At 37.7% G+C, this 61,093-nt stretch overlaps 2 protein-coding genes across 3 annotated transcripts; both read left to right on the top strand.

The window, feature by feature from the left end:
- Nucleotides 1-1,903: 1,903 nt before the first annotated feature.
- On the top strand, nt 1,904-27,114 carry gfpt2 (glutamine-fructose-6-phosphate transaminase 2). The gene is made up of 19 exons (XM_056262110.1): nt 1,904-2,047; nt 2,894-3,001; nt 3,360-3,455; nt 3,553-3,678; nt 5,747-5,805; nt 6,815-6,949; nt 9,140-9,201; nt 12,099-12,178; nt 18,528-18,645; nt 18,887-19,050; nt 19,624-19,719; nt 20,805-20,902; nt 22,334-22,454; nt 23,055-23,212; nt 23,824-23,938; nt 24,194-24,321; nt 24,427-24,594; nt 25,228-25,389; nt 26,390-27,114. Exons 1-19 carry the CDS (start codon nt 2,041-2,043, stop codon nt 26,432-26,434), a joined length of 2,046 nt encoding a protein of 681 aa, XP_056118085.1. The 5' UTR covers nt 1,904-2,040; the 3' UTR covers nt 26,435-27,114.
- An 11,489-nt stretch (nt 27,115-38,603) lies between these two features.
- On the top strand, nt 38,604-60,479 carry mapk9 (mitogen-activated protein kinase 9). 2 transcript variants are annotated; one of them, XM_056262109.1, is made up of 12 exons: nt 38,604-38,830; nt 47,015-47,166; nt 48,057-48,186; nt 52,903-52,961; nt 54,194-54,332; nt 55,322-55,487; nt 55,587-55,658; nt 57,511-57,693; nt 57,817-57,941; nt 58,091-58,142; nt 58,398-58,469; nt 60,271-60,479. In XM_056262109.1, exons 2-12 carry the CDS (start codon nt 47,051-47,053, stop codon nt 60,408-60,410), a joined length of 1,254 nt encoding a protein of 417 aa, XP_056118084.1. In that variant the 5' UTR covers nt 38,604-38,830; nt 47,015-47,050; the 3' UTR covers nt 60,411-60,479. The 2 variants fall into 2 exon arrangements, with proteins under 2 accessions (XP_056118084.1, XP_056118083.1); XM_056262108.1 differs by having other exon boundaries at nt 58,079-58,142.
- Nucleotides 60,480-61,093: the final 614 nt, after the last annotated feature.

Genomic DNA, 61,093 nt, shown 5'->3' with positions numbered 1-61,093 from the left:
ATATTTTTCAACATCAGAAGTTTCCTCAAGTATAATGGTGGCGGGGATATTGAAACATATTTTAATAAGTCAAGTCAAGTCATCTTCATTTATATAGCGCTTTTAACAATGGAGATTGTTTCAAAGCAGCTTTACAGAGATAAACATACAATCTACGGTAACAGAGATTGTTTTGGCTTTATAGCGATTTTTGAATAATGTTATTTCCAGCTAAAGTTGGTTTTGATTGATTCACTTCCAGCAAAATTAGCATTTGTTATTACATTAGGGGCCACTAAGACGACGGCGTTCTCTCTAAACAGACTTTAAACGCGAACCTGTGACCGGATGGCGTTCACATGCGCATTAAAAATTGATTCTATAGTTAAATTCGTTTGAATATGTGTGCGCAGGTTTGTAATTTCCCTACCAACCATGCCTAAACAAACTACTTGTCTTGCATACATTAGATAAAGAATTTTGTTTTATTTTATCACTTCGGGGTACGCGAACCGGATTTTCAACAACGCTTTATCTGTAGAGTGGGAAAGGGATCCTCCATAGGGAGAGGATAGTTGACACTTCAGCACTGCGTTGTCATCGGGTCCAGGCGAATCTCCTTCGTCAGATCTGGATAAGGCCTGGATCCGGCAGGCTGCGGGAAAAACCTCGGGATAAACAAAGACACTAAAGTTAGCGTAGATGCCATTCTTCTTATGATGTAACAAGTACATCTGGATTTAAGGGAAGTGTTCCCAGTTCCGGCTGACCTAATCTATGCAGCCTAACATTGAATTGTCGAAGTCTATAATGTAGGTCAAAGAGATGTGTTTTTAGTCTAGCTTTGAACTGACAGAGTGTGTCTGCTTCCAGGACAATGGTAGGAAGACTGTTCCAAAGTTTTGGTGCTAAGTAGGAAAAGGATCTCCCGCCAGCAGTCGATTTTGATATTCTAGGTATTATCAACTGGCCGGAGTTTTGAGATCGCAATAGACGTGAAGGACTATAATGCTTTAAAAGCTCACTCAAGTACTGCGGAGCTAAACCATTTAGTGCTTTGTAAGTAATCAACAATATTTTAAAATTTATACGATGTTTAATAGGCAGCCAATGCAGTGTTGACAGAACCGGGCTATATGGTCATACTTCCTGGTTCTGGTAAGAACTCGAGCTGCTGCGTTTTGAACTAGCTGTAGTCTGTTTATTAAGCGTGCCGGGCAACCACCCAATAGAGCATTACAATAATCTAGTCTTGATGTCATGAATGCCTGAACTAATTGTTTTGCATTTGTTAATGAGAGCATATGGCGTAATTTAGATATGTTTTTAAGATGGAAAAAATGCAGTTTTACAGATACTAGACACGTGACTTTCAAATGAAAGATTGGTATCAAAGAGCACACCCAGGTTCCTAACTGACGACGAAGACTTGACAGAGCAGCCATCAGCCATCAATAAGCAAAACGTTTACCCAATCATAGCAGTTGGCGTTTACGTCCACGTACGTCTTAAATGCGACACGCCCATTAAAACGCAGTGCTCGAAAGAGAGGGTCAAAAACAGTAAAGAAAATAGATTATTTCTTCAAAACTAGGATTTTTTTAATGTAAAAATCTTGATAGCATTATAAGTGGACCTCAGAGAACATTATAAAAAATGCAGTTCATGACCCCTTTAAATCTTTGCTTCGTTCCTCCATTTTAAAGGCATAATTTGGATAAGCAAATTTATACGTGGCGCACAACACATAGCTCACTGTGTTGAGCGTATTCACAGTCAATAGTCTGAAATAAATATTAGGAAAACTAGCGTTACAAACAAAAACATGATCAAAAACAGGAATCCTTAGTATCAAGCACTCAGTCCTTTCAGTCGGCCAGTGGTGGGCGGGGCTGACGTTGCCTTGGGAACCAGAGAGGTGGAGCAGGTTATAAGTTGTAAGTCCAGGCGGCTGTTAGTAATTCCTCCTCGAAGTCTTTGGATCATATTGCGACTTGCTCTGCTTTGCTTCACCACCAGACCCTCCAAACCACCTTCAGCTTCAAAGAATACACTTCAACGATGTGCGGTAAGTTCAGCTTGTTACTGTACAGGAAAAGGAATGATGCGTATGATTCGAATATCGTATCATACTGTTAGTTTTCAGGTTGCTATTGTCTCTATTAAACTATTAGACCCAGTGTGTGAACGTGACGAGTCGAATGCCAGCGTCATCATATAAATGTAAATAGTTGGTTGGTCTGGTGACTCTCTAGTCATCATTCACTGGAGTTGTGACAGTTGAAGTGACAGATCCGGTTTGCAGTGCGACTGCGGTCGTGACTCAATGCTCAAAACCTACTGAACGACCTACCTAGGTAGCATTTCTGGACATCAAACGCACCTACTATAGCCAAATATGTGGTTGCCTGGTATTTCGGTTTGTGAGTGATATAGCAGCTATTCATATGACGCAGAAGAATCCTGTCAACGTCGTAGCAGCTCAAACTGCGTTTTATGACACATAAACTCGACGTGGCTGATCCCAAATGTGTTGAATGAACTTTATCACTTTGTCTACTATTATTAAAAATAACAAGTAAGTTATATGCCTATATAAAAAAAAAAAAAAAAAAAACTACTTGCAGTTAATATAAAATTAATTAAATAAAGGCAAGTTAGGCAATAAAATAGAGTACACTTACCTTTTTTCATGACTGTTTCTTAAAGTAGACTGGTGCACTTTGTAACAATGTAAAATTAAGTTATCTATCTATTTGCCAACAAGCATATTTTAGTAAATTGGTTTCTCTGAATCCTTCACTCTGTTAATGTCATATTTATCATCATCTTAATGTGAATTGATATGAACTTTTTTCATTCGCCACTAGTTTTTTTGCTCCCTCTCTAATCCTTGCTATCTTGTATCTGGCAGGAATTTTCGCCTACCTGAATTACAGAGTGCCACGGACGAGGGGGGATATCATTCAGACCCTCATAAAGGGACTTCTAAGACTGGAGTACAGGGGTTATGACTCTGCAGGTAAGACTGCCACTCCCACCTCTGTGAAGGCAATGTCAGTGTGTGTTACGCAGGTAACAGATATGGCACAAGAACTGAACAGTAGCCTTGTTTCTTGTATATTGGCAGCGCAGAGGGCCTGGAGTGTCAGTTCTTTCAGCTGAAGCAGTCAGTTGATATTTGTGTGAAGGGGATTATTGTGCAGTTAATTTTTTTTTTTTTTTTTTTTTTTTGCATTCTCAGGCCCTTCTTTCTCATCTTATGCGCTCATTTTGTTTTTATCAAGACTTTAAAATAGAGACAAAGAGAGATTGTGACCATAAATGATGTTGTGTAGCCTATCATTTATCTGGTTTCTTGTATATATTTGTCTGGTCAGGTGTTGCAGTAGATGGCCCAGGAAAAGATCACACCGCTAATATCAGCCTCTATAAGAAGACAGGGAAAGTGAAAGCTCTTGATGAAGAAATCTACAGTATGTTGAACCACTTTATTGTCAACCTTATCTTTTATCTTTAAAGTGCTTCTATAATGATTCATTTTCAATATAAAATTATCTTTTGTATCATCAGAGAACAACTCCATCGATCTTGAGGCAGAACTGGACACACACTTTGGCATTGCACACACTCGCTGGGCCACGCATGGGGAGCCCAGTGCGCTCAACAGCCACCCTCATCGATCCGACAAAAACAATGGTAAGACGTCGAGCGAGATGAGAGACAACGCAAATTAACTGACCTCGTGATGGTCATCTGGTTTATATCTGGTCATTAGTAAATCAGCTGTGGTTGCCGTCAGTTTATGTGCTCTTTATCCAGGAAAGACAGGACTTGGCAGCCGAAACAGGCTTTAAAGCCATTAGGTTTTGTTTGTTAATGAAAGGCTAGTGAAAGCTGTAATACTGTCAATAATGCTTCAGATGTGAAAGTTCACCTCAGAAAATAAACGCCTAATAAGGGGGTAGAAACAGACAGCAGGAGGGTCCTCTCGCCACACAGTTTGCTTTGCTACTGATTCTGGATCTGCTTTCTCCTGTAATTCATACAGGTATGTTTAGTGAGGTTCAAAAGTTTTATATATTTTTTTCTTTTATATTTTACCTGATGAGCATATTATTCAATTTGATTTGAGAATGATCCAATGGGCATCTTAGGTTCGATAGGCACAAGAGCATCTGTACAAAGCAGTGCAGATGATCATTGTCAGAAAGTTACTTACATTCAATTTGTGACATAGAAGTAGTGTATTCCAAAATATTTTTATGTTATATTATTAATATGTCAAGTCATATACACATAGGATGGCTTGAGGGTGAGTAAATAATGGGATAATTTAATAATAACTTCTAAAAGTTAAGATAACCGTCAAGTTCAACCTGTCTTAAATCCCCAAAGGTAAGATGTTCAATTAATTTATTGAATTTCAATACTAAGCACTACTATATAACACTAGTTACATATAATACAAATTACTACCAGGAATGTGGAAAGGTACTCTGAAGTGACACAGATCGAGGCAGCACGCACAGATTAAGGAAGCATTCACTCTAGAGAGCGCAAGTAATCTTTAAAAAAAGCTTTTTTATCTTGACATGGCGCATTAAAAACACAATTCTGAGTGATTAACTCCCGGCATGCCGGTCGCGACGAAAATAGTCTGCACGCTTATTGTGATAACTACGGTAATCTACAGGCAGTGGAAAAAGATTGGCTTTGTTTGAGGTGTTTTCCATTCAATGAGTTAACAGAAATATCTGCCTTTCAATCAAGTAACAAGGAAGCCTTGCATTTTCTTCTTAAGAAAAACATTCTTAGTCTTAATAACATTCTTAGAATAATTGATCTTTTTCTTAATTTTCTTAACTACTTCCTTAAGAATATTTTCATGAATCCGGCACCTGTACATATTTATTAATATTTGTCAAAGTCGTCAAATCTATCTCTCTCTCAGATCAAAACTATTTTATTTTATACCTTTTACACGCTGGCCATTTTCTCAACCAACTTCATTAGGTGCATCATGGGATGCTTTTCCAATATTATTGAATGAGTTCACATGTACGCTAAACACGTTGGATGCCTTTTCTTTACTCTTTGGTCCAATTCATCAATTTAAATAAACTATAAACTGGTAAACGATTACACTGTTGTGTAGCATTAAAGTAGAAAAATTAGGGTGTATCTGAACTTTTGACTAGTATTGTGCCTTCAATGAGGACAAATTGTAATGAACAATAGTACCTACCTACTACAGTATATAAAATTACTACACCACACGTAGATCATCAACAGTTTGTCAAACAGCCATTCTTCAAGTATATTTCACATTGAAATAGAAGGCATGTACGCTTACATTCATGAATGACTTGACTTGATAAATGACTGCCATTGTTGTGTATCAGCTATTGTATGTTGGATCTGACAGAAGGCATGTTTTGTAGGTGAGGATGTCATTAAGCGAAACGTGGCCCTACATTAGTACGTTTACAAAAATACATAACATGCTTTATCTCAGATGCCTTTCTAATTTGGCCATTTATGTTGATTTAAGTGGAGGGCCTTCCAGCAAGAGTTTTGCTCAAATGACACTATTTTACAATTAAACACACATGAACCAGCTAATCAAGGTTTTCATGTTGGAAGGTTGCACTCTAGGAACAGGATTGGACACCTGTATAATTAGTTTCTTCATGGATTTTAACAAAAGTAATTAAAATAATTGTGCAGTGTATTTATTCATCCTTCTCTTTACGTTTCTCTCCAGAGTTTGTTGTCATCCACAACGGCATCATCACAAATTACAAGGAGCTGAAAAAGTACCTGGTGAGCAGTATTTTTAAATACCTCTTTAGTCTTTACTGGCCATCCATTCAGAAAAAAAAAAATGCAGGGCGGGGATCATTTTGAATGTAAAAAGGAGGCTCTACATACCAGACAAGATCCAGAATAGAACCAGTTTGCTGAAGCAATGCCAAAAGATAGTAACCCACACAGCCTATTGACATCAAAGGAAAGTCGTTTCAGAGAAAAAGGAAGCAAATACATTTTAATGAATAATTCTGAACAATTCTTTTTCCTGTTGAAATAACATGCATAGAAGAAACGTTTTAAATTAAGACCAGGAAAATGTTTTGATTTCATAAAGATTTTGATTGTCAATAGTGTTCCGCTCACACAGAAGTCACTCTCAAACCAAGCAGATTTCCTTTGGTCAACGCAGTGAATCCGTGTGACCAACTTGAACCTGTTGCAAAATCTGTGTGGGAAAATTGTTCGACCTCAAGCGAAATTCCCCCCAATCGCGCAGCTTCCTATCGGAGTGACTGGATTTCGCAAATGAAAATTTGCATAACTGCGATAAATGTGACTGCACCTGAAGTGCGATTGATTGGTCGAGATATAAAGAGAAAATGTCGCAAGCCTGGACTTCTTATCATAACTTAATAATCATTTTTAGGCGTGTACCTTAAGTCAAGATACTTATTAGGACATAGTGTAGAAAATATGTAATTGCTCATGACATATTACAAATGGTGTCTTTATCATTTTAGTGGTACACATCACATCACGTCATTTATTGTCTAGTAGTTAGTTGCACGGCATACCACAAAACAACATTCAAAAGCAATGAGGAAGCGTTCAAAAGCAACGAGGAAGCGTTCAAAACCAATATAAGTTTAGTATTTCTTTCTCTCTCTCTCTCTCTCTGTCTTTCACTTTCGTTTATCTTTGATTCCTTCTTTCTGCCCCTATTCCACAAAAGAAAAACATGTTTTGTTTTGCCGCTGCTTGTGTCTGTAACCATGGCTTTTCCATCCCAACCCATTGATAGGTTTCCAAAGGCTATGAGTTTGAGTCGGACACAGACACAGAGGTCATCCCTAAGTTGATCAAGTATCTCTATGACAACCGCGAGAATGATTATGTGTCCTTCTCCACCCTAGTGGAGCGCGTCATCCAGCAGCTGGTAAGCATCATGAGTGTGTACGTGTTTGTGTGTGTTAGGGGTGAGGGGGTGGTCTAACTCATGCCTCTGGGAACCCCTTGCTCGGATTGTGAAAGTGAAAAGCCAGTTCTTGCTCATTTTCAGCCCTCTTAAAAACAAGGAAAAGAAGTTCAGAAGTTCTGCTCTGTTTGAGTGGTAGTTACATGATTTTTAACCACCATAATATGTGTAGTCAAATTCGCACTGATAAATCAAGTAAGGCATGAATAAGAACTGGCTAACTGTTTTTTTTTATTTGTGTGGGTTTTTTTTGTAAGCATCTTCATCTTCAACAAATTGATCACTCAGTCAAAGTTTGGTCTTCTTCACTGTCAGTTATATAACCAATGGTAACATTTATCAGCACATAATCGAACAACTCTTCCTCGTCTCTAGGTGACTGATATTACCTAGATTTTCAAATGTGGACACCTGGACCTTGTTTTATGAGTCATTGTCAGTACCTTTGGACGACTTTCATAACCATAATTTCTCTGCTGGGAAGTTCAGCTCTATCCAAACATTGTTCCGTGACGTTGTATGATATTTTTGACAGGAATCTAGTCTTTATCATTGGTTTATAAAACAACCCACTTTTCCTATCAGCATGACATTCCCCGTTTATACCATCTCTATAGTACCCTGCCTGTTTTATGGCATCTTCTGTAAATTGCTTACACTAAATTTTGATTGCTCTCTATCTAAACAGCTTTGGCAGCCATCTTAGCGATGGAAGGCTGAGAGATAAAATAATGCTAACATTGAGGTGTTGTTTAAATAAGGAATAATTGAGGACAGGCTGTTGAATTATTAGAAAATGTATGCACACCCGAGGTGGTAATGCCTTGGGTGTGCATTATTTTTCAATAATTCAACAGGCCAGGGTCAATTATTCAGCTTATACTACGGTTACCACACCTCAAAACATTGTTCAGATTTGTCAGGTTTTTGTCATTAAAACGCTCTTGTGTGTAGGACTAATTTCTAATCCCAATCCTCTGTTGCTAATTCCAAAACGTCATTTGAGAACTAGTAACCGAGGCTTTTGAGCCATTTATGGCAGACTAGTGCAGTTATTAGAGAGAGCAAGAGAGATTTAGCGTATGTGAATTACCTGAGTCTGGTGCGAAAAATATTACTGAAATAATTTGGCGAGTTGATATGGAACTGTAATGCGGTTAAGACCTGCCTGTAACTACTTTAGCAGTGTGTTTCCCTGAAAAAAAATGCCCACCTTAAAACGTTCATCAACCAATCAGATTCAAGCATTAAACTGCCACGTAGTATAAATATAATTATCATTATTGTAATTAAAAAATTATGAGATTTAAATTATTGTTTAATATATATACACTGCCTATATTTTTACTGCCTTTATTCTGATTTTAATTTTAAAAATATATTTTATATATATTATAAAATATATATTACGGATGTCAGGAAAAATGTCACAATGTAAAAAGTAAAAAATCCTATGGTATGAAAAAGTATTTTGTAAAATATTTCACAATATTACTATTTTTACTTTATTTTTGATGAAATAAATGTAGTGAGAATTTTTGTTTTTGAAAGAAGTTGAGAGACTCCTTTCAAAAACATAAAAAAAACTGACTTCAAACTGTTGAATGGTTGAGTAGATATTCTGTGTGTGTAGAGGATGGATGGATGGATGGATGGATGGATGGATGGATGGATGGATGGATGGATGTGTCTTGTGGGAACAAACTGTATAGAGCAATTTAGTAAAGGCTGTATGTGTTGAAGCACATAGTTGTAAAATGTCTACAAAGTGAGTTGTGTATCTGTGTTATATATGTGTGTACTGGAGTGTGTGTGCTTTCCCTTGAGTCAGAAGGGGCTCATTGAGGAAGTAGGGGCAAAAATAAGCTCCCTCGGCACACAGAGAGGGCCCCTATTCCCCTTAGTTCAACCCTCACTGAGGGGCTCTGTTCCTCCCAGCTCCCCGATGCCCCTCCACCTCACCGGGCCTCCGCTTCAGGCCTGATCCTCAGCTGGGCTACAGAGGTGGGCTGGCGAAGAAACGCGAGACCCTACATTTGCCTGTTCAACAGAATGACGATGTTTCCATTTAGATCTGTATCATAGCTATTCCTCTGCCTCGCCAATGAACATTTGTCTCATTCACTGTTTTTTTTCTCTATCTTCCCTCAGGAAGGGGCATTTGCTCTGGTTTTCAAAAGCATTCATTTCCCAGGAGAGGCTGTTGCCACCAGGTCAGCAAAAGCTATGGTTTCTCTGAACTGTAACACACTCAGGTTTCCTCATTCCTTTCTTGCTCTTTCCATCATCTGAGATGAACTCCTTCCCATTATTTTCCTTCGTGCCAGTGAACAGGAGCCAGAAGGTTACAATTCGCTGTCGCCAGAAAAGATTTACGATGTTCACTTGCGCATTTAAAGACAAGGAACTAGGGTCCTTACAAAGCTGTGCCTGTCCAGGAATCAGGGATATAACAAAGGTGTTTATTAAGGGTTATTTCACCATGCTTGGTTGGTACTCTGACCCTGTATATATAATTGGGAGTCGACTAAGGCCAAGACCAAAGTTAATTATTCCCATCTGGCCATCACTGATTGTGACGAATGTGTTGTTGGTTTTGGTCAATTCTGTCCTGCTGTGAAGGGAACATTTTAAGACAGGCCATGTTGCAAGACCCATCAGTGTGGGTTTCTGCATAGACACTAAAATTATGTTGTTGGTTTTGCACCATCTACAAGTAAGAGACTTTTTGGAAAGGTTATTCAAGGAACCTTTTAGGGGGATGTTGCTTGGAATATTTGTGAGTGGTGTTTCTTCAAACTCTTTGATGCCAAGGACCCCATTGACTTTTATTGTGTGAACTAAAAAACAACAACACATTTTTAACTTTGATAGCCCTAAAAAAGCATTTGTAAAGTTCTGGAAGTTTTTTTTTTTTTTTCATTAGTTTTTCCCATAGGTATTTTAAATAGACTTTGTTAAAGTTTTTTAACCCATCCAACAAGTTAAGCAGCTAAAGGGTGAATCAAAACACTACAAACTTTGATTTGAACGTCTATATCTATATAGATTTTATACGTCTTTAAACGTCTATATTGAGGGAAAGAACTACAATCCCATGAAGCAAATGTGAACCGCATAATCGAATTAAAAACGATGGCGAAATATAAAGCTATTCATTTACAAATGTTGAAATGTATAAAACCAATATATTTTAAGTTTATTGCAAATATGCATATGCATACAAACATTTCAGTATTTTTAGAGCGTAGAGAGACCTACTCGATAATGTCATTGGCAGTGTTTCATGGGAGTGGGCGGAGCTAAAGAGCAAATTTTGAGTGTGTTCCTTTTTTACTCTGATTAGTGTAATTTTCTGTACAGCATCATGGGTAATGTAGTTTTTCACAAGGAATTCTACTGTTAAACAAGCAAGTTACAAAAAATAAGATGAAATAATGCAGGCTGACAGCAAATTTTAATTTGTAGTGGTAACTTTCGCAAACACCACTCACATTCAGTGTATTATTATTATTGGTAACAAAAAAAAATAATTTTCATTCATTTAAATAAAGCTGAAATAAAATGAAATATAAATATTAGATGAAACCTAAATGAAAATGATAGAAATGTTACTTTGGTAACTAACTGAAGTAAAATAATCGTAAGTACTAAAATTACTAAAACTGAAATGAAAATTCAATTAAAGCTAAATGGAAATATTAACTCTTTCCCCACCATTGATGGAATTTTCCAGCTTTTTGTGTTTTCATCGTTATATGGTAGGGTGCGCTTTTGATGTGTGATCAAAACACATGCAAAGATGAAGCAGAAACAAACGATGTAAGCAGAAGCATATGTAAAATAATGCGATCATCAAAATTAAACAGCATAAAAATCAAAACTACCTAATGTTACTGAATGAAATGTCGACCCAGAGCGAGCTATAGGACTGTGAAGCTTTGGGGATGTTGATGGACGTGATCTACTCCATCTATGTTTTGATCATCGTTCTGAATCCGATCTGGATGTAGTCTTTGGAAAAAAAACCCGTGATTTTTCTCAACTTTTTGCTCAAAATATCTTGCTTTTTTATGAAACTTACCGACATTCAAGTGTTGATAAAATAGAACGCATTAAGCTGGAATAAAACTTTTTTGTTTGTTTAAATCAGAGGCTCTGTTCTTTCTTTTGATATATTGCATGTTCAGATATTCATACTACAAAATATTCTGGGGGTCATGACATTTTTGTGAAAATGATCAAAAACGCTGGCAGGGAAAGAGTAAAAAAAAACTGACAAAATGATTTTTTAACTCAAATTAAATTGAATACTGAAAATAATAGCTAATTTTAATAAATACTTTACAGTGTATAAATAATAAAACTACAAATATGTAATTAGTCTTAAATTCTAAATGCCAAGTTTATTGCTCTGTCCATCCCAAAGAATCCATTCCAACGGATTAACATTAGCACATCACTTCCAAATTCTCATACTTCCTGTCTCACCTTCATTTGATTATCATTTGATTACACGTGTCACCAAAGCTAAGTAATCTCAAAAGTGCGCTGCTGAGTTTCAGCATTTTGTTGTTCATGGTTCATTCCGGAAACTTCCATCCGGTGTGAAGTTAGAATCCAAAATAAACTTCATGGGATAGTGAACATTTGGCTTGCTATACACACTGAAATGCATCTGCCCAACCAGTTCAAACAAAGCAAGCACTGAGAAACTGCTCCAGCGTGGACCCTTTTGGCACGTCAGCATAAGAGACTGTGGGCTGCGCCAAGCAAGATAGGTGGTGCATGTAAAGGACAGGTCTGAAATATTTCCTCAAACAGTGGTGAGGGAGGTGGACCTAAACAAGGATATGATGAAATAGGGAGAGAGTGAACACAAGGATCTTGTTTACAGCAGGGCTACGCTAACACCGTCCATTGACTGTACATTGAAACTAGGGCAAAGTCCTGCAGGTGTGCTGTTGTGCCATAGAAACGAAAGAATCTTTTTTTAATGTGAGGGGAAAAGGAGATTAAATGTCTTTGCCCTTTCTTACACACACAAAGTATGCTTTCCATAAGCAGTCGATAGCAAATTTATCCCTCTGTCTCATCTTATTTCAAACAGGAGGGGCAGCCCGCTGCTTATTGGCGTGCGCAGTCAGTATGAGCTTTCTACCAAGGAGATCCCCGTCCAGTACAACTGTGGTAAGTCCAGCCCACATAATCCTTTGTTCTCGTCTGCTCAAACCAGTTCTATTCATTAAAATACATTTGTGAACACCAAGACACCACACCCATACTTCTTTTATGTGCTTGTTTAACGTTTCATTCCAAAATGATTTGCATCAATAGTGAGTTGGTCCTCCCTAATATATTCGCACTCTTCTAAGACGGTTTTGTACTGTATGTTGGAACATGCACTACTATTCAAATGTTTGGGGACTGTAAGTTGTTTTTGTTTTTTTAAAGGAAGTAATACTTACATTCAGCTAAAGTGGATAAAATCGATTTAAAATTGACAGTAAAAACATTCATACTGTTACAAAATATTTCTATATCAAATAAATGCTGTTTGTTTCAACTTTTTATTCATCAAATACTGTAGGTTTCCACAAAAACATTTGGCAGCACAACAGTTTTCAACATTGATAATAATAACAATAATAAGAAGAAATGTTTCTTGAGCGACAAATCAGCGTATTAGAATGATTTCTGAGGGATCGTGTGACTGTAGATTTGAAAATCCTGCTTCCCCCTATTATTGTTGAATCACGGAAGCTACACCAGTTACTTTTGGCAAAAGATTTCTATTTATTATGTATCATGTGTCAGACAGAGAGAAACACAGGCATATAAGAATAAGGCTACATGAGAGGAGGTCTTCATTCCAGAATTCTCTGTTCCCCATTTCTCTATCTTCTCATCCCATCATCTCTATGTTTCTCCTTCCTCTCACCCGATCATGCCTTTATGTTTCTCTGAGGTGGTACAGTAAGATTGAGCTTATACATCACAGAGAGACTTACAACTTCCTTGTAAGGTAGAAAAACATATCGCTTATGTTTAAAGATGAAATGTATACCTAATGCACATGGTCCAATCCGCTATCCACATTAAGAAACTATTTCTTCAGTGTATACATTAGTGGTATACAAATGGTACATTTGCATCAGTTGAAACATTCCTTTAACATGCAAAGAGCAAACCAACTTACACATTTGAAGTATAATCATCATTGGAACATCTTTGCTAAGTGTACATAAGCAAAATATAACTCTACCAACTCTCTGCTCAGCACACATGTACAAACATAGTCTGACTTCACAAAATGCATTATGAAATTATTATGAAAATGAATAAAGAAAAATAAAACTAAAAAATAACATTTACCAGTAAAGTTTTAAGTCTTCAGTGGCAATGAGTAATGATGCTGAAAATTCAGCTTTGACATCACAGGAATAAATAACATTTTAAATACTATAAAATAGAAAACAGATATTTTAAATTGCAATGATATTTCTGTAATGTGTGTAGTTCTATGCATAGACAGTAAAAGAAATGGACACAGCGACCCCATAGATTTCAACGGAGAAAGTTGAAGCCCATAAAAGCACTCACTTCCTGATAGCCAAGCGCACTGCGCAGGCTCAAACTGAGCTTGACGACGTAGAGGTCACGTGAGCGACCGTTCTGACCTTCTAGTAGCTGTACCGAGACAAATCTGAATTGAAATCTGAAACAAATCTGTTGTTGAAATATTTTGTCCCGTTGCTTTTATGAACTCTCTATCTATGGGCTTCTTCCTTGACTTTATGCCTCCATGTCCACCCGATTGCCTCATAAACAGTAAATGATTGCCTACGAGCTTCTACTTCTGTCTATACGGTAATTTCTCCACTGTGCGACAGAGCGTCCCGTGTTTATGACGCAATCGTTAGCCTATTTTTACAAAAACGGCTTATACGGGACCATAACGTAAGATACAAAGTAACGGAGCCTTTTATCCATTGTCCCGTTTCTTAAGAAATAAATAATGGACAAATTGAGTCTTTGGACGCCTCAGATGTAAAGTTATTCGCTGTCAAAGTGACGCCAAAATGAATGGGAGTCAATGGGATGCTAACAGCAGGTGATAGCCAGCTACAATGGCGGCCCCCGGAGGCAGCTTCAACTTCCGGCTGATGGATTACCCCCTTGGTTCTATGTCTGTTTTGTTTAAATTTTCTCTGTTCTGGTTTCCTGTGCTTATTAGTTTCCGTAGTTACTAATTTACACACCTGTTCTGTTTTCCGTCTGTATATTTAAGCGGGCGTAGGTTTGGTTTTGATATTGGTGGGGACATTCCCAAAGGTTGAGGAATCAGGAAATGAATAGGATTAATAGGATAATATTAAGGTTTTTAGTCTATATTGACCTTAACAATACGTTAATGAATTCTGTAATGTTATGGTAACTATTAAAGACAAGAAGGGAGTTTAACAGAGACTTAGTGCAATACGGTCTTGTTCCTTGCTTTTTGAAGACGCCAAACACATGTATGCATCTGTCATTAAAGGAATAGTTAAGGGATAGTTCACCCAAAAATGAAAATTCTGTCATTTACTCTCCCACAAGTTGTTTCAAACCCTTGTGAATTTCCTTCTACTGAACACAAAGGAAGTTATTTTGAAGAATGTTGGTAACCAGACAGTTGACGGACCCCATTTACTTCCATAGTAAGAAAACAAATACTATGGAAGTCAATGGGGCCTGTCTGGTTACCAACATTCTTCAAAATAACTTCCTTTGTGTTCAGTAGAAGAAAGAAACTGGTTTGAAACAACTTAATGATGACAGAATTTTCATTTTTTTAAGGAAACTATCCCGTTAACAGAAATTAAAGCTGCAGTCGGCAAGTCTGGCAGATTGAGTGGATTTAGGAAAATTTTGAATGTTTACAACTCTCATGCCCCTCCCCTACTATCAACGAATGTACCCTCCCACAGTCCCACCGAGTTCATGCTCGTCAGTGCGTGTGCACCAGATTTTCAGTGAACGCGCCCGTCTCATCAGCATCAATCAACACCATGGATTATTTGGAGGTATGCTGTCCTGGCTAATCTACCGATAGATTGCAATTGCTAACGTCATTTATACTCTAAATGAGCTTACTTGATTTTCCGCCATCACTCTTCGTTACTGCGCGAACTTCCGCAAACTTCAGGCGTGTGCATGTGATTGTAACGTGCGCGAGGGGTGGCGTGTGCCCGATCTGTGATTGACAGTCAGATCTCACTGCGCTGATTGGACATGATGAACCGGGAGCTGTGGATTTTTGCAAAACAAATAACACGCTCTAGGTGGAGTTAGAAGCTCTGGTTTTTTTCTAAAACCACTTTATTTATGTTGTTCTGTCAGATTATAGTGTCGATTTCACTGAATATGATAAAAAAAATGTTGGACATGACACACAGCAACTTGTGCCATTGTTCTGAGCCATGTTTTCAGTGTCCTAAGAGCAATGAAACTTATTTCAGCCTCAGCTGATTAGACTGGGATGACAAGGGTTTCAACTTGATCAAACAGACCTCTCATTTCAACAAGACCAAGCCTTCTACAGACTAAGCAATTTTGGGTTTTCATGTTTAATGTGGACTTTCCATAGTCATAATGATTTTTTTATAACTGTGTATTCTATCCCCCTACACTAACCATATCACAGATAACTTTCTGCATTTTCAGAAAACCTCACTTAGTATGATTTATAAGCTGTTTCCCAAGGAAAAGGATTTCGGAAATTGCCATCTTTGTGGGGACATTTTGTCTTTGTCCCTACAAAAAATGGCAATATACAAAAATCTTGTCCTTGTGGGGATTTTCCTTATAAATCATACTAAATTATGTTTTACTAAGTTTCAGTGCTCTTTGTGCGCACGCACACACTTACAATGCTCTTTGTCCGCACACACACACTTACAATTATGCTTGCCACTTCCCAGCAAGCAATTTTGCGTTTAAAAGACGTCTAATAGCCGTCCAAACACAGCCCTGACGTCTAGGCTAAAACGAGGCAAAATTTGGGCTATCAGTGAAAATTTAATAGACGTCTAACCATAGCCCAAGAATAGAAAGAAAATAAATGAAATCAAACACCTTGTAATCACTGTTGACTTTGCTTACATGATGGAATATAATAAATCTCACAAGTTATTTTGGCAAAAACGATATTCTAAATTCAAGTTTATTTTGGCTAGAAGTGGGTTACTCATAGCCGGACTAATTCGAGTCTATAGTTAATCTAGATGGAGAAATGACGGCTATTGCTTGCTGGGTTATCCCGCGATTGTCATACATTATACTGTAAAAACTGTGCTGTCCCCGAATCATTATTTGATGCGATTTGCCCCGTATTTTTGTGCACAGAACTGTAGATTACTCCCTAGCTTACCGCATCTAGGTTTCCTTCGGAGGAGCTTTGCCGCTTCGCACAACCAAATGTAGCTACAGCCTCTCACAAGTTAGAAAGAAAACATAAAGCCAATCAGTTTAGCGATGTGTGTTAAGCAGGCTGGTTAAATAAAATAAGAAATACATAAAAAACACAAGACCCAACCGGGCAACAGTGGTTATTTTTGATCAAAATTATTGCTAGGGACAAATCAGTGTCACTGGATATTGGTAGGGACACGTCCCTAGCGTCCCTACTAAATTCTACGCCCCTGCTTCAGTTCTTGGTTCGGTCTCGTTTACGTCTTTATGTGGTTGTTATCCTATCATTCCAGAGATCTTCTGCGGGTTCTTGTTGGATTATTATTAAATACTGTTTTTGTTGTTTACTCCTTAGCCATGCGCTGTATTGCAGCCACTTCACCCATCACAATTTCACAATATTCTAGTAATATTCTATAATATTTTTGTTCAAATAAATGCAGCCTTGGTGAGAATAAGAGACTTCTTTCAAAAACACAAAATTCTTGCCGACCCCGTACTTTTGAATGGTATTGTAGCTTTCTGGGATTTGCTCCCATTCAGACACTGAGCATCAGTCCAATCAATCCCAAATGTGTTCATTGTCATGCTAGAACAGAAAAGGCCTTACCTAAACTGTTGCCACAAAGTTGGAAACACAGTTCTCTATAATGGAATTCTACATTGAGATTTGTCTTGAAGGGATAGTTCACCCCAAAATTAAAATTCTGTCATTATTTACTTACCCTCATGTCGTTCCAAACCCTTAAGACTTTTGTTCATCTTTGGAACACAAATGAAGATCTTTTTGATGAAATCTGAGTGATTTTTGTCCCTCCATAGACAGCTACGCAACTTTGACGCTTCAAAAAGTTCATAAAGAGATCGTAAAACTAATCCATATGAATTGAGCAGTTTAGGCCAAATTTTCTGAAGAGACTCGATCGCTTTATATGATGAACAGATTTATTTGAGGCTTTTATTCACATATTCATCAACTCATACATCAGCTGTGGTAAATGGAAGCTCAAGCATGTTCGCTTGACGTGTGAGAAACAATGAGGTTCATTCTCGTGTTACGCTGCACATTTGAGCTTCAGCAAGAGCCAATGAAGTTCAGTCTTGTGTGTTACGCTGCATGTTTGAGCTTCTGCAAGAGCCAATGAGGTTCATTTCCGTGTTACGCAGCACGTTTGAGCTTCTGCATGAGGTTTGTTCTTGCGCGTCAAGCAGGTTCGGTTGAGCTTCTGTTTGTTATGTTATGATCAATGTTTAAATGTGAATAAAAGCCTAAATTCAATCTGTTCGTCATATAAAGTGATCATGTCTCTTCAGAAAATTTGGACTAAACCGCTCAATTCACATGGATTAGTTTTACAATCTCGTTATTAACTTTTTTAAGCGTCAAAATGGTAGTTGTGTAGATGTCAACAGAGGGACTGAAAGCACTCAAAGAGAGCTTAATTTGTTTTCCGAAGATAAACGAAAGTCTTACGAGTTTGAAATATAATGAGGGCGAGTAATTAATGACAGATTTTTCATTTTTGTTTGAACTATCCCTTTAACTGGAATTGAGGAGACTAGCTAAACTAAACTGAAGGGGGTCTCGCATACTTTTGGCCACAAAGTTTTGCCACAAAAACAAAGTATGTGCTTTAGAAAAAGACAAAAGGCAGCATTGCCGTCATTTTGTCCTCTAGCACATTTTGAGCCAAGTTATTGGAAATGCATGTGGCTTCCTGCCCAAGCCTGGTTTCGAAATATGGTCTTTTATGATGACAGTCGTTATCATCTACTGTATTTGCGATAACCGTAATGCTCCGATATGATCTTTTTATGAGAGCATGTGATTTGATTATATAGCGGAAGTATAAAACAAACTGTTGTATAGTGAATATTTAAGTTGGTTTTAAACATTAAAAAAAAACATCTATTTTTCTATTTCATTTTAAGATATTTTTAATTAATATTTTAACTGTGTGCTAACAGAAAAGGTCAATTGATTATATATTAAATCAGCTGACTTTAATTAATTCTCTGTTTATATTTTACCGAATGTACTTTTAGATGTTAATAAGTGTGATTTGTTATTTCCTTTTTCCTTAAGGTGATTCCAGGATAGATGAACAGGAGAAAAACTTACTGAACCAAGTGGGCAGCACCAATGCCTTGCACTCAGTCCATGACAGATTGGCGGTGGAGTTTTACTTTGCCTCTGATGCTAGGTAACATACACCCACATATTACACCGTTGAATCTAGAGCATTAACATAATATTGACATTACGAAGCCTAAAGACTGCAGACGTCCTGTTTAAACAGGTCATACCGGTTGCTAAGTGATATGGTGACAACTTATGATGGCAGTTCAGCAATGCACCCTGCTGACCAAAAAACCTCATTACAAATGTGATTGTGGTAGTAAAAGTAAAGTAAAGGGTGATTTACTTTTATTTTTCTCTGTCAGTGCCATCATTGAGCACACCAACAAGGTGGTTTATCTGGAAGACGATGACGTCGCCGTGGTGGTGGAGGGGAAGTTGTCTGTGCACCGTGTTAAGCGTAAAGTTGGGGAAGACCATGTCCGTCTCATTCAGACCCTACAGGTGGAGCTCCAGCAGATCATGAAAGGTCCCATATCACACTAACACTATCGAAACAATGGTTAAAACGCCCTACCACTGAATAATTCAAAAAATGATTAGTGAATTATAATTGAATAAAGATATAACGCATCAAATACAATAACAAACAGGTGAAAATATGACCATAACTCCGTAAATCTAACACATCTTAACTAGGCATGATGCAACAGATATCTGCATTTACATTTTTGCATTTGGCATTCGCTTTTATCCAAAGTGACTTATGTTTCATACATTTCTATCAGTCCTTGCATTACCTTCTAATCGAACCCACGACTTTGCTGTTGCTGGCGCCATGCTCTACATTTCAGAACATTTTTGGCAGATTGTTTTTTTGTTCATCTAAAAATTAATTTGGTCATTATGTACCAAATAACATAGCAAATGCATTTGCTGTTAGTTTTGCAGAAAAACAAAAAGGAACAGTTTTGGAGGAACTAAATGGGCATATCAGTATCAGTTCTTTAGATCTTTGTCGGCAAGGCCTTTGGTTTGATAACAGTGACTTGAATGCCACGCCGCACTTTGGTTTTGAGCTAACACCGTTTCATACCTTTAGGTAACTTCGAGGCTTTCATGCAGAAGGAGATCTTTGAGCAGCCTGAATCTGTCTTTAACACCATGAGAGGCAGAATCTGCTTTGACAGCAACATAGGTACAACATGACCTTCCACTTTGCCAGAATATCCATGTCAAATGAAATTAGGCTACTTCTTGTAGCACATCCCTGAAAGTGCTGCCTGATTTGATATCGTAGAATTACAGCTAATCTCAAAGGTGAAATGTGTCATTTCTGCACCATTAACAAATGGAAACTATTCCATCAAATGGAAACTACATCAAACGACATTGATTTAGGCCCTGTCCCAAATGGCACACTCCGGACTTGTGGACTTCCTCAGAGTCCACACTTCGGTGACGTCATGTAGTGCAGCCCTATAGGGCCCTTAGCGCGAGTCCGCGAGGGCGCATTGAGAGGTATTTTTGGGACAGACTCGATCGTCACGCCGGAAACAGGAAGACGGTCTGATTGTTGTTATGGACAGGAGTTACAGGTTCGGGGAAATATGCTGCCTATTGTTGTTGTGTTTACATATGACTCAGTAAAGCCCTGGCATTCTGTTCTATTTATTTAATGAATCATAATGCGATCGTATTATTCAGCTCGCTATTATTAGCCTATGTTTGAGACATCAACCACTGGTCGATGATCATAATGTTTGTATAAATTTGTCATAAAAACCATAATGATAATTAGACTTCAATATTTTCTTCTCAGCCATGTTAACAATTGTCCGTGAGCGAAATCTCCTCCCATCCGTTGTCTGATTGGCCTTTTGCAAGGATTCCTGGGTAGTTAAAGTGCGTGGAGCCTGCATCTGTGCGGGCTTCGCGGAAGACCGCTTCAAGGGTACAAAGGGGGCACTGCTGAGCACACTTCAGAGCGTTAAAATGCTAAATAGGACGGCCTACGGACTCGTAGACTCGGCGAGCACGCGCAATTTAAGTCCACGAGACCGAAAGTCCGCATGAAGTGCGCCATTTGGGACAGGGCCTTAGTCAATGTTGCCTAATGGTTACACATTTCCTGGAAATCAGCCTACAAATTTAACTAATAGTTATTTAACAAATAATGCAGCCAGGTGTGTTTGGTTGCAAAGAGTCTTATAACCAGAGAATTTGAGCCTGATTTGCTTTGTGTTTTGGATCAGTTAGCATGTCTATTATTTTTGTGCACAGTTCTTCTTGGTGGACTGTCCGACCATCTAAAGGAGATCAAGAGATGCAGACGCTTGATCATTATTGGCTGTGGAACCAGTTACCATGCGGGAGTAGCAGTGAGTTTTTTTTTTTTTTTGTCTGGAGCATAACAGATAGATATTTTATTGCATTCATATAGGAAAATGATGAAAGAATGAGATTGTTTTTTGTATACTTGCTAATATAGTTATCCATTTTCATTACAAGGCTCTTTGCTTTCATTTCAAAATGCTCTGTCCACACTATCTTTTTCCACAAGTTGATCATCCACACTGAAATATTGTAAACTGTACAAATCGTCTTACTGCACAGTAATAAAAACTCACTGTGATGATACCGAGAGACCAGACACAGTAATAAAGTTATTATGCTATTCTTCTTGCACGATCATTTAATTATCAAAATATCCCCCCACTAACTCTTACAAATCGCTATGCCATGTTTGGTCTAAAACACAGTTGCCCTCATGTTTTGCCACAGGAAAACATTTATGTTTAATATATATTTATTTTTTAACAACACTTTGAAAATAAATAGAAGGACCCTTTTAATTCAGCTCAAAATATCTTACATTTGGTGTCTTTGCCGACCTTTTGGGGGGGAAAAATAATATAACATGATATTTCATCACTCTTGCCACTAGATGGCATTTTAACTCTGGAGCAAATGAGCTGTTCTGCTGGGTCCTAAATTCTGTTTTTCTTCAGTAAGCATTCAGATACACATGTAGACATTATCATTTTTTTGGTAAAGGTTTAGCATTTTTAGTTTTAATTTTGATCATTTTTAAGTTGTTCTATGTGTACTAAAGCATTCCTTGCATTCCATTCATTTCTAAAGGGGGTCAAATTGACTTCAGAGGGAAGGATTTGTTACTTTTTTAAAATTTCAACCACAAAACTCCTCGAATCCAGTCAATTTTTTATTTATTTGTGTTTTTGTTGTTCAAGTGCGAAAAAAGTCCTAGGTTCTTGGACCTCTCCGATGAACACTCAATGTTTTTGAATTCTTTTAAAAAATGAGTTTCGGTTCAAAATGCTGCTGCAAAGAAAATCTATTTATATGAACATTTCCAAGATAATTCATGTGAACATGATTCATTGTTTTAATCAATCGACAGCCATAAAACGTTGTAATAATCTGCATTCTCTTGAGTAATATAGGGGCGCTGAACGCTGTTACCGGAAACTCCCGAGTTGTAATAAGTAGAACGCAAAATGGTTGTGCAAGTAGCCTAGTCCATATGCATCACCTGATTAAACATGCGTTAAACATACGCTTTTATAGTCCATGCTACAATGCATAAAACGTTATTTTCAAATGTATCCATTCCAAAAAAAAAAAAAAATTGTACTGTACATTGATCGTTAAACTTTCTATTTGACTGCTGTCTAATTTCAAATTGAAGGACTTCTTTAAGAGCTTTATGTCAATGACCAGCTGGCTGTCCATTTCCCTTACTTGAGCACATGATCACATCACAGCATTATATCTGATTCTCTCTGCAGACACGTCAGATCCTTGAGGAGTTGACTGAGCTTCCTGTTATGGTCGAGTTGGCCAGCGATTTCCTAGACCGCATCACGCCAGTTTTCAGAGACGATGTCTGTTTTTTCATCAGCCAGTCGGGTAAAGTGCAGCTCTTTACCGTCAATCTCATGATTTATATTCCAGAAAGGGTTGATAATAATTACCTTTGAACTGATATGGCACTGAATTACACAACAGTAAGTGCATGAGGTGATATAATCTCCAGAAACCCAGATGCCCACAGCACAGAAAAAAACAAAGATATCTCAGTTGTTTCTACCAGATGCTAATGAGATTAAATGGAAAGACTCCTACCTCCTTTTCTCTCAAGAAAAAAGAGACCATGACTTTCATAAGAGGTCTCATGATGTCTCAAACTTTGCTCTGATTTGTCAGGATGTCAAAGTCTGTGATCAAAAGTCAGATATTTGAAAATGAGTGCAAACATTTCTGAGAACTCGATTCTCTTCTAAAAGAGCACTCTTGGAGCAGTAAAATATTTTTCTAGCTGTGGCACATTACTAAAACTCATTGAGTATATTGAGCAAAGTAAAATACTATCAATGTTACTGTTATATATTATATTATACTAATGTTGTATAATACTGTTAATGCTGTAGGTTTCATGTTGATGACACTAACACATGCATGGCAATGCTGCTGATAAAGATATTGATGATATGATATGATTTTGGTTAGGTGAAACAGCGGACACTCTGATGGCGCTACGCTACTGTAAGAAGCGCGGGGCACTGACTGTGGGCGTCACCAACACCGTGGGCAGCTCCATCTGCAGAGAGACCGACTGTGGAGTTCACATCAATGCTGGGCCTGAGGTCGGAGTCGCCAGCACTAAGGTACTGAATTAACATCTTAGACTAATAATAAATAAACGATAATATGTAGTATGGAACATACAAATATTATATTATATTATAGTCCAAACTTTAGGGTTGGTCAGATTCTCATACTCACCAAGGCTGCATTTATTTGATCAATAATACAGTAAAACTGTAATATTGTGAGCTATTATTACAATTTAAAATGTGTTTCCTATTTTAATATATTTTAAAATGAATTTTAAGAGTTTAAAATAAATTTTAAATTGTCAGCATCATTACTCCAGTGTTCAGTGTCACATGATCCTTCAGAAATCATTCTAATATGCTGATTTGCTGCTCAAGAAACATTTATTATTATTATCATTTATATTATAATTAGTTTTTTGGGTTTTTTAAGAATAGAAAGTTCAAAAGAACAGCATTTATTTGAAATAGAAATCCTTTGTACCAATTTTAAAGTCTTAAAAGCGTCAATTTAATGCAGTCTTTCTGAATAAAAGTATTAATTTCTTTCAAAACAATTGTACTTACCCCACATTTTTGAACGCTGGTTCAATATTATATTGTTGTTTTTCTCTCCCCTGTCCATTGCTGATGAATCGAGTTTGTGTTTTATTCATCTGCAGGCTTACACCAGTCAGTTTGTGTCTCTGATCATGTTTGGTCTGATGATGAGTGAAGACAGGCTCTCAATGCAGCAGAGAAGACTGGAGATCATCAATGGCCTCAAAAAATTGCCAGGTGTGTGTGTGTGTTCATGTTTTTCTATCCTGGTGGAGACTTCTGTGATGGTAGAGTTAGTGTAAGGAGATAGAATATGCCGTTTGTACAGTATAAAAACCATTACGTTAATGGAGAGTCCCCACAATTATAGTAAACCAGACGTGTGTGTGTCTGTGTGTGTGTGTATTACATAATTGTCGTAATGGTCGGTATATTGCAGTAGTTCATTAGTGCTTTGAGGTAATGTTAACTTTGACATTGTCTTCCATTTAGAGTTGATCAAGGAAGTTCTGGCTCTTGATGACATCATCAAAAGCCTTGCAGATGAGCTCAACCATCAGAAGTCTCTTTTGGTCATGGGTCGAGGCTATAACTATGCCACCTGCCTAGAGGGGGCGCTGGTGAGGACCATGCAATATATAGACAGAGAAAAGGATTATAACCAATCATATAATCAAAAGAGTGGTGAAGTAAAGCACACTTTTTTTGGTCTTTGTTCACTGTAGAAAATTAAAGAGATCACGTACATGCACTCAGAGGGCATTATGGCTGGAGAGTTGAAGCACGGCCCTTTGGCGTTGATCGACAAGCATATGCCAGTCATCATGATCATTATGAAAGATGCCTGCTACCAAAAGTGCCACAATGCCTTGCAGCAAGTCACGGCTAGACAGGTAACAATCATCAGACTCTAGATCATGTGAAATCATAGAGATAATGATATATATAGAGAGAGATAATGTGATTAAACAGTTCACCAGTAATATATGCTACTGTTTAAAAGTTTGGGGTCGATAGGATTTTTCTTTTTTTTTAAGATGTCTCTTATGCTCACCAAGTCTGCATTTATTTGATCAAAAATACAATAATAACAGTAATATTGTGAAATTGTATTACAAATAAAATAACCTTTTTCTATTTGAATATATTTTCAAATGTAATTTATTCCTGTGATGGCAAAGCTGAATTTTCATATTCATTACTCCAGTCTTCAGTGTCACATGATCCTTCAGAAATCATTCTAATGTTCTGATTTGGTGCATATTATTATCAATGTTATGAACAGTTAATATTTTTGTAGAAAACCTTATACTTTTTTTTTTCAACATTATTTGATAAACAGAAAGTTCAAAATAACAGCTTTTATTTGCATACTTTTGATCAAATCCTTGCTGAATAAAAATATTAATTAAAATAAAATCTTACTGACCCCAAAATTTTGAACGGTAGTGTACATCTACAGATTCTGAAATATCACCAATCATCCGACACTTAGTGATGACTAATATCTTGTGAATATCTTTTAGGGCCGCCCCATCATCATATGCTGCCAGGACGACCCAGAGATCAGTAAAATGGCATATAAGACTATTGAACTTCCTCAGACGGTGGACTGTCTGCAGGGCATCCTCAGTGTCATTCCACTGCAGCTCATGTCTTTCCATCTGGCAGTTCTCAGAGGATATGATGTACGTTTACATTATTCATTTAGTAAATGTTTTATCAAAAAAAGGCGGCATCCCACTAACTGTCTCGATTTTGGAAAGAGTATCTTGCTTACTGATTTCCTCTGTTGTAAGTCGCTTTTGATAAAAGCGTATGCTATATTTCCATGTGATGTGACATGTTAGACTCTTAACAAAACTATTAAAGGGGTAATTCACTGCTGGCAAGATGGACTTTTAATAAAACATGGATGTCTATGCAGTAGAAAGTTGTTTTTTTTTTTTATAAATTGGTGCTACATGACTAGAGAAAACAGAGAAAAGGGGCTACAAAAATGCGCAAGTAAAATCTGTAGTTTTCACAAACAGCTGGAGCTGTCAAAAGACCACTGGATGACGTGAAACACGCATGCACTTTTTCAAAATATTTGTATTTTTACAAAATTTAATACACATTCATAACGCTATACTGCGTGTTATAATACTGTGGCAGTAAATTACAAAAATGAATTAATGCTGCTGCGAGGGTGTCTCTAATACAACGGCTGAGGGAGTGACGGCGAATTTGACATCTTTCTCTCTTCTGACTGCTGTAATCAATCTCACGACATTTTCCCCTCTTTCGGAAAGTCGTGGAAACGCTTATTTTGTTATTAGAGCAAATACAAAATTATATTTGCTGTCATCTCCCTTTCACCGCTATAGACGTTTACCCAACTATGACGACTTCTGCTTCTGAGAACCCCGGAAATGTGAAAAGGGTTTATACAGAGCTAACATACCTTTTAAATATAACGATTAGCTATAAAAATATATATATAATATGAATAATAATTTTGAAGTAGAATATTGTATTTATTTTATAATTATTATAATTTTCAATATTTTATTATAGTATTCTAACAATTTTTTCAAATTAATTTGTCACTTCGCAGTACTATTTACACTTAACTATTGAAGGAAAATGGATGAATCATTTTTGTGTATTTTTATCACATATTATTATTTGTTTGGTTCCCATCAGGTGGACTGCCCAAGGAACCTGGCCAAATCTGTGACAGTGGAGTAGCTCCTCACAGGAAATGTGAACTAATCAAGGTAGAAGAGGAGAATACTGACCACCCAAGTGCAATTACCATTGTGTGTGTTTATGTGTGTTTGCAACTGTGTGAATGTGGAAGTGTGGGTATTTATAAATTATGATCAATTCCCTAAAGGCCACAAGACCTGAATGGATGCGGTGAGGGGGTGGGTGGGGGGGGGGATATTTTATTCTAGTGAGATAGTGAGACATAGTAACTTTTGCTACATAAGTGCCTCAGCATCCAAGTGCAAATGAAGGGAACCCCTAAACTGTGCCTTACACCCTTTTCTCTCAGCTCTTAGCTGAGCCTGAAGGATCACAACTGTCTAATGTTTACCTCTGACCGGGGGCGGTTCTAGGATTTCATCCTCAGGGGGGTTAAAGCCCTCGGTGAGAATCTGTAGCAAGAGACCATTGCCTAAGTGGTGCATCTTTTAATCTTATTACCGTACTATATAGTAAGTCAGAAGTAGCCTACCGGTACTTAGATTGGTACTAAGTCAATACAAAATGTTTTCAATGATCTTATGATACCTGTCTTTTTGCTGTACAGTTCAAATCAGTACACTGTAAATGGTTAGTCAAACAGTAATTAGATATTTATTTGCCCTGCCAAAACATTTACTTGCCTAAATAAATAAATCAAGTAAACGTATGAAACGGGACTTAAGCGAAATTTCACAATTCTCGATTGCAAAAAATAATACTAGCCTAACTAATATAAAGTTCAAACATTAAAGACAAGTAAACAGTCAATAATAAAATAAGACAGAATAAACAATTAACAAATAAACAAAGATACAAATGAAACCATTTACAGTAGGCCTACTTGTGAAAACTGTATTACTGTATGAAGTAAATATACAGAAGTGATTTAGTTGAGAGCAGCGAGACCTTCTGTTTTAATAATGTTAATCGAACAACAAAAGAAAAACAGATTATCAAAGATTCTGCTTTCACTTTAACGCCTAATGATGCCACCTTATATTGACACATCCGATATTTTGAATGAATAAATGTCTTTATTGTCATTTGTACAAGTACAACGAAATTGAAATGCAATCCTTTGGGTGCATAATCTGATCAAATAAATCTAAATGAAATAAAAAATCGAATAAATAATAAATAACACACCATGCCACACACACATTCAGCAGTTTAAGTTATTGCAGTATTTATAACAGATGTGGCTTTGGCATAGAAACTGTTAATCTCACATTCAGCAGACAGTTGCACACGACTCATATTCAACTTTGCATATGATGTTCAGTTTAAGTTATTTCTTAATTGTTTACGTTTACTTAAGACTATGTTTATGTGGATACTCGTCAAAATGGGCATTTTGACTTAATGTTGTGTGTATTTGCTCAAGAAGATGCAAAAGATAACTCAATTTGGTACCGCACCGATTTCTGTTTTGCAGCATCTTGCGCTAGAATGGCTTAAAATCACTTGAATGTTTAAACTGACAAGACTTAACACGTGGAAATGATCAACTTTCTAGAGGAAGCACCACTGACCCTATCATTCAGATAGATAGGTTGGCTGAAGCCTCCCTAAAAAGGGCCTAGAACCGCCCCTGCCTCTGACAAACCAAAGTGCAATACCTTAATCTGCACAATTAATCTGTGTGTTTAAGAAATGTGCCACCAATCGCAGGAACCAAAGATCTTAGCTATGTCGATTGGGTAAGGAAGTGATGCGTAGATGTGGAAGTGCCTGAATGTGCAAGCCAAGTGAATTGTTTTTAAATTAAGTATCATTTTCAATACTAGGAAACACTATTTGTCATTATTGTTATTACATTGCACACATTTGTCTGTACTACAGAAAATTATGTCAACTATTCAGATGGAGCAAACAAGTGTTAATCACATGAACTGACATACAGCATTCAATGGCTTTAGAGAAAAAAAAATCATATAAATAACTGGGTTCCACTGGAAGATTTACTGTACTGTTTGAGTTTACTTTGACTGTGAAGCACTCATTGTGGGAACAATCATTGTGTAATTAGACATTTTATGTTTTGTTTTATTCTGAATGATTTTAGTGATTTTTATGTGATCTATATACTGTATGTTGTGCCGAAATGAGATTTCAAACCCTCAGTGTAACTTTTTTTTTTTCTTTTACAGCCTTTGCTGGGACAAAATCCTTTTGTGATTGTCCCTGTCAAGTTTTAAACATTTATGCTTTAAACATAATTTCCCTGGTATACATAGTTGTCATATACGTCTATTTTAAATCCGTTTTATATTTTTAAAGTTATGGGTTGAGGGTTGTAACATGAAGAGCAGCTGTGACAAAAAGGGCTTTATAATACAATGATCGCTAATAATGAAATAAATCAAATGAAGTACAACCAGCAACAGTGTCAGTTACTTCAATCATTCCGTGGGATTTTATTGTCTTTTGTTTATTTATTTACTCATTCATTTTCCTACAGATACACTTTTGGAAGTAAAGGTTCAGTGGAGGTCTATATAAAACCCTAGGGTTCTTGACTCAATTTTAAAGAGGAGAAATGTCTTAAATGATTGCATAATACTTGTTTAACAGGTTATTTCAATTTTTTGTCTAGTGATAAAGTATGTTTACGAACTATTTAATTCATAAAATTGAATTACAATTAAACTAATTAAAACAAAATGTATTAAATAAAACCAAATCTATAAAATGATCCCATGATGGGAACCCATAAAAGGTTCTATGGTATGAGGTGCCTGAAAGAACCCTTTAAGGTTTTATATAGAACCTCTTCTTCTAGTGTAGTAATTTTATGATCTTGGGCATATAGACCTGCAGGATGCCTGAAAGATTAAAAAAAATTAAATGGAATAAATGTAATGGAATAACTGTCTAACAGTTCTATAATGTTATACAAAAAGTTATACAGTCACTTAACGTTACAGAAACATAATCGGCTGTTTGTCCATTTTAAATTGGCTTTAATGCATGGCTTTTCTGCGATCATGTTTCTCTAGTCTGCTTAAGCCCGTCTCTAGAGTGAAGTGTGCACTGGCTTTATCTTCCTTCCAAACCAGCTCAACGTCATACTGCCATCTGCTTGTTAAAATGAGCTCAGCTGTTTCTTTCTGGAGTTTTAGTTGAAGGACTGCTATTTGGCAATGTGTTCAATTTGGCAGTTTGGAGCAGTTAGTCAATTATTCAATTAGTTAATTAACTGAAATGAATTTGTATAGTTCTAGATCCCAGAATAAATATAGCTAGTTTATATAGTATATTCATTTTGTATACAGTCTTGTATTTATAATAAAAAGAACAATGTCCTGATGAACAATAATAATACAGAATAATTACCCTTTAAAACATTCCAGTCTAACTTGGCACACAACTTATCAAACGTCTTACCAGTTGTGGGATTTTTAACTTCTCTGTAAATCTCCAGTCATCTCTCATCTTTGTGAGACATACTGTACCAAGTTTTACTGTACCTTTTATACCCAAACACGATCCCCTCACCTATTACCAGTTCACCTGCTAATTGTGGACTGTTTCAACAGTTTAACTACGATATTCTAGAGTCTTTTCACATTTATTTTGGCTCTGTCCCAACTTTTTTGGAGTGTGTTGCAGCCATCAAAATCAAACTGTTTATATTTACAAAATACAATTAATTTGGCCAGTGAAAACATTGGAATTGTTTTCTTTGTACTTTTGTCAGTTAAATAAAAGTTACAGAGAATCAACAAAACACAGACTCTTGATTTTATTGTATTTTACAAAATCTCCCAACTTTTCTGGATACATGGACATTTCTCTGAGTTATCATGGTTTCAGTTATGATTCAAGAGTACTTTGAAGAGCTCAGTCTATTTAAAAGGATTGTAACCACCAGAGGAAAACCACATCATTGGGGATGGTGGTTAAGCTCCTCAGTCTCCCTTATCACTCAGCACAGAGAGCCACTTACAAATCCAATTCAACAGTGTGTTCATTATCGTCACTCAGAAGGTCAACGAGCATAGAAAGGTCATTTGGCATTATAGCGGCGTTCCCTCTTTTAAAGCGTAAATCCATGCTTCTCAGTCGAGGTCATTGCTTGTTGAAGTCAATATCTGCATCACAAACCGGGATGTTATGGACTCAAAGGAAACACAACAAAACCCAGACGACAATAATGACCTGGGATGTTAAGAATGTATCTCTGACACCATCAATATAAAAATGTTTACAAAATAAAAGTTATTACGTAGCCTACTTTAAATTTAATGATTAATATTCTTAATTTAAAATAGTATTTTGAGCACTATACTTACTGAATACATTAAATCAATTTAAAATGAACTTTCATTGTTAATTGAAATTAATTCATTTAAATGTATGTCAATTGTTCGTTCTAAATAAGGCATTTTTAGACTTTTTTTCTGCAATCTTTTCTGACGGAGGCCCAGGATTTCTCTGTTCCCATTGCATTCCGTCATGTCTTTTTCAGTTTCCACTGGGATTGAGTCAGAACTGTTCCTCTGATGAGACAATTAGGGTGGGGGACCGGATGGATGGACCCCCAACTATTAGCTCATTCATGAAGTTGTACCTCTTCCATGATGAAATACCAAGACCAGTGGGTTCACTTGACTCAATCTCAACCTCAGTGGGTGGCTTCCTTATCTCAAAACTGATTCTTACTCATATGATCTTAAGACTTTACATCAAGCCAAAACAAATAACAGACATACCCCAGTGTTGCACAATCTATGCAATTGCAAGAGATATATACACATACTGTAAGGGTTTAGCAACTAGTTCATTTCCATCCATCTTCTTTAGATGACATCTAACGTTCTTATCAATCCAGCAGTAATAAACATTAGATGACAGTTGTCAACCTTTTCCTGGTGTATCAGTGCAATCCTATTCAGTAAAGTGTTGTTTTTTGTAAATAAATAATTGCATAAACGTTATAAAGCACTTTCCACAAACAAGGCCTGTCAATGAATAGAGCTTCAGCAAATGATTGCCAACCTCAGGAGGTCAAATTAAATTTTATATTATATAACATATGATCCTACAAGTCTGATTAAACCATCAAAATATGAGTGGATAAGTATATGTGTGTGTTTTGTTCTTCCCTCATATATATACACTCACCTAAAGGATTATTAGGAACACCATACTAATACTGTGTTTGACCCCCTTTCGCCTTCAGAACTTCCTTAATTCTACGTGGCATTGATTCAACAAGGTGCTGAAAGCATTCTTTAGAAATGTTGGCCCATATTGATAGGATAGCATCTTGCAGTTGATGGAGATTTGTGGGATGCACATCCAGGGCACGAAGCTCCCGTTCCACCACATCCCAAAGATGCTCTATTGGGTTGAGATCTGGTGACTGTGGGGGCCATTTTTGTACAGTGAACTCATTGTCATGTTCAAGAAACCAATTTGAAATGATTCGAGCTTTGTGACATGGTGCATTATTCTGCTGGAAGTAGCCATCAGAGGATGGGTACATGGTGGCCATAAAGGGATGGACATGGTCAAAAACAATGCTCAGGTAGGCGGTGGCATTTAAACGATGCCCAATTGGCACTAAGGGGCTTAAAGTGTGCCAAGAAAACATCCCCCACACCAGGGGCGTCACTAGGCCCTTTTTAGGGGGGCTTCAGCCCCCCTAAACTTCTGCCTAGCCCCCCTAAAAATGTGAGATTAATGTAGGCTACACAAATTCGTGTTCGCTTCAGTCTTGTTATAATCAGATTCAGCGCGTTCTTCATCTTCAATCCGCAGCGGCGCCGAGCAGAGAGCACGTCAGAAACAGAGGACAGGGTGTGTGTGTGTGTGTGTGTGACTGTGTGTGTGTTCATGTGTGTGTTTATCTGAGCCTCATTGGTCTGTCACTGCTCGTCAATGTCAGAATATTTGAGATGACCAATCAAATCAAAGTAGGCGGGCTTTATGTTCACAGACGCTGCTGAGCGCGAATTTTGCTGAAATTCGCGTACGGTCAAGTGCGAGATAAGATGTAAGTAGCTAAACTTAACATTTCATATTTTACTTTTTTTATGTCATAAATGTTAAACGAATGACAAAAAAATAATCAGGCAAACTAATATAGTTGTGTCTAATTTCGCCATTTTGAGCTGAAAATAGTCCTAACGTGACTCATGTAATGTAATAATTAGTTTACAAGAAACATTAACAAAGCCGTTTTCATCATGTTAGGCACAAGATTAATAATGAATGTGTACATGAGAATATAATACAAATTGTAGCCTTTAGTAAAAAAAGAAAGAGTGATGGAGATGAGAAGAGAGCAGCAGGTACTGACAAAAAAATAATCTGCCCACTGACATGGTTTTAAAGCTATTTCTTATCCTTTTTTTTTGGTCTTCAAACGTCTTGAAATGCACATATCAGAGAAATAAAAAATTTGAACCCCCTACCAACCTCAAATTTAGGACCTCTGTGATTATAAAGCCCTGTCTACGGCCCTGTATTAGGCATAAGATCAATAATAAATGTGTAGCCTACATATTGTGAATGCATTTAATAAACTTAATTACCTTTAGTAGCTTTCAGTAAATAAACGCGTCTGAGAAAATGATTCAGGCAAAATCAACCTATCAGTTGACCCTATGTTTACTTTCTTCACTGACAGACAAAAATGAAAAGCCTATATCAGTCAAAGCTCAGCTTTAGGAGGGGAAGAGACAGGGCAAGAGAAAAACAAAGAGAAAAAGAGTGTGATGCTGATGAGGAGAGAAAAATAATCAGCTGCCCACTATCCAAGTTTTTTGGCCTTCAGAACATCTTAAAATACACATATGTAGATCAGAGAAATCAAAATTTTCTCGGGGAGACCCCGAACCCCCGTATTTGCCCTGCCTCACATTTGGGACCACAGTTATTATAAAACCGTGCCTTTGCATCGTAATGAAAATGGTTAATAGTGAGCTTTAGATCCTAAACTAAAGTGTTACATTTTTTATATATTTTTTAAAAATCACATTGGGGGCTTAGCCCCCCTAAAATGAAAATCCTAGTGACGCCCCTGCCCCACACCATTACACCACCACCACCACCACCAGCCTGCACAGTGGTAACAAGGCATGATGGATCCATTCTGTTTACGCCAAATTCTGACTCTACCATCTGAATGTCTCAACAGAAATCGAGACTCATCAGACCAGGCAACATTTTTCCAGTCTTCAACTGTCCAATTTTGGTGAGCTCTTGCAAATTGTAGCTTCTTTTTCCTATTTGTGGTGGAGATGAGTGGTACCCAGTGGGGTCTTCTGCTGTTGTAGCCCATCCGCCTCAAGGTTGTGCGTGTTGTGGCTTCACAAATGCTTTGCTGCATACCTCGGTTGTAACGAGTGGTTATTTCAGTCAAAGTTGCTCTTCTATCAGCTTGAATCAGTCGGCCCATTCTCCTCTGACCTCTAGAATCAACAAGGCATTTTCGCCCACAGCACTGCCGTATACTGGATGTTTTTCCCTTTTCACACCATTCTTTGTAAACCCTAGAAATGGTTGTGCATGAAAATCCCAGTAACTCAGCAGATTGTGAAATACTCAGACCGGCCTGTCTGGCACCAACAACCATGCCACGCTCAAAATTGCTTAAATCACCTTTCTTTCCCATTCTGACATTCAGTTTGGAGTTCAGGAGATTGTCTTGACCAGGACCACACCCCTAAATGCATTGAAGCAACCGCCATGTGATTGGTTGATTAGATAATTGCATTAATGAGAAATTGAACAGGTGTTCCTAATAATCCATTAGGTGAGTGTATATATATATATATACATATATATGAATGACATAAACCAACTGCAATCCCCCTATGACATTTGGATTTGAAGATATCACTCTTTGGGTTTGGGTTGCTGGGGTGCTCGACCATGGTTTCTAGGGCATGGCTAGGAAGTGTTGAAGGTGATTTGTGATTGGCTGTTTACTGCCCCAAGTCGAATGAGCCCATCCTCATGTTTCTATGACACTTCTATCCAAAGATATCCCTTTGACCTCTTTCAGTGGAAGTCTATGAAACGAGTTGATAGGGTGCTCTAAATGGTTGCTAAGGCGTGGCTTGATGGCTTCATGGTAATCCTGATAGACCACCCCCTGTCTCTATGACACTGTGATCCAGTTATGTTTAATACAAAATTCCTATGCAAGTTACATAGTAGGATAAACACGTATGCGCAATCCCTGTTTCATGGGCCGTCCCTTTGCCATAGTATGCATATGGAGCAACTTTGGGCAGCTCCTGCCCCCCAGGGGTACAACTTACACCACATTGTGAGGTATGTTCTTACAGAGCCTGCCAGCCTCTTCAAATGTGGAAGCACTTATGTTTCTACGAAATCCTCGCTCAGAGCTATAACTTGCCAAAATACTTTGCAATGTTAAGTCTATGGGATCTTTTGCCCAATTTTTCACCCGCTGGGTGAACATCGTACGCCCGATCGCTTATATAAGATATAGCACACCTCTCCTCAATAATCCGCACGATTTGACGCCTTGGTATATGACAAACAGGACAAATGCAGGAAACTATTGCAAAAACAAAATTACAAAAGTTACATCGTTATGAGCCTAAAATGTGTTATTTGCCTATTTTTCACCAATAAAGAGTGGTTGTACCATGTCAATAACCTTTCCATTTGAGTCCTGGTGTGAAAAGTGGGTTCATTTGTCTTTGTCTGTTGTGTGGTTCACAAATCTGCCTTTTTCGCCCCTAGCGCTGACATCACTTCAAGATGGCTTGCAATCGAACCCCATGGGACATTAGTTGACCTCGGCAACATCAAAGATTCTTAGCTAGACACCATTATGGTGCCAAAAAAACAAGTTTACAAAAAAATGCCAAACGGGTGCATGGGAACCTATTTCTCCTGCTAGACTAATACAACGACTTTCTAAATCGATAGGGGACCTAACAATGCCCCATGCTCAGGACATCTTGCAAAGAGACTCACAGAGAGCCTACAACTTGCAATTGCTATCATAGCGGAGCTCTGGGGAGCGGAGGCCTCAGTAAGATAACTCTCTGTAGCAAGAGCAGGCCTAGCAATGCTCGCAGTAGCAAGGAGGCTCACAGAGAGCCTAACCACTTAGCCTATGGCTGAACTCATAGGATGAATACACTATGTCCTACGCCTGTGAAGGAAGCCACATGACAGTGCTAGCCGCCTGACACAATAATGGGCGGAGCTCAGAGGAGCAGAGGCCTCTAACAGAACGACTCTCTATAGTGAGAGGAGGCCTAACAAGGAACAACTTAGACCCAGGCTGCTCAGGGGAGCGAACAAACAATAGTTAAAAGTACTCACACCTAGATGCACCAGAGGAGGCTCAGGAAGGAGAGCCTACAACTCAGTGCTACAGTCTAACTCTGGCTCAGACAAAACCAAGGCTTCAATATGCTGACTCTCTATGACGAGAGTAGGCCTAAATAGGTTCTATACTCAGCGCAGCTTCAAGGAGGCTCAAAGAGAGCCTATAGCCTACAACTCGGAATTGCATAAAGGGTTGTATAATTCCCTTAGAAAAGAGAAGGCCTAGCAACTCTTTATCAAAAGAGCAGCCAAGGCCAAGGAGGATCAAGTGAGCCTAGCAACTCAGCATTATTACCCCGTCAAGCTCCCATCAAGGAGCCACGTAGTGCGCCTAACAACTCGATGCAGCCCCAAGCAGAGCACTGAGGAGCAGTTTCTATAAAAGCAGTAGCCAAGGAGGCTCAAAGAGATCCTAACGACTTGACAACACTGCCCACTAAAAATGAGAAGCCTAACAATGCTCCAGACCTAAGCAATAGCTTAGGGGGCTCAGAGAGCCCAAAACAGCTCCATCGAGCCTCCTCGGGAACTCGACCGTATGCTGGTGAAGCTCAAAAGAGCGGTGGCTAGACTTCCAGTAACTCGTCATATGCGGAGCAGGCGGGCTGAGAGCGCTCAGAAGCATCGGCGATCTCATCAGCCTCGTCCTGCTCGTTTTTGGCTCTAAGCCAGGAGCGTGCTCGTTGGTGGATCATAATCCGGCAGCTCGCTCTCGTCAGCCGCAGATGAATGAGAAATATATTAATACCTTTCTCAAACTCCTCGGCGCACTCCACCTACTCGCCTCAGCCGCAGCAGGTCCTGAACTGTGAGGCACAGATGGCTGTCCCAATTCCCTAAAGAAAAGGGACAGACGAGAGTGAAGTTTCTTCAAGTGCTCACAATGCATGAAAAAAGCCCCTTCACGGACTGAGCGTGCATACTCCTCGCCCATGCAAATGTTGCACATATCGTGTGTCATCAGGTGTCAGAAAACGCTGACACGGATGCACACACTTCTTAAAGGACTTATCACTAGTGATAGCCATAATCGTCTTGTTTTAGACACACGATCAAACAAGTCAAGAAAGAGGATGACATATTTCACAGGTGCCCTTTTATACTCACAAACGCACCAGTGGTGGTGTCTTAGGCTGCCGCCTGCCAATGTCAAGTTCATTGTCTTGTTTAGACTCATGATTCAGACATGATCACATCGGAGGCATTTCCCATAGCACTCTCTAGGGGACGCACCGCGAGTTCCCTTTTCGAAAGGTAGATCTCACAGCAACACATGAGGCACTTTTCCAGTGCGTGTTACGACTCGGCTTGACTCGCTTTACTTTGGTTCGTTTTGCTTTTACACTGCAGTTTAGTACCTCTTCAAAGTGGGTGGGGTTATAGACTGATCGGTATAGTTGCGCTGCCTCTACTGCCGCTCCTCGGCTACCAACGAGAGGAACGTCTGCACCTCGTCTACTGACCACGATACAGCCATTTCTTTTTTCCAGTTGCGTGCGACAGTTGTTTAAAGCAAGTCGTTTAAAAAAGTCGTGGGAACAAATGATACTGCGGTGGCTGTGGCTGACTATTTAAGCGGGTTTGGTGTCTCGTGTCGCAAACCCAATGGCGCTGGTATAGTGACGATTTTCTCTGACCAATCAGTGATCTGCAGTGTTTACACGTCACATTTTAGTATCGGTACGGCTCGCTTGGAACCTCAACCGGGGAGGTGGTACCAAAAAAAGTACCAGATACTAGGTACTGTACACAGTGGAAAACCCCCCAAAAGTGAGCCGTACTGAGCCGTACCATGCAGTGGAAAAGCGCCAATGGATTTGTGTGTCTGATGCTTAAAACAAATCATGGGAGAACAAAGTGAACTCTATTTACAGAATACACCATGAAAGCCATAGCTACAGAATGCTTTTCAGCTAATTTTCTTTCTCTTTTTCCAATGAAAAGCCATCTAGTCTTTTTATTTGTTTTACAGAGATGTTTTACTCTGAACCAGGCGTATAGAGCATAAATGTTCTCCAAGGCTCTGAGAATTAGGCCCTGCACAAAGCTACAGAAAATAAAATAAAAATAAAAGAAAATAAGTTTGTTTAAATTAAAAACAATGTCATCAAAAAGATTTATATTTTAAAGAAAAAATACATTGTGGTGTTTCACATCAAAGCTGCAGTGCAGGCTGAGGCCTGAGTGTGAACTGCATACATGGCCTATATCAGGATGATGTTTAGACAGCAAGTCAATTGTCTTTGAGACACTATCTATATTGTGTATATAATAAACAAAATTTAACAGTAATACACCCCTCGTCAACAGAATATAGAAAAAAATAGTCAACAATAATTTGCTAATGACAGAAAAAGATAAATAAAGATAGGAGGGAAAGGAAAAGAGAATGTATTTATAGCCTGCACCTGTATCAATACAAATTAAATGCATTGCAAATGAAAGTTGTAATGATTTATAATAAACACACTTGTCTGAACAGAGCACCTTTCTTCTTGCGTTCTTATTTACTGAAGATGAAATGGTGTTGAAATACTGTTTAAATTCTTTTAAAAACAAGAATAATGGTTTGTTGTTGGTGAACTTAAATATAAAATTTGCAGAGACGATACGTTTAAAACAAAGCAAGCATTGAAAAAAAGAGTCAGAATCGTAGTGTCCTCAAATATTGTGTTTAAAAGTTATAGTTACACCTTACATGATATCAATAATGAATGTCTTCCTGCAACTTTCAGGCTGCATCAAAAGTTACAACTTGACCTGACGAGTGCGCCATTACGTCATCCCTGCCCAGCGCGCGCGCCCAAAGAGAGAGAGAGAGAGAGAGAACGTCGAAAAATAACTGTCCCACCACCAACCTCCGCCCCTGTAGTCATGCCACGATCTAGACTTCACTGTCAAGCCTCTTAAATGAGAGAAAAATCTGATTTAACCATCATCCCGGTGTTTAATGTGGAAGCGATAAACGCCGACACTTCCGCGGTCCAGAGGATCTGTTTGCTGGCGTGCCTGCGTGTGTATGTATGCATGGGAGTGAACTGGAGAAAGCGAGGAGAAGAAGAAGAGGAGGTAAGCACGCAGCGAGCTAGCGAGAATTCATGCACCTCAGACAGTCATCTATTTCTGTTAGCGACCATGAACACGTGCTTTCATGTTTTTACAAACGAGCGACTTGAACGCGCGTGTTTGTGCGATAGTGTTGTCTCGAAGTGGCAGTTCGCCGGGAGTTTGGCATGGACTGAGCGCGCGACACATCTGCAGCAGAGCTCTGGCCTCGCGCTGGATCAGGCCGAATCAAGTGTGACTCGCAGACTCGTGAAATAGCCCAGGACGAGCGTTTGTAACTGTAAATACATTTGTTTTATGCGTGAGTGATTACCTGGTGTGTGGTGTATCTTTTGCTTGGATGTAGCTAGCTGCTATTGGAGGACTAACGTTAACCAGCTTGCTGTGATGGAGCGAGTGCAACCTGGCAGGAGCCTGAGCTGACTTGATAACGTGGTGGTGCACTGCACTGTGTGCTACATTGAAACTACACTTAATAATCTCTGGGTTCGTATTTAGTAATGTATTCATAAATTGTCATAGAACTCCGTATATCATCTAAGACGAGGTCAGGGATGTGAATGAGGTCAGTAGAAGTGTTGTGATGCATGAACAGATGGAATGTGTTGACATACTGCCAGTCAAAAGTAAGACATTAATTTAACCTCGCAATTCATATAAGTGTTATGTGGCGTCCATTAATTACAGTGTAACTGACATGTCAGGAATATTGGAAAAACTTTTTCTTTTTTTTAATAAATGGAGTTTTGTATGAATCCCCCTAGTTCACACATGTGTCTGCAGATTTTCCTTTTTTCCATTTAGGGCTTGTATATGATGACATGTTAAATATTAGGTTTAGTGAAATAGCAAGCTTTCATGTAGCCCATGGGTCAATGACATGATGTGCATATTTTTGTGTCCAAGTGCATAATTTCATCTTTTAATTATTTGATAAATTCATGACCTATATCACTTCTTTCTCCAAAATGTCAGGTGGTGCAACTGTTCGAACAGATGAACAGACTAAGAAAACTATTTAAAATGGTGTCTGTTAAAAACTTAAACTAAATACTATGGCATAATTTTATGTTTGAAACCTTTCATATAAACAAATTTTATAATTTATAAACTATTTTTGAAGCTTTATTTGTCAATGACCTGCATGCTTTTTATTCATATTATTTTTCAGTATACTTGTTATAGTGACAGGCCTGAGGATAACTACTTGTGCGCATTGAAATTTCTTTTTGTTGACAACAAGTAGGCCTAGTTATTAAGCTCTGGTTTTGTTTCAGGTTCTAGATTTTACTGTCTTTACAATCTAACATATAACCATGAACTGAGTAGACACAACAGTATTTAAAATTAAGTTGCCATGAAGTTAAATTAGCTATCTATTTGGTAAATGCATGTTATTGATTTTATTGTGAATTATTTGTCCATGTGTATGTATATTTATTTATTTTAAATATGACCTCATAATTTTTAATCGAAATGTCATACCTCGATCTTCTGGTGAAAACGTCAGTCTTCATTGTGGTGGCGTAAGCCAGACTTCTCCATTCATTTAGTACGTTTTACAGCCTTATCTCAAAATCCAATCACAGATGAATAAGTCATCTGTGATTGGTGACTTACTTTCTCTCTCTCGATAATCCGTAACACTCGGACGGTTGTCACAATAAAGAAGAAAAGATCTGTCGACTCGCAACTACTTTTTCATCGCAGTTTTAACATGATAGTAAAAGGTCATTTAATAGCACAAAACAAATTGTGGTCGGCACAAAGCATGTTTATTCTGCAAGTGAACCAATTTAACTTGTTTAAATATTTTCTTTTAACTTTTTTATACCTGTAGATTTGTTCATTGTTGTTGAAGATAAGTCAACCTGTCCATGTTGGTATCCGCCTAATTTGACTAGCTTCAACCAACTGACAGATGCATTTGTGCCTAAATACTGTTGAGTTTGATATACAATATAGGAAACAAATCTGCTTAAATGTTGATATGCCTTTTTTATCTTAATAATGTGCAAATATAGAGCATTTTATTATTTGTACTGTAGGGTTGTTTCTCTCTGCAGTCTGTGGCCCTGTGATGATAGACCTGCTGTGACCCATTTTCAGGCCCACCAGTCACTATACCGTTAGAAAGAACATGCATCTTATTGTATCTAATTTGACTGACATATGCATTTGTTATTTTGTAACAATACAATGAACTCATCTCAGAGAGCCTGGCAGCACTGCCCTAATGTTCATACATTTTAACAGCAACCTAGTTAGAGAATTAGTTACATGTTTTGCTTACGAGATACTAATACCTAGTCTCATCTTATCAACATCCAACTCATTTTGTCTGGATCATATCTCTCCAGCTGCCCTCCCATTTGCCATGTTTGTCAGGAAATAGTTCAGTTGTAATGGTCAGGGATGCATTAACAAAATGCTATTTTCTCCCGTACGTGGAAACATGGCCCTGAAACAGCTTTCGGGCCGAAATAAAATTCAGGCTTGTGGTCCTGTTGGCTGCAGCACGCTTAATGGCAGGCCGTTTTGACTCTGATGTAGCCCTGCATGGCCTAGCAGCATGACTGTTATTCAAGCTGGGCATAAGCTGACTCATGTACCACTGAGAGCCGTACGGCCGTGGAGTCTGTGCAGAGGGAGAGTGTTCTAGCATCATGTTGCTCAAGCTTTTTCTTGTCATACACCACAAGATCAGCCGAATACATTTGCTGGAGCAGAGTTTTTTTTATTGTGTATCAACGATAGCCAGAGATAATGTCAAAACAAAAGCATCAGCTATCTGCGATTTATCAAGCGGATTTGGCATTTCTAATTAATGTATTAAATATTATTATTATTAGGCTACTATTATTATTAAATTAATATTCAAATTAATAATAAAAAATATAGAATTTTCTATACATAGCGAGGGGTGTAACGGTTCACAAAATTTACGGTTCGGTTCGATACGATACACTTGTGTCACGGTTCAGTACGTTTCCGATACAGCAAAAAGAAAGAAATGCCAGAGAAATTTCCTTGATTTAATTTTTTTAATTATATTTTTATTAAAACTAACATCATAAAGTATGATATTTTTTTAACTTTGAGCAATGATGGAGCTATACTTGACTTTTCTTAGGAGCTTATAAAACAAAACAGCTCCTTGGACAAAATGAAATGTAATATTGTAGTAGTTAAACAAAGGTTTATTTTAGTTCAGATTAACATTTGAGGGCAGCAATTGTATTCATAATGTCAAAATAAAACCGACGTAACGTTACTTGAAAGCATTGTAGCCTACTATTCCTGCCAAACTTCTATGGTTACAGTTAGTAGTGTTACTACAGTACATCCATGGTGAATGTTGCTGATCTGTGGACACTGATTAGTTCATTCATGGCACAATGTTTCTTCCTGGTTTCCACGTCAGCGCTGTTTGATCCGTTAATAACGGAGAAATGCGAATGTTTCTCACTACTAGATCTCGCAGCGATGTTATTACTTCACTGGCGAATTCAAATGCTTTCTTTACTGGATTTCGCTGTGTAGTAACAGTGCTGATGATTAAGATCGGCTCGCGCTGCATTGGTCCAAACTGATAAACGGTCCGTCAACCACACAATAACGAGTGGTTTCGTTCCGCTTGCATTACATGTGCCATTTGATGTTGGGCAATGTTGTGTCAGGTCACGCCAGCGTATCTTACATTATGTGCGCGCTTGCCACGCGTGACGCGCCTACATTTGAAATAACGAAATTTTGGTCGGCAGGAACAATGGTCCAACAATGGTCCAAAAATGGTCCAACAAGATGTTCGGTTCAAAAATGCGTACCGAAAACCAAACCGAAAGCCTCGTAACCGAACGGTTCAATACGAATACGTGTATCGTTACACAGCTAATAGCGATACTGAAATATCTGAAACGCTTCCAATGCTCATTTTCCGCAGAATAGATACACAATTCCAGCTGCGCTCTCCGTCAGCGAGTTGACACACAAACCCTCCTCCCCTCACTCGTTTTATTTGCTCCTGATGAATATTGTTGGTGTTACACGCAAAATAATTACAAAATACTGGTATTCACGTAAACACAGTCAGTTATGTTTTAAGTGAACGTAAACGCACGTGTGTAAGTTAACAGTATAATGGATCAGTGTAACAGCAGCCTAATATTCCTGCTGCCAAATTATGAGATGATATTAAAATATCTACCTGGCCATTTTTTTCCCATGAATTGTGGCCAGCGAAAATGTTTAGTGGCTAGTAACTTTGTTAAACCACTAGCCACAGTGACTGGTGGTGAGCAAAAAAAAGTTAATGTCAAGCCCTGATTATGTAATTCAAATTATATTATAGCAGTGACAGTCTATAATAGGTACGGAAACTGCAATAATCAGTCTTCAATGAAAATTAAGAGCAGCTTTATTTTAAACACGAATTTCAAAAATAACTTGTTTAAAATTGAATGCTGCTTCTAATTTTTTCTGCTGCGGATGGGCCACAAGTGAATTATTAAGACATAAATGAAGGCAGTTATATACTGTTACCAGCATATGTTGAAGTAGATTCATCTCTCGTCGCCTCTGAGAGAATATGTGCCGTTATTGCAGCATCAGATGTCAAAAGCTTGGTCAGTCTCTACTTTCACTTACTGTAGTGAATAGTTGTACTGTGGTTTGAAACTTCTTCACTCGTTCACTGCCATAACTCGGCAGTGTGTGAACTTGTGTGATGTCCACTGGATTGCCTTGGTTTAAAACTGAAATATTTCCAATATTGAGACGTAAGATTTTTCTTTATCACCAACTCCGTCTTTTCTTGCAAAATGAACAATTTTGTACGAGTCATTTCCCACGATAATAAAAGTAAATAATGAAATAAATGAGTAAATATGCATATAAGAAAGCCCCCCTCCCCACTATAATATTGTGTATCGGCGATTGCACGCTGATGATAATGGTGTACCGATCAGGAGTTTTGGAGCCGATACTGATCCATTTGAAGCCTTCTTTTTATTATGTAGAATTATTTATAGGGATGCTCCAATCAGGATTTTTACAGACATTAATTCAGGGCCTGAATTTCATGTAAAAATATTTTACCCACGCCGGACAGAGATTGAGACAGCGCCGCTGCATGGCATGCCATACCTCTCATTGCCAGAGGTGAGGCCAGAAATATTTAAGTGGGTGGGCCTTTATAAAACAGGGTGGGAAGGCGTAGAGTATAAAAACGGCACGGCAAATTGCCAAGAAAAAAAATAGTTACATTGTTCTGCAAGTCGCTCCTGATATTGTTATGAATAAGATTGACAGTGATATATCGTAAGGGTATCAGTGGATACTTGTTGCAGCCTGTTTTTTTTAATATTCATTTTTATGTCATCTAGCACTAACTTAGAGATAGCACTAGATTATGGAAAAGATTCAACTTTTTAACAGCACTATTTGAAGTGCTGTTTTGTTTAAAATGATTTATTTATTTAACTATCTCAATATTTTCATGCTATATTACACTGTTGTGATGCTAAATTCACTTAAGCTTATATCCTCCTGACATCACATGATTTGACATTGTTATATAAATATTAAATAAATATTATAGATTAAAAATATTGATTCAAATAATTATAAATAAATTTAAACCAGATATTGGTCGGATTTTTAATTTTCACTAATGAAGAGTTGTATCTGATAATGAGGAACATATGGGTTAAGATTGTAAACGTGCTTCAAACAGTGATGTTTCGGTGACTGATTCCTTTATCAGTTCCTGTAGTCTGGATTGTCATATCAAACACTGTGATGCTTCATCTCTGCTTCGTTACAATATTGGATTATTGGGCTTGCTTTAAATGGATAGTGTTTCTGTTTAGCCATGGTGAAATTGGATCTAATGGCTTTAAGGAATCAGCTTAACATTTATAAGTCCCAGCTCACTGTTGAAACTTTTTTTTTTTTTTGTATATCAGTGCCAGCTTTGTCTATTATTGGCGTGAAAGTTATCTAAGCCTAACTATAGCGCTTCGTCTTGGTTTGGTTTACTGATGAGTCACTGAGGGATGTTGAACATGTTAAAATGGAAGTTTCAAATCACTTTGGGATTTTCTTTGTTGCATAAAAAATGACAGGAAAAAGCAGAAAGAGGATCCCTCAGAAAGACTGAATCCCACAGGAGAACCTGTTTACCAGGTAGCATGATATTTCTGATATTTGAAGGCATTTCCTCTAAAAAGACAAAAGGTTCAGTGTTGGCTGTGATGTAGTTTTTGCTCTTGCTCTCAGAAGAGAAATAGAGGACATGAAAGAAAAGCTTAAGATTCAGACTCCCACAGTGAGTTTGTCAGATGACACAAAAAGAAGAGTAAAAAGTTGTTTGCATCAGTGCATTTGACAGGATATAAAGAGTAGAAGTAACTAGATTCATAGTTTCTCAAAACATTGTTACGCCATGTCTACTGGGCACGTCGTCCATCTTCACTGGACCTGGTTTATTAGTTTTCAAACAGAATTTTAATATTGGTGCATATGATCACTTAGAAAAGTAATACCACACCTTTTCGTAAAAGGGCCTCATTGAGTGTCTCATCGAGTTTCTGTCGGCCTAGTTTTTCCGGCGTGTTCCTGTCCGGCTGCTTTTTGGCAAAAACGTCTGTTAAAGATCACTCTGATTGACTGTTCAGCTTAGTGAGCCAGTGCAGGAGAAGAAAAAAGAAAGCGATGTAAGCATGCAAATGACACAGAGGGCAAAATGGTAAAGCAAGCACGGCTTTGTTTTGCCTTGTTTGCTCTTTAGGCTTCCCTTTTTGAACGATGAATACAGACTACTGCCACATGCTGGTAGAGTGGCCGATATGACCAAAATCTTATATCACGATACGAGTAATTTTATTTCACGAAAACTATATAGGCTACATCACGATATAGTTATTTTTGATGATTTCATGATGATGAGTTTTTATGATTTCAATGATGAATTTCATAATTCTGGTCACCATTTTCAGTATCACAAAACAAAACTAATAGACTACTAGCCCAAGTAAACAAAACTCAATCTCACTGGTAACTTATAGTAAACAGTGATAAAGAAAGAACAAAGAAACTAATTACAAGCATATAGGAAAACAAAGTACAATAGAACAAAGACACAAATGAAATAGACCTACCTGAAAACTTAAAGCACTAGAAATAAGAAATACTACATATATTGCATGTAAAAGTAATCAAATGTATAAAAAACAGTGCATAGTCTTTACTGTGTAAATTAAATATACATTTATTATTAAAGTTACAAAAGTGTTTCAGTCAAGAGCAGTGAGAGATTTTCACTTTTTTGTTGATTGATTATCATTAATAACAACAGCAGGTAAATTTGGATTGTCATTTTAAGACCGACTGCATGGATCCATTATACTTGTGTGTATTCTTTCTCAACCGTTTATAGGTTCACTTAAGACACAAATGACTGTTTACTTGCAAAGACATGGTCACTTTGACTCAAGTATGTTTTTTTTTAACCGTTCAAGCCCAATTAGTCGTCAAAAAGCACCCAAGTTAAGTTCTCACACGCTTTATGGACAGTGGCTTCATGTGCACGCATCTCTCAGGCAATGCTGAAATTGACAGCACGTGCATATAGCGAAATGAGTTCTCTTTCGCTGCTTATTGCACTTCAACGCTTTAAAGTTTAGTAACCAGTGTTTAATGAAAAAGAAAAAGAAAAGCAATTGTGTTTTTCCCCCTTTTGTACCGAAAACATACCGAACCGAGACTTCAATGTATGTACCGAACCGTTATTGTGTATTTACACTCTAGTGGTTTGTTCAAATCCCTAACTGTTGCTGATTAGAGATTGATGTAAGCTTTGCTTAGTAAGGTCAGGGAAGTGTATGAAGGATAGATATCACTTGTTTGTAGTTTTTATGTTTGTTTAATGCATCAAGAATGGCCTTTCAGTGGACCAATGCTTTTATCTCTGTGCTCTATCTCTGGCTTGACTCTCTAACGGCATCCTGTGTCATTCAGTATGGCTATGCATTATATCTGATTCTCCTTGGATGAGTCATCGGCAATGTCACCCCCCCCCCACGCGGTGCAGTAAACACGGGGGAGTGAGCTCAGTATGCAATCATCGCTGCCACGTCTCACATCATCTCTTCATCTCTCTCATCTACTGCGCTCCTTCTCTCTCAGGTTTGATTTGTCTCACGGCACTCAGTGGGAGGAGCCATGACCGAGGGGGAGGGACAGTTTTACAGCGTACAGGTGGGGGACTCCACCTTTACGGTGCTCAGGAGGTACCAGCAGCTCCGCGCCATCGGATCCGGTGCCCAGGGTATCGTCTGGTGAGTGGGCGGCTGGAATTAGCAGAGTTTTATCTGCCTCCATACTAATGATGTCATCATCACACATCTCATTAGGCATCGCCTGTCTCCATTTGTCATGATGAACGCGGCAGATGTGATTTTGTCATTGACCTCATTAGAGATTTTGATCCCTGGTTTATAGCTGGAGTAATAATAAGGGGGATTTTACAGCCAGCTGCATGTCTAAATTGTTTATCCAAGTTCAGGAGATGGACACTAAACCGTACGATACAGTAATGACATTTAAAAGGGGATTGAGGTACAATAAGACATTGCCCATGCACAAATATGGATATGAATCATGTTTGCACCACTGATGATGGTTACTACAATGATGAATCATGTTCTTTCTGTCAAAACTCTTTATTATAGAAGCATGTTTTATTAGATTGAGCTGGTTAACCCTGTGAGATACCTCAGTTGACTCTTTTGAAGAAATTTACCAGTGTTCTTAAGTCTTCCCTCAAAACTACATTTTTAGGGTAGCTTTTATTTGACAAATATTTTTTTCTATCCTATTTACTTATTGAATTGTTTTGATACGTTTTTATTTTTGTATTGTATATCTGAATGTACTTCTCTTATGAATGCATTTATTTTATATAATTGTATTTCTCTTTTATTATTATTATTATTATTATTATTGTAAAGCGCTTTGAGATGTAGAAAATAACGTTTATTCTTCTTATTATAAACCAAATATAGTTGTAGAGGGTTTTTTTTTTTTTTTTTTTTGCAAAAATAAATTGTTTAGTTTTACCATAGATATTTCTCGCCATCAAAATAGCTACAGAAGCTGGCATGGTGTTAAAAAACAAACAAACTACAATGATGATTGTGATGTGTGCCTGTTTTTCTGCCCCATTAAGCTCCGCCCTGGACACCGTACTTGGCATCCCAGTTGCTGTGAAGAAACTGAGCCGGCCCTTTCAGAACCAGACCCATGCGAAGAGGGCCTACAGAGAGCTGGTTCTGCTCAAGTGTGTTAATCACAAGAACGTACGTCCCCTTAACAGTGCACTCTTCCACTCAGAAGTACAATTTGAACTGACTCAAGCAACTCTATTTTGGTCAGGGGGCTGTTCCATAAATGAAGCTTAGAAAAGCAGGGATTAAACTCCAAAACCGGACTTGAATGAGCCTAACAAATAAGTTGGGGCTAAAGTGGTTCCATAAAAGGTAATTGAAGTTCACGCAATCTCACTAATTTGATCCAGGTTTATCTAGTCTAGATAATTGCGTGTGCACGCGTTTCTGAAGCAGCCCTAGAGGTCGATCGTGGATCAAATCGATCCACCATCATACAGCGTATATTTTGTGCTGTTTTATGCATTTGTGACATGTTTTTTTTTTTCCCTCAGTGCACAAATTACATTTTACAGTTATATTCTCCATCTGTAAATGTTAGAAAGTCGTGCAAATGTATCCATTTTGCTGCTAATCTTCATATTGAACGAGCGCTGCTGCGCGCATGCGCGCCAAATAGGAGCGCAATAATTCTGACTAAAATATACATTTTGCTTGGAAAATTAATATGCGATATTTTATAACACTAGAAATATCTTCTAATTATAATAATTTCTCTTTAGGATGTTGGATAAGTTGCAGTGAACTTCTAGCTCATTACACTCATATATTTTATACTTCTAATAAAAAAAAGAAATTGAACAGAAGTAGCCTAATTCAGGGAAGATTTTTTTTAAAGAAACTAAATAAATAAAGATACAAAATATAGTTTTGGGTATAGGACCTATGCTACTTTATAAAGATGATATATACTTATTTAGAATGCTGAGAATTACAGCTTTTAATGCAATCTTTTTTTTTGAGAAAGCAAGAATCCCCAGTTTTAAATGAGTGGTTAGATTTAGTTTCTAAAGTACATTATGGAGAGGATAACATTAAATTAAGAACAAATGTATACATTTTGAAAAGATATGTGCAACTCTAAAATCAAAGAATATTCCATAAAATAAAGGAATATATTGGCCTACATTAACTACATTTTTATGTAACCTTCCCTTTTATTTCTAGTTATTTGTTATTTTATTTATTTACTTATTTAATATTGAATATTTGATATTTAAATAATATTACTTGAATAACTTTTAGGAATTATGTGTCATTCATTATAAGAGTTTGATATATGTGAATGTTATATTTTTATTAATATTTATTTATTGTTTTATTTATATGTATGTGTTGGTATTATCACAAAAGAAAAAAAAGTAGAAGGAAAAATAAGGAATATTTATTGGGGGAAAATATGATGTCTTTAAAGGAACTGTCCATTTGTATAATTGTGTTAAATGTGTTTGAATTGAAAGACATAATAAAGTACTTAAAAAAAAAAATAAAAAAAAAATAAAAATATATATATATATATATATATATATATATATATATATATATATATATATATATATATATATATATATATATATATATATAAGAGACAGTGTAGAGAAAGAATTCTCTGATAACCGAGGCATTCCTTAATTAAAATGTCTTTATTACAAAAATGACATGTCCTAAACGGAAAACTTTAAAACGCCTTATATATGTGTCTATATTGTAGCCTTATTTAAGTTGATTTTCTGTATACTGTGTATTTATAAAGTCCAATAATGGTATTAGAGACTGTCAGTGGTAATATCATTGTGTTCTTGTCGGTCAGTGTTGAGGATCTGTGTAACAACTGAGGCTTAGCCTGACAGTTAGCCTGCCCTGGACCAGGCTAGTTTCCCAGCATAAGTTGCCAGGGTAACTGAGTTTGAACTTTTTTAAGTTTGATTTATGAAACCGAATCTACCAAAAATAAGCTTGACTAACCGAAATAAGCCTGGCTTATACTCTAATCTTGGTTTATGGAACAGCCCCCAGGGCTGTCGTACCTACGGACTGTTTTTGTTGGAATGTCAGACTTCTGTCACACTCACCGGTTAAGAATGCCAGAGGAGTAATGGTCTAAACAACTACCTCTGATAATTCTCTCCAATTGCCTGTCACTGAACAGCCTATTTTGGCTGAGAAAACAATGTGAAGTTAAAAAATAAGAACAGGAGAACCACGTAAACACAAACTTTTGGCATAACCTGAATTCAGATGTAATTCTTGGACTAACATTACCCAGTTAGAATGTCTTTTCTTTTTTTCTTTTTTTTCTTTTTTTTAGGCATTACGACAGCCATGAATATTGGTATTGCAATTTTACTATTGCTCCATAAACTACTTTTTATTTATTTTATTTATTATTATTAATACATTTAAAATATTTTTGGCTGCAAATCTCAGAGAAACGCACTACTGTTTTGTTCCCAAATAAATTGCGTTTTTGAACAAAATGGTTGAAGGAATGATTCAGTGACCCATTCATAAAGATAGTCACTTCATTTAATTTTTGTTTAATGATAATAATTATTATTGTTATTGTTGTGTAGTTAGAATGGGTCAATATGTCTTAATTCTTAAAGGTTGTATCAGCGATTGTGGGTGACGTCACTTCTGTTAGCTCGCCCCTCCCTCCCGTTTCGTGCATCATGAAAAAAAAAGATCATGCACACATATAACAAACGTAACTCACACACTAAATCCCTACAATTTGATATTCGCTAGAGCTATCCAAGTTTAGTCGAGCTTCACTCATATTTTTTTTAAAGAAGGATATTTTCACACACAGTTCACATCTGAAAAAGTCAGCACTAGAAGCGGTCCAGAAGAAACAGTGCAACCTCAGCTTCAGATTTAAAACATTTCAAATCTTTAAGCTCTCTCCACCGTTCAAAAGCCTTCCCAATTATTATTCGTTTCTTTAACGAATAACGACGGTTTTCCCTCGCCCTAATCCTCCTTCTCTTCTTGGGGATTGCCTCTTCCTTGTTCACTGTATCTGGTCCGTTGGTAGACGCGCTGGCTTCTTCTTCAGCTCTGACTTCGCGTGCAGGCGCCGTGCACGAGCGCAAAAACAAACAAAACCCGCCCCTGTCGGTGATTGGTTGGAACAATGTTTATTTTGGCTTTGAGTGGTGGTTGTACCCATTTATTTTTGTGTTCAGATCTCAGAGCCTAGACTGCCTACAGAGATGCGTTTTTGACAGCCTGCTTATGGGGCGGGCAGCTAGCGGATCGTTAGGAAAGATTAGATGAATGTGATCATTTATGTTTGGGCCTGAAATCGCTGATACAACCTTTAAGGAAATATTAATATTAAGAGAATACTGTTAATATTAATAATAATGGAAAATACACAAATAAAATAATTTAAACATTTCTTTCAACTTTGGATTGATAACTATATTGAATCTAGTACATAATATACTCATATTGATTAAAGGTGCCCTAGAATGTGAAATTGAATTTATGTTAGCATAGTTAAATAACAAGAGTTCAGTACATGGACATGACATACAGTGAGTCTCAAACACCATTGTTTTCTCCTTCTTAGTTAAATCTCGTTTTTGAAAAACACCCCTGAAAAACAGGCGAATCTCCACATATACCCGACTGTGACGCAACAGTCGGGATCATTAATATGTACGCCTCCAAATATTTGCATAATGCCAGCCCTCAATGCCAGGCGGAACTGCGCAGCCGAAGCATGGCAGTTGCTCAGTGTGGATGTACACATGAACACAAAAGTATTTTTTAGTTCCTTCATCTGAGCCTCTGAAGAAACAATGGGTTAATTTTATTTTCTCTGGAAATTTCCAAACATTTCACCGACTGTTTCCTCAACTTGGGCCAATACAGAGCTGGCCTCGGATCGAGCTACTAAGCAACACTTTCTGATGTGTAATTGTTCAAGTTCAGACAGGTAATCTTTCTCTCAAAATCGTTCAATACTGTTTATGCATCAGTAAGTCAAGCCAGTGACTAAAATATCAACTTCACATCGTTTCTATTACTAGGATGAAAATAATCGTATTTAAATTGTGAACAAATTATATACAGAAAGCGATCAAAGAACAATCTTTCCACACAGCGCGAGTTTATCTGGACACTTGCCAAACTCGTTATGAAATCAATGACGCACGTTACTGCACAACGAAGCTCTTACTGTATTTACATCATCGTGTTTGCATTGGTGAAAGCATTAGAGAGTGCAGAAACTGCTTTGCAATGATAAGATCTTCATTCTCGCGATCAACACACTGTCATCTGCTCAATGCTCATCACGGCAACATTTTATGTGATGGGAATAGATCTAAATACTTTAAAAACATCTCACGATTCGTTAATCTCGATAGCTGTTATAGTAAAAACGTATAATAGCAGTAGTAAAAGTATTCGAGAGAGTTTCACATGTAATGCGTACTAGCTATTTCATATGCAAGCATGTCAGCCAATCACAGCATTGGCCGCGGTTACACACAGCAGACACGCCCCTTCAAACAGAGTGTTCAAATCAGAGGCTAAAAGCAGGCTAGGAAAAATGCCATTTATTTCAAAATTATGATTATTTTTGATCTAAAAAACATACTAACATTAAAAGGGCAACCCAGGAAACATTATAAAATAAAATAAAAAAACATTCTAGGGCACCTTTAATCTGCAAGCATATTGGATTAAATTATTCATTTGATACCCAATTCTCCAGGGACTACGATGGTTATCATTGAAAATCAGGTAGTGAGACCCTGGCCTTTGTTGTCAGGCTGAATCTTAAATTTGTTTTGTCATGTTTCACTTTTTTTTTCTGTTCTATTTTTTTCCCAGATCATCCGTTTGCTTAACGTCTTCACGCCTCAGAAGTCATTAGAAGAGTTCCAGGATTTGTAAGTTTTGAGTTTATAAATTCATGCGTTTATGCTGACCTAATTTAGTGTAAGCAGAGTTTGTATAGCCGCAGGGTCTATTGGTGCTTTGGCCCTCGGTGTGATTATTAACATTCATAGTTTTGCTGGGACCACAATGCAATCTCTAGAGGAACTGATGAATTGCACTGTTCTACTCCTGCATGTGATAATTACAGCTTTAGGATCGAAAATTATATGTTATTAAATCATGATTAATTACAACTCCTGACAACAGCACTTCTATTGCTGTTTTATAAAAGTGTTGCTGACTCAATGTATTAAGCTTGGGAGTGTAAAGCCCGGCTCGGTCGGCCCAATGGAGGCATCCGATCAGCGGGTGAAGGTCTCTGCGTGTTACTGTCTTTTCTCGTGGCAAAGTATTTTTGATTAAATGCAATACATTTTCTCATACGTATTCTCTCGTTATTTCATCTGACTCCATAAATGAAAAGGTTTTTTAATGATATCTGTGCATCATTTAAATATAAGCGAAAGTTTGACACTTCCTTTAACTCTTTACTGGAAATAATGTCAGTTTGAATAATCAAATGTAAGAATTTATTATGTCAGGTAAACGTTCATATTTCATAATCAGTTCAAAGATAATCAATGCAAAACATCAAATGCTCTGGAATAAAGAGAAGAAATGCGAACCCGACATTTAAGAAATACATGAAGCTGAGAGACTCGGCCTCTCTCAGCCTCACAGGCTCATCTGAAGTACAGAAAAGGCCCCGAGCCCCTTGCTGCATTTCATTATATAGGCTAACAATGGATATTTGCATTCAGAAGTTTACACCTATTGGGGGTAGGACCGTGTGTCTAGAGACCACATTCCTTTGTGTGCCAGTTATCCCTAAACTCTTAAAAACCTTTTGTTTTACTTATTTGGAAATGAGACATTTCGAATGATATTAAACATGTATAATACTCAATGATAATCATTCACATTAAACCATTTAGATTCTTGTGTGAGTTTGGGTGATCTTCGCATGGGTGATGAGGGGGAGAAATGTAGATTAGGATGAGGAAGGTGAGACCTTCGTCTCAATGGTGCACGAGGGGGAGTTCAAATGTTAATTTTCAGCCTCAACCAGTTCTTCCAGTTTTTCCAGTCTTACAGGATCTTGGCTTGTTTTATGCTAGTCAGTACTATGCATGAGCTGTACATGAGCACAGAAAACCCTGAAGAATCTGGTTTCTCTCCTCAGGTACCTGGTGATGGAGCTGATGGATGCTAGCCTTTGTCAGGTGATCCACATGGACCTGGACCATGAGAGGATGTCTTACCTGCTCTACCAGATCCTGTGTGGCATCAGACATCTACACTCAGCTGGCATCATTCACAGGGTGAGATGTAACTACAACTCGTGTGGCAGTTAAGTAAGAATAATTAGAAAATAATAATTAGAAAAACTGAAGAAAAAAAACATGTAATGCCTCAAACTTAACTTAATAAAACAAAAATAACCATGTTAACTAAACATATTTGTTTAATTTTTTGGTACACTGTACATTATAAAAATTTGCACCTTGATTAACGATGATCCCACTTATTAACATGGCTGCTTAATAAATACATGTAAATGAAATGGGCTACAAAGTGATATGAAAGACTAGCACCACTACACTAAAAACGTTGGATTGTACGGTTCAGTGATCATTATGCTAAAATATGTGACCACAGAATGCTGCCATTGACCAATTATATTTAAGCATTTCAGAGAGCTTATACAGTGATTTGGGTTTTCTTTGACTCTAAAACTACACCTAAAATATAACTTCAAATACTAAGCAAAAACTGATGTGGGAATTAATGATTGTTAAACTAAACTGAAAATTTAAATGAAAAATTCTAAACTATAATAACCTTGTTTGGATGGATGGATTGATTGAACTTAATTTTCCATCAAATATGAAAATGTTCCTTCTCATAAAAACAAAAATGTTGTACACATTTAAGACACAGACAACAATCATTCAACAAATTCAGAACAACCACCCAATAAAAGTAATCTTTCTCACGAACGATGCTTCTTACCCGTACTTAATTCCATTCAATATTCTCACTGCCACTGGTATAAAAGAGTGGTCGGGGGACTTTCTTTCAGATGGAAGCTTTACAAATTCAGATCATTATTTGTATAATTTGTACCCTACTAAAGGCTTCAAGCTCAGGTTTAAATAATGGCAAATTTTTTCTTTTAATAAGTAAAGACCGAATCCAACGTGACACACCACCAGCTGTGTTCTCTGAGCCATTTGACATTACAGTATACCAAAGTGTGAGATTGTCTTTCAGCATGACTGTATGAGACTGTATCATCTCTGCCCCGCAGGATCTGAAGCCCAGTAACATAGTAGTGAAGTCCGACTGCACTTTAAAGATTTTAGATTTTGGGCTGGCCAGAACCGCCTGCACTAACTTCATGATGACACCCTACGTAGTGACCAGATATTACAGAGCACCAGAGGTCATCCTGGGCATGAAATACAAGGAGAATGGTAATGCTATTTTTTATTTTTTTTTGTCAGTAATATTCTTGAAAGCCATTGGAGAGATACAAATAAAATTGTTATTAATATTTCATTGTGTTTTGCCAGTGGATATCTGGTCGGTGGGCTGCATCATGGGTGAGATGGTCAAAGGGAGCGTCATATTCCAGGGCACTGATCGTATCCTCTTGAGCCTTGTTCAATAGCTTGTCCATAATCACCTGTGAAAATACGCATTTAAACTATGCATTTATATAGATGTAACTTTTAAATGCAAATTAAAGCATAGAAAGTAGAAAATACTTTTTGTAACAAGCTGCCGTTCAAAAGTTTGGGGTCAGTTCAGCTTTTTGGAAAGAAATTGATAGTTTTATTCAGCAAGGATGCATTAAATTGATTTTAAAGTGACAGGTGACATTAAGGGGGCTTTTACACTGGGCTCGTTTGCTGCGGTCCGAGCCCGAGCGCGTTTGTTCCCGGCGTTGGTCTGGTTTCACACTCAGCTTGATTCTATCGAACCCTGGTGCGTTTGCGTGCATATTACGTCATCGCAAACCTGCACGGCGCATGATAGAAAACAGAACGCGGGCCAATATTATGTTTTTTTTATTAATTCGCTGCTATTATGCGCAGTTGAGTGAACAATACAGGTTTACTGTGCGTGTGTCACATAAGGTGGCCTTCTGCTGCTTGCAAACGGACTCTTTTGAAGAGACGGTGGATCTCCAAATTTGGTGCCCTGATTTCACGCGCAATGCACGAATACACTGCAGGCTCACTCTCGCTCGTATCCAAGGTAAATCATCAACACTATCATCCCTTACAAGTGTTTTATTTAACTGAATACATCACAATAAGCTAAAAACGCATGCGCAGGTCACTTTACTTCCTGAACAAGTCCGTGCTGCTTTCACATTCACGCGAACCGCGGCACGGTTCGGGAGCAACCGAACTTAGACCACCTCCTCCAGGTAGTCTCGGGTTCGGTACCCCAGAGCGCACCCGGGTCCCATGACATGAAATCACATTAGCAATTTTTCATGCGAACCGTGCCCCGTTCCGAACTAAACTGCCAGTGTGAAAGCCCCCTAAGAGATTTATAATGTTACAAAAGATTTTATTTAAAATAAACTGCAGAATGCTGTTCTTTTTAAATTTATATTCATCAAAATTGTTACAACAGTTTTCAACATTTGATGTTAATTTTAAATGTTTCTTGAGCACTAAATCAGCATATTAGAATGATTTCTGAAGGATCATGTGACACTGAAGACTGGAGTAATGATGATGAAAATTCAGGAATAAATTGCATAATATATTACATCAAATATATTCAAATAGAAAACAGTTGTTTTAAATTGTAATAATATATCACAATATTCATGTTTTTACCATATATTATATTTTGGATCAAATAAATGAAGCCTTGGTGAGGCTCGTGATTTTAAAACATCTTACCGATCCAAAACTTTTGAACGGCAGTGTATATTGTGTGTGTGTGTGAGTTTCACAAACTGCCTGCAGTTCTATCATGAAACTATAGGTGTGTGAAACCCTGGTGTGATGGATTAGACATTATACTGCTTATCTCTGAATAGCTCCGGGTAACACTTTATTTTACAGTGTCCTTGTACACATTACATGTAGTTACTGTAGTAATGACTATAAATTATACATAATTACATGCAACTAACACTAAACCAAACCATAATACTTCCCCAACCCTGCAGAAAGAACATGTAGTTTATTTATACTACTCTGTACTTAAATGTTTATAATACACTGCAACAAGGACACATTAAAATAAAGTGTAACCTAGTTCTGCAAAGTATCGTTCACTCGTGGTTTTTACACGTTTTATGTTTCTTGTCTGGTTTTGGTTTAGCAAAGTTCGTCATACTTCACGTCTTATTAAATATTCACTTTATTTTTTTTCCATCTATGTCTGTCCTAGTCGTTGAAAAATAAGCTGTTCTCGGTGTCAATGCCATGTGAATCTTTCACCTGACCTCCTTAATTGAGTCAATCTCAGATATTGACCAGTGGAATAAGGTCATTGAGATACTGGGAACCCCGTCGCTGGAGTTCATGAACCGTTTGATGGACACTGTAAGGAACTACGTGATGAACAAACCTCAGTTTCCCGGAGTCAGTTTGAATGAGCTTTTCCCCGATTGGGCCTTCCCATCAGAGACCGAGCATGACAAGATCAAAAGTAAGACATCCTAAATCTTCCATGTCTGTAGCTTTTTTTGTGTTTTATCTTACTTTGCTGTCTCACTGAGTACAGTCTTAATGGTGTACTAAACAATTACTTTTTACATCGTTCCTAATGTAGCTAGTCAAGCACGAGACCTGCTGTCCAAGATGCTGGTCATCGACCCTGAAAGCCGTATCTCTGTGCAGGAGGCCCTCAGTCACCCTTACATCCACGTGTGGTACGACCCAGCCGAGGCCGATGCGGTCAGTGCACCCTTATCCTTTCATGTCACTTTGTCCTGTCCAGTCAAGTTGAAACTGTTTTACAGGGGACATTTGTACAATGCCAAGAAGGTTCTCCCTTGAGAGAAGGACTTGTAATGATTGTTTTGTGTGTTCAGCCGCCTCCACAGATATCAGACAAGCAGTTGGAGGAGCGGGAACACAGCATTGAGCAGTGGAAAGGTACAAATGCCCTCTGCTGTCACTACCTCCTGTTGAGCTATAAGCTTCTTGTAGAAAATGAATGCCTACAGCAGAAATGATCACTGAAGATCTTTTGCATTCTCATTTATTCTACAGTAATGGGTAGTTTTTCAGTCTTGACCTTATAAGCTAATGTCTGCTGAAGGGTTGAGTTGGCTTTATTAGTGATTTGTAAAAAAGATAGAAAAGGACAAACTCTGCTTATGTTTTCTTGGGGGTTTTCTCTCCTTACAGAGCTAATTTATAAAGAAGTAATGGACTGGGAGGAGAGGAACAAGAATGGTGTCCTGAAAGAGGAGTGTTTAGGTGAGTCATTGTGCAAATGTGAAATCTGTGTATTCATCCAGCTGTCTCTGTCTAGTTGACAATGATTAATGCTGAAACTGATAGAAATTGGGTTGAATTTTGATTTTGGACTGTAAACTGACAATGTCAAAAAAATCTGCATAAACATTATTACGGCTGACATTTTGAGTGTTTCACTCACGTTTGTGACTAAAAATAGATGTGTGAGAACTGTAAAATGTATCTGTAATGACTTGAAAGTCATAAAAAATCTTAAATATCTTAAATGGTAAACAAAAGTCATAATGATCATTTATCATTTAAAGAGTTACATTAGAGGATGGAAAAACTGAAATTGCGATTACAGACTAATGTTGTTATTATTATTATTAAACTTCCAAAGGCTATGATTTTATTAAATATATATCAGCACTGCACATTTCAAAGTACAAATGCAGCACTGTAGCACGTTTACAGGCTTGTGGTTTTAGAGCAGTTCAGTGTCAATAAATTGAACACCATGCATTTATGCCAATTGATTGCTTATGATTACTGTTGATAAATTATGAATGTGTACTTGATGGTGTCCATTTTGTAATATTTTTTTTAAGATGGTTGTAAGTGTGTGATATGCCCTGTCCCAAATGGAACCCTAAGCACTCGCGGTCTTCCTCTGAGTCCGCACTTTCGCGACGTAACGCCGCTTTGAATGTCGGGAAGAAGTCTGCTGTGGAGTCCGCATCAGCGCGGGCTCGGCAAAAGTGCGCATCAAGGGCGCAAATCGACCGCAGAGGGGGCGCTCGCGAGCACCCTTCTGAGATCTAAAAATTACAAATGGGACACACTGCGGTCTCACGGACTCAACGGACACGCGCACGCGGCAGCCATTAAGTCCACAAGACCGAAAGTGCACATGAAGTGTGCCATTTGGGACAGGGCCTTTCATCTCCATCTCCTTTTTGAATGAGCAATAGTAAAGCGTACAAATTCCAAAATAAGAGTCCCTGTGCATTTCGGGCTTGTTCAAAATTAAAAGTGCATAGATTTTTCACCTGTTTATTATTGGCATTTTGGTTGTACAAAACCATCTGGCATTTAATTCAACACTCCTTAAACTCTTGTAGCTTCTGTCTGTCTGTCACAGGAAGGAAAGACTAAAAACATTATTTAACACATATTCAAAATATAGATTTGACTGGTATTAGCACAATAATCACTTTATTACAGTTAAATAAATGAACTATTTTACTTATTAAAGTTTGAAGCAGAAATATTTAAAAACTTGATGTACTTTTATTATTTAATGTCTCTTTGTATTCCTTTATTAAGGAAAAACATATTATTTGATACATTTTCATTGCACCCCTAAGTTTTTCAGTTTAGGAGCACATGTGCTCCTTGGGGAAAAAAGTAAGCGTCAAACCCTGCAGGATGGAAAGATTTGATGACAAAGTAGTGATGTCCTAGATTCTTCTTTTGTGTTGGACAGTTAAGAGAATTAATTGTCGCTGTCTGAAACTCACTAGTGTCTCAGTGTAATTTACGTAAAACTCAGAGACGACAATGCTGATCCACGTCGATAGATGGCAATGTAGCATCTAACACCATTGAGGTTTTAGTACTTAAATACACAAAGAACAGCAATGCTAATGCTAGCTAAGTAACTACTGAATTACTGTCAGTTACTGAAAAACAATTTTGAAACACAATGAAAGATGTAATAGTAAAAATGTTATCTGCATTCAATAAATATAACGATGTTAGACATATTTAGTGCATTATCTTGGGCCCTAATTTTGATGCATTGCTCTGTGTGTTGTAGATGGTACGGTGAACAGCAGCGCCACTGCCTCCCAGTCGTCCTCTATTAATGACATCTCGTCCATGTCAACGGAGCAGACACTGGCCTCAGACACTGACAGCTCCTGCATCGACACCCTCACGGGGCCGCTAGAGGAGTGAATCAAGTGACGACTTCTCGCTTGTCACGTCCCTCTCCCTCGCCAGTGTGGCCCATGCCGTGATCTTGACTGAAGAGAACTGTGGCTGCACGTTCATACAGCTGCAGGTTTACACTCGTAATTGTTTACTCTTGCTTTTTTCCTCTGTCCCATCTCACGTATACAAACATTCATGTAATATTCTTAATTCTGTCGCGATTGATCAAAAGAATCTTTATCCATTTCTTGTATGTTTAACTGCATCTTCACACTTTTACTTTTAGATTTTAAAAATAACTGTTTAAAAATGGGTAGATAGGTAATAGGTTTATGCATTAATGCATTCACATTTTACTTCATATAAACTAATATTAATTACCATCTTATCCATCTAGTGGAGTTATTATTATTGCAGAAGCATGTGTGATATCTGGATCTATCCTTGTCATTTATGTCCCCTCTCTCTGTGCGATGTAGCTTTTATCACTGTTCATTTCATCACCTAAAAGAAGCACAGATATAAATTCTCTGACAAATTTATAGCTAGTGAGCCCAACTGGAACAAGTTCCTCTTACAAGTATTGCTGCATGATAACAAAGAAGACTTACTAGACAGACCATTTAACTACAGATCACTGAAATATGCCTAAACACATCTAGAAATGGAACAATAGTGCCTGCCTCTGTACATAGTCACCATACATA

The sequence above is a fragment of the Rhinichthys klamathensis genome, unplaced genomic scaffold (genome assembly GCF_029890125.1).
Source record: "Rhinichthys klamathensis goyatoka isolate OS25496 unplaced genomic scaffold, OSU_Roscu_1.1 h1tg000191l_1, whole genome shotgun sequence".
In the NCBI taxonomy this organism is placed as follows: Eukaryota; Metazoa; Chordata; class Actinopteri; order Cypriniformes; family Leuciscidae; genus Rhinichthys; species Rhinichthys klamathensis.
The sequence above is the reverse complement of the archived record's forward strand: the minus strand, read 5'-3'. Positions and strand labels throughout refer to the sequence as shown.

What these genes read in the sequence shown, in the direction of transcription:
- gfpt2 (XM_056262110.1), top strand. An exon ending in AGGAGCTGAAAAAGTACCTG is followed by an intron (nt 5,806 to 6,814) that starts GTGAGCAGTATT and finishes ACCCATTGATAG; the next exon opens with GTTTCCAAAGGCTATGAGTT. An exon ending in TTTTTTCATCAGCCAGTCGG is followed by an intron (nt 22,455 to 23,054) that starts GTAAAGTGCAGC and finishes GATTTTGGTTAG; the next exon opens with GTGAAACAGCGGACACTCTG.
- mapk9 (XM_056262108.1), top strand. Translation starts at nt 47,051, where the DNA reads ATGACCGAGGGGGAGGGACAGTTTTACAGCGTACAGGTGGGGGACTCC. An exon ending in AGTGTGTTAATCACAAGAAC is followed by an intron (nt 48,187 to 52,902) that starts GTACGTCCCCTT and finishes TTTTTTTCCCAG; the next exon opens with ATCATCCGTTTGCTTAACGT. An exon ending in CAGCATTGAGCAGTGGAAAG is followed by an intron (nt 58,143 to 58,397) that starts GTACAAATGCCC and finishes CTCTCCTTACAG; the next exon opens with AGCTAATTTATAAAGAAGTA.